Source organism: Lontra canadensis, unplaced genomic scaffold, assembly GCF_010015895.1.
Source record: "Lontra canadensis isolate GAN:19392208 unplaced genomic scaffold, GSC_riverotter_1.0 scaffold155, whole genome shotgun sequence".
NCBI classification, from domain to species: Eukaryota; Metazoa; Chordata; class Mammalia; order Carnivora; family Mustelidae; genus Lontra; species Lontra canadensis.
This window is the reverse complement of record NW_022631149.1, coordinates 2603674-2674712: the sequence shown is the minus strand read 5'-3', so window position 1 is coordinate 2674712 and position 71039 is coordinate 2603674. Positions and strand designations below refer to the sequence as shown.

The 71039-nt window shown below is 45.7% G+C and overlaps 2 protein-coding genes across 3 annotated transcripts; one reads left to right on the top strand and one right to left on the bottom strand.

Moving 5' to 3' along the window:
* The first annotated feature begins 13732 nt into the window (after positions 1-13732).
* Positions 13733-42121, top strand: LOC116859457 (A-kinase anchor protein 17B). Of its 2 annotated transcripts, XM_032844767.1 has the most exons (7): positions 13733-14005; positions 15532-15610; positions 19989-20093; positions 31756-32524; positions 33916-34043; positions 35506-35773; positions 37544-42121. In XM_032844767.1, the coding sequence occupies exons 4-7, from the start codon at positions 31772-31774 to the stop codon at positions 39155-39157; spliced, it is 2763 nt and encodes a 920-aa protein (XP_032700658.1). In that variant the 5' UTR covers positions 13733-14005; positions 15532-15610; positions 19989-20093; positions 31756-31771; the 3' UTR covers positions 39158-42121. The 2 variants fall into 2 exon arrangements, with proteins under 2 accessions (XP_032700658.1, XP_032700659.1); XM_032844768.1 differs by lacking the exon at positions 15532-15610.
* Positions 42122-44343: 2222 nt separating this feature from the next.
* Positions 44344-53113, bottom strand: PGRMC1 (progesterone receptor membrane component 1). The gene is made up of 3 exons (XM_032844756.1): positions 52681-53113; positions 48690-48845; positions 44344-45672 (listed from the first exon to the last, which is right to left on the bottom strand). Exons 1-3 carry the CDS (start codon positions 53006-53008, stop codon positions 45569-45571), a joined length of 588 nt encoding a protein of 195 aa, XP_032700647.1. The 5' UTR covers positions 53009-53113; the 3' UTR covers positions 44344-45568.
* Positions 53114-71039: the final 17926 nt, after the last annotated feature.

Here is a 71039-nt window from a genome sequence, read left to right as displayed (position 1 = left end):
TTGTCTCTTGCATTAAATAGGGGCAGCGATATCAAATTTATCATGCTCTTCTGAGGTCTGGATGAATTAACAGCCTTCCGCAAAGTGCTGATTATAAGGAGGGGCACCTGTGTGGCTCAGTCAGTTAAGCATTTGCCTTCGGCTTGGGTCATGGATCCCAGGACCCTGGGATCGAGCCCCTAGTTGGGCTCCCTGCTCAGCGGGGAGTCTGCTTCTCCCTCTCCCTCGGCTGCTCCCCCTGCTTGTGCTCGCCTGCTCCCTCCATGCCTCTCTCTAATAAATAAATAAAATCTTTAAAAGATAAGTATTACTTTACCCTAAGGGATGAATACATAAAACCAGACATAGCTAGAGCTTCAGGTAGTGTAAATACGCAAAGATGCACAAATTCCAACCTGAAAACAAAGAGATAGGCTGAGAAAGAAACTGACCCTTCTTAGCTAGATACATATGAATTCAGAAATTAACAAGGGGTCAGGTAATGCTTTTTTAAAAAAGTTCCTGCAGGTTGGGGCACAGGGGTGGCTCAGTGGTTAAGCGTCTGCTGTAGGCTCAGGTTGTGGTCCCAAGGGTCCTGGGATCGAGCCCCGCATCAGGCTCCCCACTCTGCTGGAAGCCTGCTTCTCCCTCCCTGACTAATCCTGCTGTGTTCCCTCTCTTGCTGTGTCTCTCTTTGTCAAATAAATAAATAAAGTCTAAAAAAAAGTTCCCGCAGGTCTACAATTTAAATGTCCATCTTTGTCCCAAACTGTTGGAAGGCATACTGTTCTTCTTTCAATACAAATAACTTTTTTTCCCTTTATAGTTTGCATTACAACCCACTGAGCGAGGAGAGAAGCCCATAACTGTCAGTGAGAGTGAGAGAGAGGATTTGCATTTTCAGGGGGAAAATGATCTCTGTTTAGATATGCCAGCACAGAGAAACCCAGCAGATGTTTTTGAAAAGAATTGGACCATTTGACATTTCACTGGAACGAAACCTAGAAACAGCACTAGGCAGGAAAAGCCAACCAGCACCATGTGAGACAAGCAAAGGAGGGAGACCAGAGTGTAAACTGATGTAAGATTTTTGGAGGGTGATTTGGCAATCTGCATGTTGAACATAAAACTGCACATACTCTATCCTTCTGCCTCACCTTCCTGAAAAATTCAGTCCCAGAGCCATTAGGTGAAGGCACGCCTGGGTGACTGAATCGGTTAAGTGTCCGACTCTTAATCTCAGCTCAGGTCTTGAGCTCAGGGTTGTGGGTTCAAGCCCTGGGAGCCTACTTTAAAAATAACAAAGCCCCTAGGTGAAGCAGAGTGGGATAGCCATCCATGGTGGGGAGTGTGGGGGCTCCCCACGGAGGTAGCATGGAGAGAAGGGCGTCCCTGTGGAAGGCAGTCTGGTAGGAGGGATCAGAGTCCAAGCAGAAGGACATGGGGATCCTCAGGGGAGGACAGTCTGGTGTGGGAAGCAGAGCCTGAGAGGACTGATGAGGGCCTCCCGTGATGGAGTGGTGTGAAGTGTTAGAGGCTGAGTGGGATGAGGAGGACATCTGTGTCGGGGAGAGGTGATGTGGGGAGTCAGAGCCTGAGGGGCCTGACAAGGGCACCCCCTGATGGAGTGGCATGACAGGGAGTGACAGCCTGAGTGGGACGAAGAGGGAATCTATGGGGGGTGGTGGCCCGTGATGGAGAACAAGAGGCCCGAAACAGGGCAAGCCTACATGGCGTTGGGGAGGGAGGCAGTGGAAGTGGGAGATGGCTTACTACATTATCTGTGTATAACAATTTACCCCCAAACTTAGTGGCTCAGAACAAACATTTATTAAATCAGTTTTTGTGTGTCAGGAATCTGGGCACAGCCTAGCTGGGTGCTTCTGGCTCGGTCTCTCACAAAGCTCCAATCTGAAGGCTCAGCTGCTTCCCAGCCCGATCCCATGGTTGTTAGCAGGATTTAGTTCCTCGGGAGCTGCTGACGGGGCCTCAGTACCTCCATGGCTGTTGTCCAGGAGGCTCCCTCAGCTCCTTGCTCCATGGGACTCTTCACAGGTCAGTAAGCTTCCCTGAGAGCAAGTGAGGGGGGAAGAGAGAGAGAGAGAGAGAGTGTGCACAAGCAAGCAAGCCAGGGTCTATTAGAAGCCAGAATCTTCCTGTAACCTTGTGAGTGAGTGACATCCTATAAATTCTTCTGGATTCTGTCATTAGAAGTGATTCACTAGATCCAGCTCACCGTCAAGGGCAAGTGATTACACAAGTGAGAGAATACTACTAGGCAGGGATCGTTGAGGGACATCTTTGAAAAACCATCCAAAGTGATCTACAGTTTTGAGGCAATTCCCACAAAAATCCCTAGGGCAGAATTTACAGAAATAGAAACAATAATCTTAAATTTTTTTAGAGAAGCACAAAAGACTATGAATAGACAAATCAATCTTGAGAAAGAAGAAAAAAGCTGGAGGCGACACATTTCCTGACTTCAAAATATATTACAGGGCGACAGCAATTAAAATAGTATGGCACTGGCATAAAAATGGACATAACCAATGGAACAGAAGAAAGAGCTTGGAAATAAATCCATGCATGTGCAGTAGACAGCCAACTGGGGTGCCGAGAATACACAATGAGGAAACAATAGTCCCTTCAACAAATGGTGTTGAGAAAACTAGATATCCACACACAAAGAATGAAACTGGACCCCTATCTTGAAGGATACATAAAAATCAACTCAAAATGTATTAAAGATTTAAAGGTAAGACCAGAAACAGTAGAACTCATAGAAGAAAACAGGGGAAAAGCTTCATGACCTTGATCTTGGCAATTTTAGGCCTATGACACATATGGTGTTGCACAATGAAAAGCAGAAATACACAAATAAGACAACACCAAACTAAAAAGCTTCTGCACAGCAAAGGAAACAACAGAGTGAAAAGGCAACCTATGGAATGGGAGAAAATACTGGCCAAACATCATCTGGTAAAGAGTTAATATCCAAAATATATAAGAAACTCTTATAACCATATAAATAGTAAAAAACCAAATAACTTGATTTTAAAAATAGGTAAAAGAATTAAATAGACATTTCTTCAATGAAGACATGGAAATGGCCGATGAGTATAAGCAAACATGATTAACGTCCCTAATCATAAGGAAATGCAAATCAAAATCACCTCATATCTGTTAAGATGGCTGTTATCACAAAAGGTAGCATGTAAGTGTTGGCGAAGATGAGGAGAAATTGGAACTGTTGATAGGATGTAAAATGGTGTGGCCGCTGTGGAAAAACAGTATGGGGTTCCCTCAAAAAAAATTAAAAATTGCTATGATCCAGCAATCTCACTTTTGGGCACATAGCCCAAAGAATTGAAATTAGGATCTCAGAGAGATGTCTGTATTCCCACGTTCACTGCAACAGTATTCATGGTAGCCATGGTATGGAAATGACCTAAGTGTCCATCAACAGATAAGTGGATAAAGAAAATATGGTATATACATACAATGGGTTATTATTCAGCTTTACAAAAGAATGAAATCCTGGGGTGCCCAGGTGGCTCGGTCAGATAAGCATTTGCCTTTGGCTGGGGTCATGATCCCAAGGTCCTGGGATCGAACCCCACGTCGGGCTCCCTGCTCAGCAGGAAGTTTGCTTCTCCCTCTCCCTCCTGCTTGTGCTCCCCCCATCAAATAAATAAATAAAATCTTTTTAAAAAAATGAAAGCCTGGGGGTGCCTAGGTGGCTCAGTGGGTTAAAGCCTCTACCTTCGGCTCAGGTAATGATCCCAGGGTCCTAGGATTGAGCCCCGCATCGGGCTATCTGCTCAGCAGGGAGCCTGCTTCCCTTCCTCTCTCTCTGCCTGCCTCTCTGCCTACTTGTGATCTCTGTCTGTCAGGTAAATAAATAAAATCTTTTAAAAAAATGAAAGCCTGGCATAAACAACAACATGGATGAACCTTGAGGACATTATGCTAAGTGGAAAACAGCCAATCACAGAAGGACACATATTGCATGATTCTGCTAGGATGAGGTATCTCAAATAGTCAAATTCATGGAAACATGGCAGGGGTTTGGGGAAGGGTGGAATGCAGAATTGCTGTTCAAGGGTATAAAGTTTCATCATGTAAGATGAGTGTATTCTAGTGATCTGTCCAGTTCTGTGCTTATCGTATGCCTAAAAATCTGTTAAGAGGGTAGAGCTCACGTGAAGTGTTCTTACACAATAAAAAAGAAGAAAGAATAATAGCACAGTGCTTAGGAAGTCATTTAGATTTTTGTTTAACCCAGGCTCCATCCAAACTAGCTATCCTACCTTGAGCAACTTACTCTCTCTGTGCTTCAATTTCCTCTCATGCCCACATCACAAGGGAAACTGGGAATTCAATGAGATTTTCCAGGTGAAGCAGGTAGAACAGTTCTTGGCATATGATAAGCAGTCAATAAATGGTAGTTACTGTTGAAAAAGAAAAGAGGGGTGCCTGGCTGACTCAGTCAGTGGAGCATGTGATTCTTGATCTTGGGGTTGTGAGTTCGAGCCCCACATGGGGCTTAGAGATTTCTTGGATGAATGAATGAATGAATGAATGAATGAAAGAAAAAAGAAAAGGTAATTCCCAGCACAGTTTCATACAGGGGATGGATAAAATGAATACCTTATAGAAACTAGAAACTAGTTCTCTCATTGTCTCAACTTGTTAGAAATACAGAAAGTGATCACACTGGAATGAGCCCCATGGTGTTGGACGGGATACATCAGCGTGAACTCACGGTTAGATACAGAGATAGCTATAGCTATAGAGACAGTTATAGATATAAAATCTGTGAGTGTGTATGTGTGTGTGTGTGTGTGTGTGTAAGCATGTGAGTAAAGGTATATAAGTGAAGCCTCTGAGAGGGCCAGGGAGCAGCAACACACAGGTAATATCTACAACTGGCATCCAGATTTGGCTTCTAAATTTTTTAGTGGCTATTTTCCACTAAAGGGAACCAAGGTTTCTCAGAAAGATGGCTGATTTCAGGACGGAGTAAGCGAAAGTACAAGATGAGCTTGGACTATGTTGGGCCAGAAAGTATAAGGAAGCACTCAAGGAATGATGGGGACAGGTCAAAGAGACCCAAAGCCAGCTCAAAGGCGCCCCCAGTGGCCAAATCGAGGACAACTTGGGCATCAAAGTAAATGATGAAAGGAATGGATTACAACCCATGGAATAAAATAAGAAACCATTAAGTCTATCCCCATATACATAAGTGAATAAAGTGAAAGGTTGATGAGAAATGGAAGACTTACACAGTTTCAAAGCACTTATCCGTAAAATACTTGTGAATTACAAAGCATAACATTCCAGTGGAGGAGCCTGACATATACCACTTGAGTCAAGTGATCGTCAACTGAACATCATGGATAATGGGACACGTAGACATCGCACTCCACCCAGATGGGATGTGGATTACAGCGTCCCTTCTATCACAGTCCTGCCAAAGATGCGTAACCTGAACCGAATCATGAGGAAATATCAGACAAACCCAAACTGAGGGACATTCTCCAAAATAACTGGCCTGTAGTCTTCGAAAGTACCAAGGTCTTGAAAGTCAATGAAGGGCCAAGGAACTGTTCCAGACTCAAGGAGGTGAAGACAATGTGACGATGAAAAGCTCCAAATGGGGCGCCGGGCCCCTGGGTGGCTCAGTTGGTTAAGCGACTGCCTTCGGCTCAGGTCATGGTCCCAGAGTCCTGGGATCGAGTCCCGCATTGGGCTCCCTGCTCCGCAGGGAGTCTGCTTCTCCCTCTGACCCTTTCCCTTCTCATGCTCTCTCTCTCTCTCATTCTCTCTTTTTCTCTCTCAAATAAATAAAATCTTAAAAAAAAAGAAAAGAAAAGAAAAAAGAAAAGCACCATACAGAGACAACCAATGAAGCTTGAGTGGGACCTGAGGATTAGATGTTAATAATCTATTGATAATTTCAAATTAATAATAATTATTATTAATACATAAAAATAATAATAAAACAATCAATAAATCTATAATAATCTATTACTGCTAATTGCCTGATTTTGAGGGCTGTGTCATAAATAGGAAGATATCCTTGTTGGCCCCCAAAACCACACTGAATTATTCAGGGGTGATGGGACACCAGGTTGGTAACTTACACTCAGATAGTTCAGGAAGAAAAATCCAGGACATTCTGTTCTTTAGCTGGCTGGCTCAGCCGGTGGAGCATGTGACTCTTGATCTTGGTTGGGATTATGAGTCTGAGCCCCACGTTGGGTGTAGAGATTACTTAAAAATAAAACCTGAAAAAATATAAATAATAAATAATGAAAAGAAAGGCATGGTCTGAAAGGCAGAGACAACTCTGAGGGTCTGTTCCAGATTAAGGGAGGCTAGATGCAAATGACAAATATCATGTCTGATCCTGAATTATATTCCAGAAGCCCCCACCCTCAGTTCAGGAACAAAAGAAATATCGTATTATCAAAAGGAAATGATAAAGCAAATTAACAAACTGTTAACAATTGAGGAAACTGGGTTAAAGAAACACGGAAGTTCTTGCAACTGTTCTGTAAGTCTGAAATTATTTTATAATAAACAGTGACCAGGGAGGGGCACGTGGCTGTCTTAGTTGGCGGAGCGCACGACTCTTGATCTCAGGGTCATGAGATAGAGTCCCCACGTGGGGCATAGAGATTACTTAAAAAAAAAAAAGTTCTTGGGGCATAACATCTTTGATCTGCTCTAGAGATAGGACTGTGATTGTCAAACATTTCCTCCCAGGCTGCCTTCCAGCATGCGTTCCCAGTCTCTATTGCTATAAGAGCAGATCTTACAAGAAGCAGGGTTGCACACACATACTTGTCTTGTAGCCACCCAAGACATGATTCTGTGCTTAAGTCCCCTTAATAAACCATTTCTTGTCAAGCTGGGAAAAAAACCAGTTACCAAAAAAGCACACACTCTTTATTCTGGCAATTCCTCTGCCAAAAAGCACCCCACATGTATATAGAGATATTCATACATGGATGTTGACGGTGGCATTATTTGAAATAGCTGAAGACCAGCCTCCATCCAACTGTCCGTTGATAGAGGTTTTTTCCCTACTGTGAAGCTCCATGTAGCTGTTAAAAATAAGGAGTTAATCACCTCCCACCTGTTAGGATGACTACTCTAAAACAAAACAAAACGAGACACACCAGAAAATAACGAGTGTTGGCGAAGATGTGGAGAAATTGGAGTTCTTGTGCCCTGTTGGCGGGAATGTACAATGCTGTGGCTGCTGTTGGAAATGGCATAAAACTTCATAAAGAAAAATGAAAAATAGAGCTACCATATGACCCAGCAACCCCACTTCTGGGTATATATCCAAAAGAACTGAAAGATATTTGGACACCCATGTTCATGGCAGCACTATTCACAATAGCCAGGAGGTGGAAGCAGCCCAGAAGGCCACTGATGAATGAACGGGTAAATAAATGAATGGATAATGGATGAAGAAACAGATGGATAAATGGATATGGATATGATGGGTGAATGGATGATTAACTGAATGGGTACGTATGAATGGATATGAATGGATAAATAAAATGCCATGGGAAAACAGTGGTAAAATGGGTATAGAGTTTCAGATTCGCAAGAGGGAAAAGGTCTGGAGATCCATTTTGTGAATATACTTAACACTATGGAACTCTAGACTTAAAAATGATAACAAGGGTAAATTTTATATTCTGTGTTTTTTACCACGATAAAGAAATGAGTAAATCTAGATGTTTGCTAGCAAGAGATTCCTGGGGGAGATCATTAAGTGAAAAAACAAGGTGTAAAATGGTGTGTATGCTGTGATTCTGTATTTGCACGGAAGTGTGTGTTTAAAAGATACATGTTTGTGGTTCTCGTTAAAAATTTTGGAAGGATAATGTAAGAAGCTGGTAATAGTGATTACTTGTAGAAGTAAGGTTGGGGATTCAAAAGCGGAAAACTATTTCTATTTTCTCATTTTACCTTTTATTTTAATGTCTTCTGTACTTTTTTTTTAACCACATGCATACATTATATTTATAATAAGTGTTCAACCTTTTAAATCATGGCTTACAATGTGCCAGACATTATTCCAAGCCCTTACATGGAGTAGCTCATTTAATCTGAAAATTATGAGGGAGGCTCTTTAGTATTATCCCTATATTATAGATGGGAAACAGTCTCACAGGGATTAAGTAACTTGGCCAAGGTGACACAAGGTCACTCAAGGTGGTAAGTCCTCCTTGAGTCCAACTCAGGCAATCTGATGCTAAATCCTTCCGTTTCAAGTACTGCTCTATGCTATCTGTAAAAAGGATTCACTCTTCATACTGTTAAAGATCAATGTAAGGGCACCCGGGCGGCTCAGTCAGTTAAGCATCTGCCTTCAGCTCAGGTCATGATCCCAGGGTCCTGGGTTTGAGCCCCACATTGGGCTCCCTGCTCAGCGGGGAACCTGCTTCTCCCTTTCCCTCTGCCTGCTGCTTCCCCTGCTTGTGCTCTCTCTCTGTGCCAAATAAATAAATAAAATCTTTTTTAAAAAAAGGTATATATATATATAATATATAATAACATATATATAATATATATAATAACATAATATAATAACATATATATATGTTATTATAAATGCAATGCATGCTCATTAAGTACAAAAACCCAAGCTAAAGGGGAAAAAAATCTAAGCCTTGTTTTGCCATCCAGTCTGTGGTAGAAGCACTATTTTTTAGCCTGATTGAGATTGTATTGAACATACAATTTTGTGTTCTGCTTGTCTTCCTCTCCCTATATTGTCATTTTCCGTTTAAAGTACCATTTCTTGGGGCACCTGGGTGGCTCAGTCAGTTAAGCGTCTGACACCTGGTTTTGGCTCAGGTCACGATCTCAGGGTCCTGAGATCGAGCCCCATGTGGGGCTCCGCATTCAGTGGGGAATCTGCTTCTTTCCCACTGTCCCTTCCCCATACTCACGTGCTTGCTCTTTCTTTCTAAAATAAATAAATCTTTAAAAATAAGTAAATAAACAAAATACCTTTTCTCAAGTCCTCTTATAAATAGTCCTAGTGCTTTTAGAGCTGGCAATGAGGGCCCCACATTCATTTCAGAGAAGAGGCAGAGTAATAAAAATCTTTGGGAAAAAAAAAGCATGGAAAGAACGGCGGGAAGAGGAAAGCATGGGTCAGCAATTTCTAAGGAAGGACTTCCCTTGTCCATGAATGTGGAAGTCTAGATTTTATTTTTTCCCTTCTTTCTGTATCTTTATTGTTTTCATCTATTCATATTGGGACAGTTTTTTTGGGGGGGGGTGTCAGTATACCTAAGTGACTGTGTCTGGGGAGCAGCAGGATATTGTGGAAATTTTTTTGGGAATCCAACTCGAGGAAAACCAAAAGAGGATAATTGCTGTTTTAAGCTACTACTACGAAAAGAAAAAAAAAAAAGTGTAAGTGTAATGATGGGGAATCCTAGGGTGTTAGAATGTTAGACCCAAAATAGATTATCTAGCCCAATTCCCCCTCATCTTACAGATGCGAAAACTGAGCCCCAGGGAAGGAAAATAAACCCCTGCAGGCCACACAGCTACTAAGGCAGAGTCTGGACTAAATAATCATTGTAAGAACTCGGCGAAGTAGGTTAGCGTTATTTATTCTGACTTTAGAGCCATTTACTGAAAAAATGACAGACGTCCATAATTGAAAACTGATTCTACTGTAATTAAACATGTTTTTAAACACTCCAAAAAGAACAGACGATTAAGCAGGCTTATCATCTTGGGAATTAGCTTTCTTTTTCTTGCATAACCAGTTTAAAGATCACCACTTCTCACCTGGCAACTTAAATTCCTTTTATATTAGACATAAAGCCTGTCTTTGCTTAGTAAGATTAAGCAAACACGGAGTCATTAGATTAGCTGTATCTCAGTGCTCTCAGCAAATGAGCTAGTGGGGGAGGGGTAGCAGGGCACCCCGCGACTTGCATAAATTATTAGAATGCGTCCATTTGTCTGCTGGTTTTCCTTCCCAATGACTTCCTTAGGCTGCAGTTTCTTATCTGCCCTTTTGTTATATGGAATAAGCAGGGGGATGCACAATAGGCTTATGGAATTGAGTGTGGTAATTTGTATCTGAATATGATAAAACAGTTCACCAAAGCAGACTTTAATTCAGCTTTACGTAGAACATTCTTTCACCATTAGAGCAAATGAGTTGGAATTTTTTAGCACAAAATTTGAATTGAACTGCTTGCATTTAGAGACCCAAGGAATAGGTAAGTTTGGAGTTCAGGGCATCTTGTGGTGACTTTCTCAGATTTTCTTCCTTCTAGTATTCTCTGCTCTCATGCTAGAGGTCTCCTTTCCAAAATGTACCTCTGATGCCACAGTTATTTCCTGCCACCCTTAAAAAGGCCCAGGACCCCTGTGTCCTGATCTTGGCCTGTAGGAGGGGAGAGCTGAAAGAAACCTTGGAAAGCATCTCATTTGATTTTATTGATGGGGAAACTGAGGCCTAGAGTGACCCGGGTCTCTTGCCCAAGGTTAACAGCAGAGCTGGGATTTGAATACCTCGAGGAGTGATTTAACGGAGATGAGTCTCAGCTTCCTCCCCCGTAAAATGGAAATCAAGAGATCTTACTCAGGTTATTCTTTTTTTTAAAATAACATTTAAAAATAATTAACATATAATGTATTATTTGCCCCAGGGGTACAGGTCTGTGAATTATCGGTCTTACACAATTCACAGCACTCACCATAGCACATACCCTCCCCAGCGTCCATCTCCCAGCCTCCCCATCCCTCCACCTCCCCTCCCCTCCAGCAACCCTCAGAACTCGGGTTATTCTGAGGATCAAATTTGACAACATAAGTGAAACCACTTTGAAAACTGCACCTTCAAACGTTTCTATTGAGCTATGCTGTTTTCCTTATGCTAAATAATTAAAAAATGCTAGCATGTGGCTTTTCCAAGCGGGGTTTGCATTTTGAAAGGGGGGATCCCGAGGACACATCTCACTCTAGAGGAAAGAAAACAGTGGACAGAGAAGCATTCTGGGTACCCCTCAAATGCCTTAGTCATGTGCAGACAATATTTTCACAGTGAGAGCACAGCCTGCTTCCAGAGGCCAAGGAGCTAAGAAATTTAGCTGAAAAACTGCCCACATAGTAGTTTCTAGCACTAGGGTGGGGTTTGATTAAAAGTCCCTTCAAACACTGAAGTTCTGTAATTACATGATTCCAGTGGATTCACTTTTAAAAGCTTTATCTATTTATTTAAGGGGGGAGGGGCAGAGGGAGAGGGTGAGAAAGTCCCAACCGAGCATAAGTGCAGAGCCCAGCATGGGGCTCCATCTCACAACCCCAAGATCAGGACAATGTGTGCTGAAACCAAGAGTAGGACGCTTAACCACCTGTGCCACTCAGACGTCCCTGGATTCATTTTTATAACATACAGTCAGTCCTGATCCTGTGCTTTCTCTTCGGACCCAGAAACATCAATGCCTACGGTATGTTATAAATTGCTATCCTGATCTGTTTATCTAATTGTTTAAGATGTAATTGACCTCTAACGTTGCGTAAGTTCAAAGCGTACAGCATTGGTCTGATTGATCCTGATCTTAAAAAAGAAAAAGGAAGAGGAAAAAGAAGCCAACATAGGCAATAAGCACGGACTCTCTCACATACCGAGCATCTTGATGAGTTGGGGTTTTGTAAGCTAACGTGAAGGAAATGAAGGAAAACGGCCGTGACCTCTGGCCTTCAAACCGTCAACCTTAATGGAATGAGGCTGACTAGTATTGAATGATACTCTGCAAGGAAGACAATCCCAGTCTCAGCTGCCTGGAGGAATCTGAAGTCCAGTCATTAGAAATAGTTGCGGTGATGGGAATGGAAGCAGAATCATTACCCTCTCCTGGGAAGCACCTGATGAAGGGATCAAGCCAGATTTTTAAAAATCACGTTGTTATACCTCCCTACTCAACACATGTAGGTGCTCAGGGTAGTATTCAGTGAATGAATCAAAAGGTCAGGATTAGCGGGGTAGGGAGCAGGTTATTCCAGACTTTGTATCAAAGGCATAGAAATGGTTAGAGAGCGCGGCTCATTCGAGAAACAGCAGGAAGTCAGTGGATCTCAAGTACTGAGTGCTCTGTGTTGGAGGTAAACCAGCGAGTAATGAGGCCCTGGCGGGTGAGGCCAGATCACTAAGGGTTTCACGTGCTCTGTGGGGGTTCTGAAGCTCGTCCTGGAGGCCAAGTGGGGGGTGTGTGTGTGGAAAAGGAGTAGGAAAGGTTGTGAAGCTGTGGGTGGGCTTTTAGGCTGGGTGGGGTGACGGGATTATTTTCGTGTTTTAGAGACCACTGTGGCTTCTGGTGTCAGATGGATGAGGACAGGAGCCCTGGAAGGCCCAGGGGGGTACAAGCCGAGGTGTAAGGTGCTCTGTGAGGAGCCTCTTTGGCCGTTCCGCACACAGGGTGAGGGCCTGAGCTTGGCGGTGGGAGCAAGACAAATGGACAGAGAGAAGTACAGAAGGAGCCGGCAAAGAGGTCTTGATAGAAAAGAGTGAAATTAGCACACTCCCCCCCAACAAAACCCAATGACATTTACCAGCTAATCAAATAGAAAACAGAGCCTTGTGTCAGCAGCAGCAGTGAGAAAGAGCCCTGGGGGGTTAGCTGACAGTAAATCTAATATTCTTCAGCTATGATATGGCAGTCAGGAAAGCAAATGCCATCCTAGGGAGATGGAGTAGAAAAATCTACCGTCAAGACAAGGGATGTGGCAGTCCGGTCTGCTCTATGCAGAAGGGTCTGTGTCCTGGGGTTTGGCGGTTGGGGGGCCCGGGAGAGACTTCTTTCCCAGCTTCTGCTTTTGAAAGATAATAAAGGAAGTGGCGTAAACTCAAAGAGCCTTGAACTCAGTTCTTTGGAGCAACAGAGCCTGGAAGAACTGTGGGGCCAGATTTGTCTTCAAATTGTTGGGCCCTTGTGGGAAGAGGGGCAAAGCTGGCTTTGTGTGGATTCAAGGGGGCGGAATTTATCAGGGGGCCGGTTTCACTAAGCCTCGTGCTACCCAAGGAGCTGTTCAAGGTGTCAGTGAGTCTTTGTCACGGGAAGTCGTCCAGCCTAGAGGGCAGAGCCCCTGTACACAGCACAAACAACAACAACAAAACGCAAACCAAACACGCAGCATTGCGGGGACAGTCAGTGGATGACCTTCGAGATTCCTGCTGACCCTGTGATGTGCAAGTACTGGCCAGGCGCGCGTACGTTTTGCGGCAGCCCTGCTGGGGAACGAGAAGGACAACAGTACCTCTCTCATTAGCTTTTGAAATACTCACTTATTCAAAAGAACAGGTCGCGTGGGGGGTCGGCAGAGCAGGTGAGATGCAGCCTTGAAATCACTGTAACTTCGTGCGGGGGGGAGGTGGGGGCGGGGGGAGCCTGGGCACAGCCTCGCCATCGTCAGGAGCAACCGCGCAGTGGGATAAACTTTGGCTGCAGCTTTGCCGCACGAGAGGGGCGGGGTTACTTGAACGGGTCCTCAGGAGAAGGAGATTGGCCCCGGGGGAATCGAGAGGGCGGGACTAGCCCATTGTTGCCATTGGTCCTGCGGGCCAGTTGAGGGATGGCAGCGAGGGGGCGGAGCCGGCCAGAGGAGGCAATTGGTTTGGCGAGAGCCCACCAAGGGGAGCGGGCGGGCGGGCGATTCCGCAGCTAGGAGCCGGGAGCCCGGGGCCGGGAAGCCGCCGCGGCCAGCCCAATAGGGCCGCAGCCGGGCGAGGGGTGCACGGGGCGTTGGCACGGGGGCACGCGCGTGCGTCGCTGACTTGGATGCGGCGGGGACGCTTGTGCGCGGGGTGCGCTCGACGCGAGCCATTCAACAGCTGGCCTCGCGGGCCACAGTCGCAGGGAGCGACCGGGAGCGTTGGCGGTTGCGACTGCGGCGGCTGAAGAGAGGCGGCGGGAGTTCCGCCACCCCAGCGGGGACCCGAGTGGAGACGCGGCGGCTCCTTAGACTCCCGGTAAACGTCCCCCGCTCGGCTCGAGGCAGGCAGGCGGCCACGTCCCGCTGCGTCTCGGCCCGCTGGGCGCCCCGGCCTAGGGGAGCTGCGGTCCCTTGCAGCCAGAGCCACGCGGGGCCCTCGGTGGGGACAGGGGAGGGGATGCGCGGGAGACCCGGGCCACCCCAGCTGCCCCTGCAGCGTCAGGTTTTCTGGAGATGTGCTTGGGCTGTTCCCCTGGTCCTTTCCCTGCTCCCTTAGAACGTGCCGCACCTCCTCAGGCCCTGGCGCCACACTAGGGGGCGCTCTCGCACCCTCTCCGGCGCTCCCTCGGGCCCCTCTTCCAGCAGAGGTCACTTGAGGCACTCCTCTGGGGTACGCTGTCTGTGGCATTCCGCTTATGGGAACTGAAGGTGCCCTCTCCTGTTCGATCCACACGCCGGGGGCCAGGGCTTCCTCCCCCTGCTAGGCCGGCACTTATTCAATTAATCATTAGCAGGGCTCCTCCCCCTCTGTCTCGCTGAAGACCCGGTCCATGGCTTCAGGGACTTGACAAGAGTATCGCTTGAGGTTTTGGTACGGGTGGAATAATACCATTTCCAGTCTGACTGGGAGAGCAGGACTCACCCACAAGGCTCGAAGCACCGGGTCCTGAGCTTGGGTTGGGGGTCAGCGGGGCGAGGGGAAGAAGCAAGTTGGAGAGGCCCGAGCTGTAGGGGAAACTACCATTCTCCAACTGGGGGGTGGTGCGGTTGGGGGGGGAGGTGAGGTAATTGGGGGTAGTCTTGGTCCTTGGGACCCGCGTCTTCACATTTGTTCTCCTGCCTTTTCTGCGATTTTTTTTTTTTTTTTGAAGCCAACCATTACTGGAGAACTTTCCAGCGTGGCTAACGCTGAGGCATGACTTACTTGTGTTGGGAACACTGGCTTCTTATCTTTCAGGTCTCTTCATTTTCCCTGTGTCTTTTCTAGTTTGAGAATAGGGTCTCAAAGATCATGCCCACGTTGTGCTTTTTTCCCTGCCTACTCTGCTCATAACTTTGCAACTTCCTGCTGTGGAAGTAGTGCGAACTTGTACACCGTGATCCACGGAGCTCAGTCCTCAGGCTGAGGAAGCCACTCCTTGGGATCCTCTGGTCGGGACCTCTCAAGGGTTTTTGCGTGTTTGTTTTTTGGTTGCTTTTTAAAGAACTCGGCCTTCCAGGAGTCACATTTTTCTGTGCCCTGTTTTTGTTTGTTTCGGAGGGAGTCACTCAAAGCCCTGGTAACTGGAAACACGGGCTAAATTGCACAAAGGTGTTTTTACTCCGATTCTTGTTAAGCCCAGAGAAAAGTGAAAAGTGACAAGTGGGATAAGCCCGCAGGCACCGGGGCCCAGGAGATCCCAGCCATGGTGCTTGTTGGAGGATGAATGGGCCTGATGAGGTGGAGTCACGCTGGGGGTGGGAGATAGGACCTGCAGAAGCCATCCCGCTCCCGTTGTGAGCCACGGGCTTTCCATTTAATCCCAGCCAAAGTGACACTTGCCATGTGGCCCATTTGTCCAGGGTTCCCCCATCGTACACTCGTGTGAAGAGAGTGGACCCTGACTGGATTCGTGTCTCATCTCCAGCATCAGAAGAAAAGGTGAGGAGCTGAGAGCAGGGACTGTGAAGGTGGCGGTGTGGGGGAAGGGGAGAGGCTGTTTCTCTCTGTCACTGGCTCTGGCTCCGTGTGGCTCTTCCCAGCATGCATTTCTGCTGCTGCTCGAGAGGGGGACTTCTATGGAGTCGTTTCAGAGCCAGGGTTGTGTTACTTGTGCAACTCTCGGATGTGGTGTCCGCTTGGGCCTCTGTGAGTTCTAGGTTATGGCCAACGTGCTCCTGGAACGTTAAGAAGCGTTAAAGCCAAGCTGGGAACTGAGGTAGACCAACGCCGGGGGCTCAGCCTGAGCAAATGGGGGCTGTGTGGAATCCACTGGTGCTTTGCCCAGAAGAGACAGCGTAAGGCTGCAACACTTAGAGGAGGAGGGGGAGGTCGGCCATAATAGGAAGAAGGGCTCACAACAGCTTAAGGATGTTATTTGTATCGTTTGCCTTAATCCTTCCCGATTTCCGGAAGTTAGGCACTATGATGAACCATCTTTGGAAGCTTAGAGAAGTTTGGTAAATCATCCAGGGGCTTGAGGGCAGAGCCTGGATTTGAACCCGGGCCTCCTTGACATGAGCCCTTGAGCTCAGAAGCACTGTCCTGTTTCTTGCTACAAAGGCTTCCTAAAGGAGGCGGGAGGTGAGCCAGGCTTTATTTATTTATATACCCAGAGAGAGAACGTCTGGCTGAGGGGTTCACTGGTTTTGAGTTTGGAGGAGCTCAAAGAAGGCTGGCCCAACTAGAATGGGGAAGGAACGCAGGAAGACGATGAACTGTAAGGCTGCTGAGGTGGGGGTGGGGGGGCTTGTGTTTTGGAGAGCCTGGCCAGGAACTTGGGATTTGATGTCGTAGGAATTAGGGAGTTGCTGGGAGTTTTTCACCAAGGAAGAGCACAACGAAACCAGTGTCAGTCCCTGGGTAGGCCCTCCGTGGGTCCCTGAGCCTATCCCCCATCCCACTGTTTCTTAAGAAACTTGCCAGGTTGTCAACATATTTAACTCTTGTTTTTTAATTTCCTGAACCCTCAGGGAGTACCAGTTGCCTGCAACCAAACAGATTCCGGGGTTCAGTGTTTAGAAGGAGCAAGCTAGGAAAGGGGCCCCAGATCAGCCTCAGATGGGTGTGCCTCAGCCTGCACAATATTTAAAAAAAATATTTATTTACTTATTTGAAAGAGTATGAGTGAGAGAGATCACACAGGGAGAGGGAGAAGCAGGGTTCCCGTTGAGCAGGGAGCCTGACACGGGGCTCAATCCCAAGACTCTGGGATCACGACCTGAGCTGAATGCAGACGCTTAACCTGACTGAGCCACCCAGATGCCCCCAGCCTGCACAATATTTTAAAAAGCCATTGAATTAGGGGTCCACACTGAAAAACCAAAAGATTGGCTCAGTCAGTGGAGCGTGCAACTCTTGATCTCAGGGTCGTGAGTTTGAGCCCCATGTGGTGGGTAGAGAGCTCAATAAAAATTGGGATTTCCAGTTTCTCTAGAAATATCAGAAGGCTTGATCCACGTTCTAGCTGCAGGGGGCAGAGCTGTACTCGGCAGACTCCCTCAGCTGGGGCCCAGTCCTGGGACACCCGCCCCCCCACCGCTGTGGGCCCCAGACCACTGCTCTAGGGAAACAGGCCCCCGCTCAGGAAGACTGATTCAAGGTAAGCTTCTGGTCTCACTAATCGCTGGACATGTAGTAGAGCCGACTCTGGAATGGGAATAAAGGCTCCCACATAGGGAGATCGGTGTCATTGGGGATGGTCTGGTGTGCTGGCCAGGACCTGAACGTTACCCACGAGGGTAGTGGGCTGGGGCTTTGAAGCCCATGATGCGAGGGCCCCAAGGAGACATTTCGGCAGGCCTTGCTGTTCCCGTTCTCATCCTTCACTTGAGCTCAGGTTTTCTTTCTGCTGCCTACCTGGTGGGTAGAGCGAGTAGGTGGAAATGGTAAAAAGAGTTCAGGGGGAGAAAAACAAGTCAGGAACAATGACCTAGAGACTAGCGTGTTCAGCATGTTAATCCCCAAGTCCCCGAGGGTGCTCCCTGCGTGCTGGAGGGACAGGCATAAGCCATTTCCCCACCCTGGCATTTGGGTGGCGGGCTCTTCATTGTGCGGAGGATGCTTAGCACCTCTGGCCCCCAGCCAACCATGTGGCAGCAGTGTCCTTCCGTCTTCCAGCTCCTGGGACAACCTGTACAACCCCCTGTTGCTACACGCGTCCGGCGGTCTTGAAGCAGGTGGTACTAGCCCTTTGGAAAAGCATAGAAGCATATTCCTGGGGCCTCCGACACCCCTTTTGTGTGAAAGGATATTCACACCCTTTTCACTTCCCTGTGGCCCAGAAGTATCCTCTGCGTGTCATGGCACTGGCCATTTTATTCCTCACGTTCTGGTTTGTCTTCATTTCTTTTTTTCTCCAGACTCCGTTCTTTGGGGGTGACTCCTCCCCATAGCCCCCCCGCAAAGGGTCTTCAACGGAGTAGTTGCTCCGGAGGTCCACTGGGTGGCTCTTGACGAACTTCGTTCCCTGATGACCATGAATAGCTCCAGAAGCCCGAAGGAGCATTTCGCCGTTCAGCTCTAGGTGCTGTCATTGGTATTTTCAATACAGAAGTAACACCATTGAAATGTAGCAGACATGCCTCGTCTCCGAGGTAACGGTTAGCCTTACGAAGTTCCCGCCACGTGCCAGAACCCCAGACATGGTTCTAGGCTCTGAAGATGAGCTGGTGACCCAGACGAATGCCGTCCCCGCCCTCAGGAAAATTCCAGACTGGGGATGAGGGCTGGGCAGGTGCATGCGACAGGCCACGTTAACAAGCACACGTGATACTTGAGCCTGTCACTGTTACAGTGGAAATAAGATGGGTGCTATGCTCCATCAGGGTTGGGGGTGAGGCAGGGGGGCTGGGCTATTTAAGATAGTGCTCAGGGAAGGCTTCTCTGAGGAGGTGATGTTTAAGCCAGAGATCCAGAGCAGTGGAGGAGAAGGGTACAAAGTGAGTAGAAGCAAGTGAGCAGGGCCTGGCTTTTGAGGGTAAGCAGTTTGAATGGTGTTCGGAGCATGATGAGAAGCCATTGGAGGGTTTTGAACAGAGTGACATGATCTGATTTGAGGTTTTAAAAAAAAATCATTTTGCCTGTCACTTAGTAGAGACTCTGTGGGGGCGGGATAGCAGGAGAGACTAGTTGGGAGGCTGTGGCAGTAAGCCACATTCCAGATGGTGCGGGCTTGCACCCCAGCTGGGTGTGGGTGCAGCCGCAGTGGTGGATGTGGCCTTGGAATGTGGCAAAGCTGGGGTCAGGAGGACTCAGCTCAAAGGTCGAATGTGAGGGGAAGGGAGGGACAGCTCCAGGTCTCGAACCTGAGCGCCTGGGTGGAGGGTGGCTCTGGTTAGGGACATGGGAATCACTGGGTGGGGGGGTGAGGCAAGCGAGGGCAGAGAGCAGATTGCAGGGCCATGGAACTTAAGAGTTCTGTTGTACTTATTAGCTTGGGAGGTGAATGGGACCTTCAGCTTGGGGACATCGAACAGGCTGTGGATTATCAACATGGGCTGGGATCCAACCTTTGATTTCTATTTAAAAGCATAAAAAATGAAGTGCAAACTCAAGTCATTTCAGGTAGGCCCTTTAATACTGCTGATGTCACGATAAAGTGCCATCATCTTTCACAGGATCAGTTGGCCAATCTGTCATGAGCTATGTAAGCCCATTCATGCCCTTCGACGTGGTGACATGTTTTGAGGAAACGATGTGTTAAGAGACGTGAACAAAGAATTTCGTAGTGGTCCCCTTTCCCACGGCGGTAGAATAGAGTAGCAGTGGTACCCCTTCAGAAGGAGTGCTCTTTCAGTCAAAAAGAATAATTGGGGGGTGCCCGGGTGGCTCAGTTGGTTAAGCAGCTGCCTTCAGTTCAGGTCATGATCCCAGGGTCCTGGGATCAAGCCCTGCATCGGGCTCCCTGCTCTGTGGGAAGCCTGCTTCTCCCTCCCCCACTCTCCTTGCTTGTGTTCCCTCTCTTGCTGTGTCTCTGTCAAATAAATAATTAAAATCTTTAAAAAAAAGAATAATTGGAAAATGCAAATCCCCAGAGACAGGGAATTAGCTAACCAAATACACAGCAAGTCTCTCCAGTACTTCCATATAGAGCTTCTCCCTATATAGAATTTCCACGGAAATTTGCGGCGGCCGTGGAAAAGGAGAAGCACATTGACCATGTTGCTATTAAACAGATACAAAAGCGAGATTGTGATGGTCTGTAAGCACAGCTGTAAATCTCAGTGCTCTCTGTGCCCAAAGTCATCAATATCCAGGTGCCTTTTTCTTTCAGACCGTTTCACCTGCTGTTGACTCCATTCCCCTTTCTCTCTGACAGTGTCCCCGCGGTTCAGATGCCACGACGTAGCAGGCTACCGTGATGAGTTCCCACGAACTGTGGCTTCTCCAGTCGGTCCTTCCTTGATCACATTTCTACCAGAAGGTATTGGGGAATATCGTCTTCTGTAGGACTTGTGGTCAAATAAGTTCGCCTTGGGATTATGAAAAGGTTGGGAGATAACTGCAGCTCTCAGGAATTGCTCAGTTGTGCAAAGCCCCGTCCCATGTAAGGCTTGCTTTTCCCCTGTAGGGGGTGACGGGCGGGCGGGGATTTTGCTGGTCATTTTCAGATGGGAAGGGTAACCGGGAGAAGGAAAACATTGGTGATGTCATGAGACGCACGGGATAGGCAAAACCTGTCCCGTGCCTGTCACGGGATAGCAGGAGAGACTCATGTGCATGTACATGCACACACACACACACACACACACACACACACAGGAATACTACTCAGCCATAAAAAAGAATGAGATCTTGCCATTTTTAACAACGTGGATGGACCTGGAGGATATTATGCTCAGTGAAATAAGTCAGAAGGAGAAAGACAAATACCCTTTGATACCACTTATAAGTCAAATCTAAAAACCAAGCCACACGAAGACAAGCAGAATAAAACAAAGCGAAACCAAATTCCTAGATATGGAGAACAGATGAGCGGTTACGAGAGGGGAAGGGGGATGGGAGAGGAGCAAAAGGGGTACAGGGGGTCAAGTGTAGGGTGATGGATGGTAATAAGATTTTTGGGAGCCGTCACTTTGTAGTGCGAACAGATGTCAAATGACAGGGTCATACACCTGAAACTTAATAATTTAAAAAAATGTTCCAACTGAACTCTCCCTTAGGGCAGATCTTCGTTGAGAAACTCCCTTAGCAAGACTCCAGAATCCTGTGGTCATCACTAATTTATCATTGCTACGTGGTTGTGGGTCCCCAGAAGTCCCTTTCTGTCTGTCCCCAAAGCCCCCAGTGCCCCTCTAAGCCCGCTGGGACCATCTTGATTTGCAGTCATTTGATGGACCCTGTGTGGTCTCTGTTTCTGCTATTGCGACACTGAGTGCCACTCATTTTAATGATGTGATCTTTGATTATGTCAAGATCAGAGCATACGGTCAGCCTCAGTCTGAAAGTTGGGGTTTGGGTTAATGATGCGTCAGACACGTGAATGTTTATCCGTGACCTCTTGACTCGAGAGCTAGGGAATATTTCTCTTTGTTCAGGAGTCCCTGTGATTCTGTACTGGCCGGGAAACTGGAAAGTGGCCAGGAGGCTTTGACCTGAATACATTTTGGCTGCCCCACTGACTATAAATACATTGATATAATCTCATCCATCTTACATGTGTTCAAAATGACTAACTTTAAAGTTCAGAGGCCTGGAAGGAAACAGAAAGAGGATATGCAGTTGTGCAGATTGTCCACTTCCTTTCCCCCCCCCACTGTTTTTAAAAAAACACGCCTCGTTGACGCGGCCTTTCTAGCACTCTGATAGCAAATATTTATGAGCATGAGGAAAAGCAGGAGAGGGTGAATGACACATCCTTAGCTTATGATTGAAATGCTTTTAAGGTTGTAAAGTTATACTTCTGATCTAGAAGCCCCAAGACATGGGGCGCCTGGGTGGCTCAGTCGTTAAGCATCTGCCTTTGGCTCGGGTCATGATCTTGGGGTCCTGAGATCGAGCCCTGCGTGGGGCTCTCTGCTCCGTGGGGAGCCTGCTTCTCCCTCTCCCACTCCCCCTGCTTGTGTTCCCTCTCTCGCTGTGTCTCTCTTTCTGTCAAACAAAATGAATAAAAATCTTAAAAAAAAAAAAAGCCTGAGGCAGAACAAAGGACTCTCTCTGAGTATCTTCTGAAGAGAAAGAAGGTGTCAGAGTGGCTTTGGGTGCAGACCTGGCAGAATTTCTGTCATATCCACTGCTGGTCAAAAGAACCTCTTTACACTTGTGGAGACGTCTCAAGACCAGTTTCTTTTTTCTATTCTCTTATCCTATGCTGTTTGGTCAGTTTTGCCACTAGGTGTGGAGACAAGGAGGATGAGGCAGACGGGTGGCTAGAGAAAGCAGTCTTTTTCTCTGCGAATCTGCTAGAAACATTCTGGCATTGGGAGCAGGTTGAGTGAAATGCCTCTGTACACAAGATACGGCTGGAATGCACACTGTGTAAACGTTACTGAATGACTATCATTTTTGGAGGTTGGAGGAGCTCTTGTTTGACCCTGCAAAGCGGTTAAAGAGTAAGCTTCCTCAGAAGTGTTGCTTTTATTTATTTTTTTAAGATTTTATCTATTTATTTGACAGAGAGGGATCACAAGTAGGCAGAGAGGCAGGCAGAGAGGGAGGAGGAAGCAGGCTCCCTGCTGAGCAGAGAGCCCGATGCAGGGCTCGATCCCAGGACCCTGAGACCATGACCTGAGCCGAAGGCAGAGGCTTTACCCCTCTGAGCCACCCAGGTGCCCCAGAAGTGTTGCTTTTAATCACAGGACTAGAAGAAAGGTGTGGGCATGGGGTGGGGTAGAGGGGGAGATTGGGGAGGTCATGGTGGAACACAAGGGAATGTGAGAAGAGTTAAAATTACTATTAAAATTCAGCTTTCAAAATCTGTGGAGGCCTAATTATGGCGTTCCTTGCCATCTGGGCTTGGTTGATACAAAGCTCTCAAACCTTTGTCGAATAAAGTGATCCGGGCTGCTGACAGTGATGGGTGAAAATGGTGGGAAAATTGTCATTGAATTCTACCATCACTGTCAGTGGAAGCACAGATATATGAAAGGGGAATTTAAAGCCAATTAGGTTGTGCTAGAGAACCAATTTTGTCATGGCCTAACAACTTGATCTCAGTGATTCCATCTATTTTAATTAGATATAGTTATATAGATATAATTAGATATAGTTTAATTAGATATAGTTATATATATAGTGTATAAATATGCATACAGTATAGAGCTATATTCTATTTATTCTACTAAATAATTATCTCATTTAGAACAGATTGTCTTCTGAATGTTTATTTGGTTTAAACAGGGTCAAAGACAGGGATTGTATGGGGGAAAGCATAAGCCTTCTTAGATCTATTTTTCAAGAGCAAAGTAGGGCCCTGTACAGCTTTTTAAAACATTTTTTAATTTAAATTCAATTTAGTTAACATACAGTATATTATTAGTTTCAGGGGTAGAATTTAGGGATTCGTCAGTTGCATACAACACCCTTGCTCAGCCCAGCAAGTGGCCTCCTTCCTGCACATCACTCAGCGACCCCAGTCCCCCAGCACCCATGGGCCCTCTGCAGTTTTAACTAGATTCAGGGACTTGGCACATTGAAACTTGGAGTTGAGAAACTATCGTGACTTCGAAGAAAGCATCTGTTAGTTGAGTGCTACATGTAACTCTGAATGTTTTCCAGAAACATCTGTGTGCTTTTGCTCTAAAATAAACCAGTTGTGACTTAAACATTCTGCAGCCAGATCAGTGGTTGCTGGGGGCGGGGGAGGGGTTATGAAGGGGCACGAGGAACTACTGGGGGTTGGCAAGCATTTTCACTGTCTTGATTGTGGTGATGGTTCCGTAGGTTTGTGAACCTAGGTCAAAACTCATCAAAGTGTTTTGGTACAAGTGCAGTGTGTTATGTTATGAAACATGGCCAAATGCTTCCTCGTTATCCGATGTTCTAATCTTCCAGGCTTCGGTCATAACCCACATAGACTTTGGTTGTGGGCTCAGGTGCCTGTTGGCCTTTCCGGTGATGGCAGATGGAGGGGTGTCTCCGACTGGAGAAGGGAGATGCTGTTTCATGACTGTTTTGATCCTTTCTGGGCAAGTTTAGATCAGCAGCTGTGAACTGCTTACTTTTCATTGTTTATCATCATGTGAGTTTCCTCTTTTTCATAAACAATTTTAATATTAGCCGTGGGCACTGGGCTGGCTCAGTCAGTAGAGCATGTGACTCTTAATCTCAGGGTTGTGAGTTCAAGCCCCACATAGGGTATGGAACCTACTTAAAAATTTTTTAAAAAACCCAAAACACAAAACAGCTTTAATACAAAATGAACACATGCTTATTGCAAGTACTGCAAAATCAAAGCAATAAGCGTACAGAGTGAAAAGGGCAAACCCATTCCTTTCCTCTACTGTCAGTTCATTTCCCAGGGGAAATAGTGTTCACAATGGGATGTCCCTCTTCACAGACTTTATGTGTAGAAGGCATGGACACACCCATGCATGTGTACTGATATTTCATTACTTTAGTATATTACTTTTAAAAAACAAGATCACATTGTACATTATTATCCTGCAAATTGTTTTTTTTTAAGATTTTATTTATTTATTTGAGAGAAAGAGCACGAGCAGGGGGAGGGGCAGAGGGAAGAACAGACTCCTCGCGGGACTCCATCCCAGGATCCCGGGACCATGACCTGAGCGGAAGGCAGACGCTTCACTGACTGAGCCACCCAGGCTCCCAGTCTTGTAACCTGCTTTTAGTTTTTCCCTGTAATGAGTATCATCGGCATCCTTCCATGTTAGGAAGTACAGACGTAGTCCTCCCTCCCTTTCTTCCTTTCTTCTTTCTTCCCTCTTCATCTCCCTTCTCCTTCTTCCTCCTCCCTCTGTCTCTCCTTCTTGTCTTCAGGGTGGCAATCCTCCTCTTCTCCCTTTGTTTTTTGTTAGTTTTTGGCTGAGGTCTCCTTAAGGAAAAAGCATCACAACAGGAATTATTGGACACCTATAAGCTAGGAACTGTCTAGTTAATTTTTAGTGATCTGTCAGAAGTTGCCAGTGACATCACTATAGCATTGAAGCCATTGAATCCATGACATACATAAAAAGCCTACTTCTTGGTACAGACTAGGTCCTATATAGATATATCTATAGTTGAGAGATGGGCGCAGAGGGAGAGGGAGAGAATCTCAAACAGGTGCCACACCCAGTGTGGAGCCTGATACGGGGCTCGATCTCATGACCCTGAGATGATGACCTGAGCGCTGAAATCAAGAGTCAGACACTTAACTGACTGCACCACCTGGTCGCACCCCTCCACCCCCCCCACCCCGCATGCACACGTGTTCTTGCTCTCTATATATATTCTACAAGTTTTTAATTGTAGTGTAATTAACATACCATGCTATATTAGCTTCAGGTATACAACATATCGATTCACCACTTTTCTATGTTACTCAGTGCTCACCACAACAAGTATTGTCCCCGTCTGTCACCAAGGAACGTATGCCATCATCCCATCCTGGGATTTTATCCTAGGGCAATAGTTAACAGAAGTCTGACTCTAGATTCACAAAGATACGTATTAATAATAATAATAATGGCCCATATTTATTAAGTGCTTACTGTGTGCCAGGCACCATTTTAAGCACATTACAATTATTTACTCTGTTAGTCCTTGCATCAGCTAAATTACATGCTGTGATTGTGATACTTATACTAAAATGAACACACCAAAGTATAGAGGACTTACACAGTTTGCCCTGAATCACAGAGCTAGTAAGTGATAAGAGTTGGGGCTTAAATCCCAGCAGTGCTGTTCTGGAACCCAGTCTTATCCCTATGCTGGGTACTACCTCAGCGTTCACGCTGGCAGTGTCCACAAGAGAAACAAAGTGAAAATAACCCAGACCCTCCACGAGAGGAGCGGTTCTAGAAATTATGGTAAGACCCTTCATAAACAAAACATTTCTAGAACAGTATTTCCAATTCTTGGCATCATCCCCCAAAATTCTGACTCAGGAGGCCTGAGGCAGGACCCTGGAATTTTTATTTAAGACAAGCCTATCTGGGGGGCCCTGGGGGGCTCAGTCATTAAGCGTCTGCCTTTGGCTTAGGTCATGATCTCAGGGTCCTGGGATCAAGCCCTGCATTGGGCTCCCGTCTCGGTGGGAAGCCTGCTTCTCCCTCTCCTACTCCCCTTGCTTGCATTCCTGCTCTCGCTGTCTCTCTGTCAAATAAATAAATTAAAAAAAAAAGACAAGCCTATTTGCATGCAGGTGATTCACATGACTGTATTTTGTGAAACACAGCAACAGACCATAAAGTGCTTGAGGTCAGGGAATCCAGACAATCCTTCTTAAAACCCCAGCACCGAAGGAAGCACATAGAGCAGAAGACATGCTCATCTGTCTTGAGCTGAACATCGCTGAGTCTCTTTCCCCACTCTCTAAATGAGGGTGTTCCCCAGGGCTGTGTCCATGGCCACCTTTTTTCTGAATTTCTCTTTACATGTACATAGCAAGTTACAATCCAAATCACTTTCTCATACAGTATATCCCCTGATCCTTAAAGCCTCAACTGACCCTATAACATGCTCCTAATATTGCCCCCTTTCTTTCTCTCTCCTTCTTTTTTTCCTTTTTTTTAAAATAGTGAGCTCTCTGCCCAATGTGGGGCTTGAACTCACAACCCCAAGATCAAGAGTCCCATGCTCTTCTGACTAAGCCAGCCAGGCACTCTTGCTCCATTTCCTAAAATCATAATCCACACACTCTCCCTGCTTCTCTACTTCTTTTTAAAACTTCAACTTACTATAATTTGGGTTTTTGCCCAAATTACAGCCTCTATGCTGCAAAATTCAGTGGACACTTCTTGGGGTACCTGGCCGGCTCAGTTGGTGAGCATGTGGCCCTTGATCTCAGGGTTGTGAGTTCGAGTCCCATGTTGGGTGTAGGGACTACTTAAAAATAAATTTAAAAAAATTCAATGGATGTTTCTCTATTCTCATCTTACTTGGCCTCTTAGGAATAGTTAATACCATTGACTAACCCCCTTTCTTCACTCCGATGTGTCTGGCTGCTCCTGTCTTCTTGCCGAGGCCTCCTCTGCTAGTCACTGCCAAATGTTGACTTTCCATGGTGATTGGTTCTTTGTTTTCTCATCCCAAGGAGAGCTCATCTACACCAGCCATAGTATTTGACTCATTTTTCTCCAAATTTGATAAGAGCCTTTTTGACATTGCAGGAAAATGGAGACATCTGGCTAAAATATAGACACTTGCTTTAGTCTGTAGAAATCACCCTTGTGAGGGACATGAGGTATACAGTAAATCAAAAGTGATGATTTTTAGTAGTCTTTGTGAATTTAATTTTAAGCAGAATAACTTTTTATTTTTATTTTTTTAAAGATTTTATTTATTTATTTGACAGAAAGAGACAGTGAGAGAGGGAATACAAGTGGGGAGTGGGAAAGGGAGAAGCAGAATCCCCGAAGAGCAGGGAGCCCGATGTGGGGCTCGATCCCAGGACCCTGGGATCATGACCTGAGCTGAAGGCAGACGCTCAATGACTGAGCCACCCAGGCGCCCCTGAAGCAGAAGAACTTTTTAAATAAGATCCATTTATACTTTGAAATGAGTGACTAAAAACACATCAGTTGAAAGTTGGATTACATTAGCAGAACGTTTTATTAAAACTACTATACAAAAAGTCATAACAATTTCTGGACTTTATTCCCATATATACATGGTTTGGACAAAATTATATCCAAATGACACTGTAATAAGCAGCTTTGAGCATTTTTTTTTAAGATTTTATTTATTTGCCAGAGAGAGAGAGAGAGTACACATAAGCAGGCAGAGAGGCAGGCAGAGGCAGCGAGAGAAGCAGGCTCCCTGCCTAGCAAGGAGCCCGATGCGGGACCCAATCCCAGGACCCTGGGATCATGACCTGAGCCGAAGGCAGAGGCTTTAACCCACTGAGCCACCCAGGCGTCCCAGCATTTTTTTATTTTTAAGCTTTGAGCATTTTGTTTTTTAAAGTAGGCTCCATGCCCAACATGGGGCTTGAAATCACACCCCTGAAATCTAGAGTCAAACGCTTTACCTACTAAGCCAGCCAGGCGCCCCATGTTTTTTTCTTATTTTTGATTATTTCTCTAGGATAAGTTTCTAGAGCAGGTTTCTTGATCCGAGGAGATGAGCCTTTTTTTTTTTTATTTGTCAGAGACAGAGGGAGAGAGAGTGAGCGAGCACAGGCAGACAGAGAGGCAGGAAGAAGCAGGCTCCCTGCCGAGCAAGGAGCCTGATGTGGGACTCGATCCCAGGACGCTGGGATCATGACCTGAACCGAAGGCAGCCGCTTAACCAACTGAGCCACCCAGGCGTCCCGAGATGAGCCTTTTTATGAGTCTTGGTTTGTTTTGCTAAATTATTCTAGGAAAGAATGATGTACATTATCTCAAGCAAGACATGAAAGTGCCTGTGTTTTTCTCCCCAAAACTCTCCCAGAAATTGGTTTTTATTATTTGTATTCATTTGTATAAAAACTATTAAGTGGAATTGTGTATCTTGAAATTAATTAATTAAGAGCTAGATGTTTGTATCAGTTAGCTATTGGGTAATAAACCAGCCCCAAACTTAGTGGCTTAAATAATAGTGATTTATTATTTCTCCCAGGTCTATAGGTTGGCTGGACTGTTGGGCTCGCTCAGGGGTTCATGGTCAGGTGGTGGGTTGGCCAGGGTCTGGCTTGATGAGGATGTCTCATCAGCCACCAGGGGGCTCTCTTCCATTTGGTCCAGAATCCTCCAGCAGGCCAGCTCAGGCATGTGCTCCTGGCATGGCAGGGTTCCAGGAGATTAAGGGCCGTTTAAGACCTAGGCCTAGAACTGGCGTTCTGTCACTTTTGCCACATTCTAGTGGTGTGTGTGTGGGGAAAGCCAACTTACATAAAAAAACTGGGGGGAAATAGATTCTATCTCTCAGCAGCGATGACTTGAAGTCACATTGCCGAGTGTGGCTATGGGGCTGGGTGGTAACCTGGGATTATTTTTGTAACTGTTCTACCGTGACATCCAAATGAATGTTGTCCTTCAGAGGTGTCATCTTTCAAAGCTCTAAACTCATTCAACGATGTATGAACAAATTAAAAAAGAAAGAATTAGAGCCTTTATTAGAATCTCCTTTTAAGGGGGGGGGTTGGTTATAAGGCAATTAAGAAAATCAGTTTTTTTTTAAGATTTTATTTATTTATTTGAGAGAGAGAGAGAGAAAGCAGGAGAGGGGGGAAGATCAGAGGGAGAAGCAGACTCCCTGCTGAGTGGGGAGCCGGATGTGGGACTTGATCCTCAGACTCCGGGTTCATGACCTGAGCCAAAGGCAGGTGCTTGACTGACTGAGCCACCCAGGTGCCCAGAAAATCCGTTTGCTTTTTATAGTTACCCATTTTATGCAACATTCTTGATTCTAGGTAATTGTTGACAATTTCTAAATATCAAAGCCATGAAAAAAAGAATTTCCAAATTGACATCCATCAAGACTATTTAAAAGACCGTAACCCAGACTTTGAAATCCATCCAAAAGGAAACATTTTGAGATGTTTAACGCAGAGGCAATAGCGCTGGAATAAGTGGGAAGAGCATGACAAACCTGATTACTTTGAAGTGGTCAACTACTTTGTGTTTATTTTTTTCTGGAATGTTTTTTTAAAAGCTGTTGCTTTAAGGGCGCCTGGGTGGCTCAGTCGGTTAAGCGTCTGCCTTCGGCTCCGGGTCCTGATCCCGGCGTCCCAGGGTCTAGTTTTTCAGCAGGGGACTCTGCTTCTCCCTCTGGCCCTCCCCTATCTCGTGGCTCTCTCACTTTCCCTCTCTCAAATAAATAAATAAAATCTTTTTTAAAAAAAAGCCGTTGCTTTAAATTAGGTTGTATAAGCAAATACCTATTGACTATAGATAAATTTTGGAGTTCAGTATATTGTAGTTGGATATCAAATTAATTTTTCTCCTAAAGGAGCTTAGCGTTAACTCTTATTTAGGTTGCAAATTGCAGCAAACTAACTGAATTTTCTTCTTCGTTTTGCTATTTTGATAATGTTTTTGGAGAAAGAAAACATGCTTGTTTTCATAACATCCCAGTTCAGTGTTGCTATTATAAGAATTCTTAGTACCTTAGTATCTTAGATACAGCCTTTGGAGGCCTTTAAAAAAAACCAGCTTATACAAACTCAAGGAAATTGATATGGCTTGTCCTTTATGGGCAGTTATTTTGTAAATGGATTATTATATGCAACTGATGAATCACTAAATTCTACCCCTGAAACTAATAATACACTATATATGAACTAAATTGAATTTAAATTAAAAAATTTTTAAAAATTATGCACCTATAAAGTTAACTAAGATTTAATAGTAAATTTTGTGTTAGAATTTCCATCAGCTACCCGTATATGTTTGAGTCTAAACCTCTCTGAAGTTGACATTAGTGAGAAGCTCGGGTTATATGGACTCCGAATGTATACACTTTAGGAAGAACTCCTTTATTGGGAAGTGCTCTTTGAAGTCAGCAAATAGGAGCAGAAATCCTCAATTCCCAGTATTAGCGATCTTACTCACCTCGGGGCAGCTTGAGAAAGTTTGTTAATAGGAAATGCCAGGTAGCACTCATGTTTGGGAGGTTTTCCAGTCCCAGAATAGAGGGCAAATTCATTTGGTCACTCATTAGAGGAGGTTGTCTCTCCTGTGCTTGAACTTAGAGTTCAGTTTAGTTCATGTCAATAGACTGGAGGCATCCGAGCCGATGTGTCCACGTACGACCTAGAATGCAGAGTCAGGTGTGTGTTCGTGAATGCCCTGTTTCTGTAGCACCCCCAGCCAGTTCTTATGGGATTCTGCCTTTGAGAGCAGTCACTCAACAGACTTGGCATCCTGCTGTCTCAATGTGTGGGCAAGTCATTTCATTTTCCTGAATCTGTGTGAATTTCCCCATCTGTAAAAACAGGCATGACAGTGCCCACTCACAGGTTGCTTCACGAATCAGATGAGATAAAGTGAGACTATTGCCACGAATAAATAACCAACATAGCTTGTGTTTATTGAGAAATTCCTGTGTGCCAGGCGCTATTCTAAGGATTTCACATGTACCTGCTCAACAAATCCTCTTGGAAATCCTAGAATCTATTTTTCAGTGAAGGAAGCTGAACCGCAGTACGGTTGATCCTTGGAAACAGCATGAGTTTGAACTGCATGCGTCCACTTATATGTGGGTTTTTTTTTTTTTCGATAAATACAATGGTGTAAATGTATTTTTCCTTATGATTTTTTTAAAAAAGTGATCTCTACCCCCAATGTGGGGTTCGAACTCACGACACTGAGGTCAAGAGTGACACACTCCACCGACAAAGCCAGCCAGGCACCCCCATTTTTCTTGTGTTTCCTTATGGTTTTCTTAAGAACATGTTCTTTTCTGGGATGCCTGGGTGGCTTAGTTGGTTAAGCGACTGCCTTCGGCTTGGGTCATGATCCTGGAGTCCTGGGATCGAGTCCCATATCGGGCTCCCTGCTCCATGGGGAGTCTGCTTCTCCTGCTGACCCTCCCACTTCTCATGCTCATTCTCTCTCACACTCTCTCTCTCAAATAAATAAATAAAATCTTTAGGAAAAAAACCCCCCAAAACATGTTCTTTTCTCTCGCTTACTTCATTGTAAGAATACCGGATAGCGTGCGTGTAACATACCCAGTGGCTGGTAAGGCTTCTGGTCCATAGCAGGCTATTAGGAGTTAAGTTTTGCGGGGAGTCATAAGTTATACATGGATTTTGGACTGCACAGGGGTGGGGGGTGGATGCCCCTTGCCCCCGTACTGTTCAAGAGTCCACTTTATATGGAAACTCTTGGAAAGTTCTGAAACCCAGTAAGCAAACAGATGCCATTGTCTGAGTTCTCCCCAGAGTACTCTTTCCCTTACTGAGTGAGCGGAAGTCCGGGGGTGCTAGTACCATTCAAGATCCAAGTCCGTGTTTTGCACCATCTGTATGACAATGTTCTCTTTGGCCCTCTCAGGTTTCCGGGGGCTACCATGACGGTCACCGTGGTGTACGATAACTCCGAGGCCACGGAGCTGTGTGCCGCTCAGCACCTCTACCTCAAGCCCATCGCAAAACTGATGATCAATGTCTTGCTCCCAGAAAGCTCAGAGCCGACGAGGCCCTTCTCCAACTGGGAAGTTCTGGACCAGCTGAAGAGCCTGATTTGCCCTGACCAGTTCACCACCGTTCGGCTCTCCAAGAGCACGAAGGACTTCATCCGATTCGAGGGCGAGGCCGAGACGCGCAGTCTGGTCCAGATCTTGAAGGCCAAGTTACACGGGAAGATCATCAAGTTGAATGGCTTGAAGACGGACTTGAAAGTCGTGGCTACAGATGCCCAGGGAGAGTGGGAACGCTTCCCCAGGGAGAAGGAGGCCTCGGTGAGCGATGGGGCCGAAGAGCAGGACCAGGATAAGAGCCCGGATTCTATCTATTTTGCTGGCTTGCCCTGCAAATGGTTTGCGCCCAAAGGTTCCAGCGGGGAGAAGCCCTGTGAAGAGATCCTTCGGGTGGTTTTTGAGAGCTTTGGAAAGATCAAGAATGTGGACATCCCTATGCTGGACCCCTACAGGGAAGTGATGACCGGTGGAAACTTCGGGGGTTTCAGCTTCGGCTTGCAGACATTTGAGGCCTTCGTACAGTACCAGGAGTCAACAGACTTCGCGAAAGCCATGGAGTCCCTTCGAGGGATGAAGCTGATGCTGAAAGGAGATGATGGGAAAGCTCTGGCCTGTAACATCAAGGTAAGAAGGAGCCAGGATTTCTTTCATTTCCTACTGTTCAGGTGGTCCCGAGCAAAAGCTGGAAGGAAGCCTCTGGAACAAATTTCCTTAGACCCCCCCATTAGGCTCTGAGCGATGGCTGATGTAGAGATTTGTGTTGTCATTCAGAAACGGATGTTTAAGAAGAAAACTAAACCTGATGTGGACATTCTTCTGCCAACTGTGGTTTGGAAGGGTTGGTTCTTATCATCCGGGGCTCTGTGCCAACTTCTTGGGGCGCTGAGGAATTCTTCTGACCCTTATGGAGCTATCTCCTAGGCTTGTTCCACCTGAGTTGCTGAGAGAGAGAGGATCCATGCAGTTTGACCCCACAGGAGAGCAGTTTACCCTCCTTTACTCTTCGGGGCAACAGGTTGCATTTTCAGGAATGTCTGTCAGGTGAATTGCTGGAACATAAGCTCAGGAAACTGGGATCCTTTCCTTTTGAGATCGTCCTGTCTCTCCAGTCAGGCCACCCCATCTCCTTTGTGACCTCTCACTCCAGCAGAGGAAAAGATGTGGCTAAACATTCCTTATTCTCTCACTTAGCCTTGAGCATGAATTTGGACTTTCGCCTTCAATAGCTTCCTACGTGTGCGTGTGTGTCTGTGTGTGAGATGTGTGAAACTACTTATGTTCAAATATATCTTTTTTAAAATTATGAGCTATTCAGCCAGACAAAAGATAAAACACATGCTCCAGTGACCACCCAGGTACCCATTGGCCGGAAAACATCCCCTGTTACATTAGATACCATCTCCCTCCCTCCCCACAGAGGTGGCTATGATCGTGAATTTGGTGTTTAGCCTTCTTGTGCACATTTAAAGGGCTATTTTTATCTCCTTTTATTTTTCAAGCAAATTCTCTTGGAGTGCCTCGCGAGACTTCTACTTTATTTTGGGGATTTGCAAAGTAGCTCAGTAATCACTACAGTCCAATCTCAGATCCCAGTAGGTCAGTTCTCTTGAATCTTTGCTTCCCCAATCCTTCCTCTACCCCCACCCCCCACAATTAAATTAATTAATTAATTTATTTATTTATTGCCTTTTTTTTTGTCTCTGGTGACTAAAATACCTGAACTCAGTTGATTTTTATAACAAGCCCGAGGTAATTAATTCACATCCCTCACAGCCTGTGCCCATCAATGACTCGGTGATGGGGCCATGTGAGAGCTCCTGAAAGGTTCTGCCAGAACCCACAGGGCTGTTGGGCAGGTGCCCAGGAAACAGCAGAACAGTAATGGGAAGAGGACATTTTGAATTCATCGAGTTTTGAATTGTTCAGTACACACTGGTTTTATCTTGCTGGCCTGGGACAACACCCAGGCCCCGGGCAGACTTTCCTAATGAGAGTCTGAATTGTTTTGTGCACAGGTTATGTTTGACACGACCAAACATTTCAGCGAAGGGGCTATCAAGAGGAGAAATCAAGAAAGGCTGAAGTTACAAGAGCTGGAGGAAGAAAGGAAAAAAGTAAAGCGAGATGAGGAAGAGGCTGCAAGGTGAGGCGACTGACGTTGACCAGGGGGGGTTTTCACTTCTGACGTGTGGGCTTATCCCTTCCGGTGAATGGCTGCCCTCAGATGGGTGACACTGAGGTGGGAGTGGCCAGAATTGGTACAGTCTTCCGGCTGTGCTGTTACAAGACCAAAATGTGGTTGAAAGATGAGAAACTTAAAAAACAACTTCTCAGGGACAATAGGTGATGAGCTAGATCAAGATACCTGGGAAGAAATGATTTAAAAAAATAAATAAATAAAGGGATCCCGGCTTTTTCAATGAAAATCCTAGCCCACCCAATTAAAAAGTTGACCCGTTCACCCCCAATTTGCCCAAGTTTACCTTGCCTATTAATTTAAAATGGAAAAAAAAATTCTTTTTAGGTTGGGGAGAGATTTTCTTCCACAAAATGGTCGACAGTCAAGCCAGCCCCTCAGCGGGAAGGCATGGATTTCTTGGCCTTCTGTTTCTTATTGGCTTAAGTTCTTTTGGTGAATTTGAGGAGCCTCCATGTTGATTTCTTTGAGCTTATCCTTGTTTTCTAATTTAGGGACTTGAGCCTAGAAAGGGCAATTGGATTGCCAAAGGTTTGCCAAGAAGTACAAATGGGCTCTCAAAACCAGTTTGGCCTCTTGGCCCTTCCCCTCACGTGTTTATTCTTTCAGTCTTTCGTGTAAATTATAGTTATTCAAAAAAGGAGATAAAGAGTCCCCTTCCGTGTGCCTTTCATTTTTTTTGGCTGGTGGAGTGAATAGGAGTTGCTTGAGATCATGTCTGTGAAACTCGGCCAGAGTTTGAGCCCGGTCAAGGCAACTATTCTCCCAAATTTCCAGACTAAACATGTAGTTGAGATAATCTTCCAGCTTCTGGCAAAGTCCTCACTCAGGTAATTGTCCCTTCCTTCCCCTTTGCCACGGTTCATAAGGGCCCAAGCAAAACAGTTGAATTTTTGGGACAACAGCCCATATTCTTCCATGCCAGGTCCTGTGTTAGGTCATAGGTACCAAGGACCAAGACTCAGCCGTGAGAGTTTCTGAGTACCTTGACTTCCCTTTATTATTCCTTTATTAAGCCTATAGAAAGCCAACTCCATGGAAGCTTTTTGATCTCGAGAGAAATGAAATGACAGCTGTGATGGCTAAATCCACAAGCTGGACTGCTGGTGGTCTGACAAAGTGGGGACTTCGAGAAACCCCTTCTTTGAATTCTGTAGCCTTCTTTTCATATACTCTCTCCTGTACATGCTTCTAACTGACCAGCTCAGTTTTGGGTCCTTCCCCTTTGACTGATGCGCCCATGGTGTCTTAGTCCCTAAGTTGTCCATGTCAGACCCCGGGGTTAGCACTGTGTGATTCCGGGAAACCTAACCCATCCACCCTCCCTGCAGCAGTGGGGAAGGAGCTGGAAGGAGAGCCGGTGCCTAATCCATACCTTCTGAATGACTGACTCTTAATTGTTGTCCAGAAAAAGAAAAGAGGAGGAGAGGAGAGCCCAGGAAAAGAGGAAGAAGGCCAGGGTGAGGAGACGAGGCCCGAAAGAGAGAGACAGACGCCGGCGCAGGAAACCAAAGGCCCGAGCCCCTGCGGACAGCGCCCGGGAGCCCGACTCTTCAGAGGAGTGGGAGGAGAGGAAGTACCTGCTGGCCCAGAGGCGGGTGGAGGCCCTCCGGCTGCTGCGGGTACTCTTGAGGAAAATTGCTGTAAGGCTCTTGCTCCGTCCGTCTTCACTGTTGGTAGGTAGCTGATCGCTTAGAGACACACTTTGACGCTGACGCTGTGGCCCATTTGAAATTGACTCTGTGTAAGATTGTTTGCCTTCTTTGGGGTTTGTCTTCAACAGGCTGTCTCAGCCCTGTGGTCTTGGGACGGTGCATCCCAGAGCAGGATAGCTAGTGACTCTATCCTTCTAGGCCCCTCATGCCCCGGGGAGGGGCGGGGGACGGATGGCATGGGTGTGGGGTTGGTAGGAGTCTTCCATTAACTCGACTTGTCCATTCATCAGCAACGGGTCTGGATGGGAAGGAAGAGCCTTGGACAGAGACCTTTGTGTAGCGAGCTCCCGTTAGTCTGGTCTTCAACTATTTGCTAAGGAATTTCTGACATCACAGAGCAATTTGTTTGGTTTGGAGAGTTTCCATTTTTGGAGTCTCAGGGTTTTTTTTTTTTTATTGTTGTTTGTTTGTTTGTTTTTTTGCCCCACTTTACTGACCTCCTAAAGATAATCAGACTCCGCAGATGGCCTGGAGGAAAGTCCAGAAAGGTTCCCAGGCAGTTCATTTAAAAATGCATCTTCAGGGTTTTCAAATATGCAGAGTAAGTGACATCAGGATCAGATAGAGGGACTTAGTGGCTATCAGCATTTCCGGCCTTTCTCTCATGAGTGTGGACAGCCAGACTTAGTGAAGTCAGGGTCAGAAGAATTTCACATTTACACTCACAATAAGTCTCACTGGATCTTTTAATTTACTGTAATGGCCTCCGGGGATGACTCCTTTCTTTTCTTTCTTTCTTTCTTTCTTTCAATTGGCCACTTAAACCATTTTTTTAAAGATTTTATTTATTTATTTGAGAGAGAGAGAGAGAGGGCATGAGAGGGGAGAGGTCAGAGGGAGAAGCAGACTCCCCGCTGAGCAGGGAGCCCAATGTGGGACTAGATCCCAGGACCCTGGGGATCATGACCTCAGCTGAAGGCAGATGCTTAACCACCTGAGCCATCCAGGCACCCAGGGTGACTCCTTGCTATGAATTTGTCTCCTTAAATGTATGTGGTGCCTAACTAACTCTTGCCTCCCATTGATGGGGCCTGACATTGATGACACAGCCCCCAGGTTCAAATCCCGGGTCACGGGTAGGCACTGTCCCAAGGTGCGCCCCTGTGTCAGTGAGAGCACGGTGTGATTGCTCCCAGTGGGGTGGGGCCCGTGGGCCACCTTTCACCTGCCTGCGGTTCTGCAGAGCAGACAGCATAGGCAGACCCATTGCCATGGCCACACTTTCTACCTTCAGCCTCTCTTCCAACTGAAGCAGAAGAAGAGGGGCCAGCTCAGGGACATCCTTTCCAGCTAACCCATGGGAAGTGACTGGGCTGACAAACAGGCAGGCTCTCTTGTAAGCCAGCTGATTCCCTTTGAGACACACATTTCCTGTTCTAGGATTTTCTGGGAAGGCTGTAGAGCATTTCTTATTCCTCTCACTATCCCCAGCCCCTAGCCCAAGACCTGGAACCAGAAGTCCTCACCAGTTTGTGAACAGATTAAAAAAAAAGTGGTCATGTGCTTTGAAGGTATGTAAATCATGCACACAGACCTCAGAAACACAGCTCATGTTCGCCTGAGAGATCGAATCCCGTACCTCCTCTTTCCTCCGGGCAATATCGTTCCTAATTTGGATCTACCTTACATGTTAGAAACCTCTTCGGAACCATGCCAGAAAGCCCCGTCTTCTTTGAGATTGTTGCACTGTGAGGTTTTTCATGTTGAGATTTTTAACCTTTCTCTTTAAAGGGATCCACACAGTTTAACCCACAGTGGGTAGATGATGCAAGCCCCAAAGTGAACCAGGCTCCAGGGAACACACTGGAAATGCTGAAGCAAGAAGAGTTAAACACCCAGTATCTTCAAAATCAGGAGGAAATGCCAAAATATCAGGTTGCCAAGTCAGACAATAAAGGAAAACAAAAAATGAAGAAAAGAACTAGGGCTCACTTACGTAAATCTTCCCACCACCTTGGGAGAAAAAAAATAAGATACTCAGCTAGAAAAGAGAGAACTGGAAAATTATTAACCGAGGGCTATGGTCACAGTTCGGTCTCTGACCAGAATTCTTTGCAGAATGTGATGATTCAAGATCAGTCTCTTGAGGGGGAAGACCAGTGCAGTTCTAACAAATCCAATGCTTCTAGATTATCTGAGCCAGGCCATGGCAAAAAACAGAAAATCTATGAATCAGATGAATTTATTGATTACCTATTAAACTATTATCAAACTCCAGAGTATGCCCGCATCTGCCTAGAACCAAGTCATCTAGCAAGCCCATGTCAGTGGCAGAGGGCTGTCCGTGCTAAGGGAAATGGGTTTCAGATCAATCTGAGAAAACGGAAGCATCACTCCACCAGTCCGAGCCAAATGCAAAACCTGGCAGCAAGAGAACAGGTTCAAGAAGAGGTTTGTACTCAGGATCCTGAGCTTAAACCACAAAAGAGAGGAAAAGTGGATTATGCCAAAGAATGTACCAAGGAGTTGAAAAATCATTGTAAGGACACAGCTGGTGGCGCTGGTGATCACCTGTCCCCAGCTGATGGACAGAGCCATCTGTTAGAAAAGATGCAAGCTCACCAGCTCAGAGATTCTAACTCCCCAAGTCACAGCCAAGTTTCCTCACCTAGGAGGTCAGCCGACTTAGATCTGGAGTTGACAGATTTCTTAGAGGAAATCAGTAGTGATTCCGAATGCTTCAGTGAAACCCTTAGCGTAAGCAAAGAGGAGGAAGAGAGGTCTGTGGCCACATATGATAGCTCCCCAGAAAAAAGATCTCTTGATGAGGACAACCTCACCACTAGTGATCGAGAAATTAGGGCAAGTCCGCAGGCCTTGTATTCAAAGTGGAGCCGCCATGGGGAGCACAGCTCCTCCAAACCCAAGCTGGGGAAACCAGGCGAGAGGTCCAAGTATGAACGGAGATGTTCGTGGCTTGAGGGCAAAAACCATTCCATTAGGGATGAGAAGAGCACCGCCAAAAGGAGGGCAACAGCAGTCCCCAAATACTTGCTCAGCGGATCGGGTCCTGGAGGTCTGTTAGACTACATCACAAGGAAGAGGAGGAGGCTCGGCGACAGCACATCTGGCTGGCAGGCGAACTACAGGTCTGCTCGTGTGCCCGTAGCATCAGCAAAAAGTGGTCACGTTTTCTACATGGGGAATTTGCCCCAAAGAAGAGAGACCCCGTGGAAGTCAGAATATAACCAGGAGGTCAGAAGGTTTAAAAGACATGAGCGTTCTAGAGATCCCACGCTGAATTCTGGTAATTATTATATTAGACATGACAGTCAGGAGCACCTCCACTATGGAAGCTATTTTGGAAATGGCTACGCTAGTTCTTTGTATTTTCAGATGTTTTAAAGGCCTCATAGATCAGAAACACCCTCATTCTTAGCAAACAATGTGCAGGATAGAACACTTAAAACCAAATACAGCTAATGTAGTTAGGAACTACAGAGCAAGAGAGCAGCACTTAAAAGTTTGGGCAAGGTCAAAGGCAAAACCTTGTTTCCCTCGCCAAAATATAAAGCATAAATGACTGCAGGTGTGTTGGCAAACTTTGGAAATAAGAAACCTCCAGATTTCAAGGGTTGGTAAAACCACATGCCTGTACAGCTTGATCCAAGGACAGACTTTCCTCCAGTTCGGCTGCAACCTGAGACCGGTGCCAGCCAGAAAGCAAATGAACAGGGCGTGGAGTCAGTAGCCCCCTTGCGGCTCTCTAGCTGTTAGAACACCATCATTTAGTGTCAGTTACCTTCAAAGGGGCCAACGGCAGCTGAACTAGGATCTTTTCACACATGCTTGGATTTGGCCAGAAAAGCTAGGTGCGGCCACAAAACTTTCCTTTTATCCAGACATAACGGCAGGTAGCAGAAGACATGACAGCTAGGACACATCACAGACTCGTTTGTGACACCGATGGTTTCATGACCGCCCACCAGGAGGAATTAATTTCATCAGTGTGTTCACAGTACTATAAAGAATTGTCCTTTGTGAAACAAAACTCGAAACAATCCGCGGAAAGGGCCTCGGATTGTCTCTTGAGGCTTAAACAGATAGCGGATCATTCACAGAGCTGTTTTTAGAAGCATCCCATGTCATTCCATCCTAGAAAAGCAAGAGCATTGAAGCAAAATAACCAGTGGGATTTGCAAAAGGCAAGATGGAAAGATCCCGGGGCGCCATGAATGTCTCTTTGGAAGCTGGGACATGGCAGTAATCCATTTCAGGTTCTGTAATCCTTTCACTCAGGGTTGGGTGACATCAGTTTGTAAAAAGCCACTGACTATCCCCAAACTGACTCTTATCAAACACGAACAAGTGCCTCCTCGATCCTCTGTAATGCCATGGAGTTAGGAGGAGTCAAGGGCAAAGCCCTAGTTTTCTAGCTGGGGAAAAAATCGGTATGTGTGTAGGATTTGTAATCTCTTAACAGAAGCAATTTATCTTTTTACCTACTGGTTTTGGACTTCTTGAATATGTTTTTAAATGGAGATATTTTATAGATTCGTAAAGACTTACATCTCAATGCAGCGCATGTTCTATTGAAAGCTCGGCTGATTCCTCCTGCCTTATATAGGATTTAGGACCCCAGAGGCAGTAGATGACCTTCTTTTTTTTTTTTTCCCCCAACAAAGCTTATACCTGACTCGGCAGTGGAAGAATCAATGAGGTTAGACTGGCTGCGGCAGGAGAAGGAGATTTCCATTCACAGAAGTAGTGGAAGGCCACGTTTTCATAGGGCGTGGTTCATTTCAGTCTTAACTTGACGTTCTGTAGAAAAGTACCAGCCGTTAGGGCCAAGGGTGGGATGCCGGTCAGTGGGGTTGCCCTGAATGACGAGGCACGTCCTGTGCTCAGAACCAGCCCCTTGAGCAGCCTGATAGCTGAAGGGGCCACGCGATCTTCTAATTCACCGAAAGTAAGAACCGCACATTGTTTCATTGATCTCTTTTAATCGCATTTAATAGAGATATGCTAGTTCATGCAGAAGTTCGAAAAAATGAATGTAACGTAGCAGGTCATGCTTATTATTAATGAGACAGTAACCAACGAATGATTTGTGGGCTTCCTCGTGTTTAGTTCCACTTCAAGCTAGTGACTCTACCATCACCACTAGGCTTGGCTTGTCACGTCTGAAAAATGGCTCATGGGGTGAGTGCCTTTTCTCCTCTGAGAACTAGCAAGGACTGTTAATGTTCAAAGTACTGTTGCCCAGAGTAGCCTTTTAAAGTGCTAAGAGCTTGTGTTTTGTCAGACAACTTTTGGTAACTAGGTATTTTTTTCTCCTTGGTGAGACCCTTGCTCCTTATTTTTTTTCAGGTTTCATGCTACTGAAACAAAGAACATTATGAGTTTGTAATGGAAAGCAGTTGTGCTTGTTTTGAAAACAAATCTTCATTTCTTCTGCCATTTGATAATTTTTCTTTACAGAGATTTTTGGGCATGAAAACAATTTGCTTCCCAGTAACCAGACATAAAAAAAAAATAAATTACGGAATACAGCATGTGCAATTTTTTGGGGGGGGGGGATAATAGAACCGGTGCTAAGTCACTTCTATCTAATATTTTGTCTGGTTTTGTTTGTTTGCTAAATACCATCATGGGGCCTAGAAGTAAGTAAAAATACTGGTTTCATGTTTACGTTCTGTACAACTTTGGATTTTTATATGTCTTGTGGTAATGCGTTTTAGATTTGAATAAACCTTTTGTGTGTGTGTGTGTGTGTGTGTGTGTGTGTGTGTGTGTGTAGGCCTTAAATGAGGAAGAGAACAATTTATCCTGTACTTTTCAGTGGAATGAGTGGCTTAGTAAGAAATGAAATAGAACCGAAAATATTGTGATCACTTTCTATTAATTAACATTGTTCTTCTTCATTGTGCTGTTCTTTAAGTGGTACAAGAGTATTTTCTCATCTTTTTTTCTATGACCTATTAAGTAAGTAAGGGCCTGAACTTTAAACTCTGTCTTTTTAAATAGGTGTTTTCTTGTGTTTCCCTTGTATGTGCTGCTAATAGCGCTTCAAGAAAACTAAAAACCTGTTGATGTCTTTTTGTTCAATTTGTTTGAATTTCTCAGGTAGAAAGCCACATAACCTGGTAATTTTGAAAGTAAGAACCAAATAAATGTATTTTTATTTGTTGCGAGACTGTCTAAAATGTTTTAAATAAATGCTAATAATTCCACGGGGTGGGGGGTGAGTTTCTACTTGTAGTAAGCTGCTTTGCACTCCTGATGCCAACCCTTTGTCTCATTTGCATTGTTAGAGAAACAGTACATATTTAATTTTCAGATATATTAAAAATAAAATGGTCAAGGTGACTAGAGCCTGTTCATTTGCCACGCACGCTGGCTAGGATGTCCCACATCTCTCCAGCATTTTCCATGAAAATAGACACACACATCTGGTTTTGATATGGCCTCTACATGACTTTTCCCTCCGCGATGCCGAGGTCTGGGAACGGACTATGTCAGAGCTCATGCACCTGGAGATCATGGTTTTATCTTCATTTTGGATAAATTGAAATAACAGTATTTGGACTGAAGACTAGACTCCCTTCGGCAAAGGTTTCATCAATAATCTTAGAAGGCAGAGAAATGGGCCCAGTGGCCTTTCCCTTCACCCCTGTAGCACCTGGTGGAGGTGTTCGAGTTCTACAGTCTCCTGATGTCAGCGAAGGTGTGGGGTGGGGTGGGGGTTCTAGTCAGAGAAGCTAAGGGATTCACTGCTTGGTCCCTGATCAGTCCAGTTACTGCGTTTTGACGTGAAGCGTGCAGCAAGCTGCCTCCTAGTGTTCTATAAGAAAGGCTGTACCTTACTTAGTTCCATCTGGTTCCCTTACAGCTGAAAGGGTCCTTGTTGTGGGGGGAGGGCAGGATGGTCGCAGAGCGCTCTCCAAAACAGCAAGGGCTGTCCTGATGCTTGTTCTAGATCTTGGATTAGCCTCTTTGGCCCTCTGAGGTAGTGAGGTGAATGTGTTATGCACAGCCAGATTTGGGAGGTACGGAAACCATGGAGAGAACACAGTGCCTCTGTGGGGGGGGGCCTGGATAGAAGTAGGGGAACAAACCCGTGGGGTTCACCTACCACCACCCCCGCTGGCTGGGTGCCTGTAACCACCACGCTCCCCCCATCTTAAATGGCGCCTTTTATGTAATGTGGTTTCTCAATATGCCAGCTAGATTTGAAAAGTTTTTAGACCCAAGTCCTGCCTTACTGTAATATCGTTTTACGTGTAATCAATACAATGTTGATTTCACTCTGAATGGCAGGGAGTTGGGCTATTTGAGATCGAAGCTTTAACCAGGCTCTGGATGGTTTCCTCTTGGCATCAAACCTGTTTTAACTCAGAAAAAGGAGTAGCCCAATCTTCGCATCCGAATGAGATTTCAGGCTGCAAGGTGGCCCAGCTTCTGTCTTCCACCCCTTCCCCCCGAAGCACATGGTGTAACAGGGTACTTGGCACAAAATGGGCAACTTGATTAGTTGAATGAAACCTACTGGGGGTGGGGACAGGGCCCTTTTAAAAACTGAAAGAGGCAACGGTTCGGGAACATAAAAAGCAGAAAGCTGCAAGCCCTCTCCGGGTCGGAGTACATCCCCTTGTAAGAAAACTCGACGGAGGGATGTCTTCAGCTCAGGTCATGATCTCAGAGTCTTGGGATGGAGTCCTACATCTGGCTTTCTGCTCAGCAGGGAGCCTGCCTCTGCCCTCCCCCTGCTTGTGTGCCTTTTCTCTCTCTCAAATAAAATCTTAAAAAAAAAAAACCTCTGCCGATTTGAACATTATAATGGCAAAACACTAATATTCTGAGAAGTTGTGCTGACACAACGAACTGCATACACAAATCTGACCTTTTGACAGGAGGCGAATTAACTTTGCTAGCATATAAGAATTTCCGAATGCCTTCCTGATCAGATGGTATCTGAAAACAGAAACAGCCAAAACTGCCAAGGCACTTTTAATGTCCTTAGTAAAGTTAGCCCTTGATAACCTTGCTATGGACCTCAAGGAAGAGGTGGCTTCGAGTTTAGAAAGTTCTGATTGAAGGGGCAGGGATTGACAAGTCACAAAAATAAATTCACTAACTTCTTAAAAAGATAGTTTGCACATTTTTACGAGTGCAGTTTAGCTAATCTCAACTCACTGTTTTTAAAAAGTATTTATTTACTTGAGAGCCTGCACGTGGAGGGGAGGGGCAGAGGGCGAGGCAGGCTCCCTGCTGAGCAGGGAGCCCAGCGCAGCATCATCCCAGGACCCTGGGATCAGGACCTGAGCCAAAGGCAGACACTTAATGACTGAGCCACCCAGGCGTCCCAGTTCACCGTTTCTTAACAGGACAAGCTTGTATTTGGTTTGTGGTATGAGGCCTCTGAAGTTTTGCCCCTTTACTGGTTTCTTTTGGAATACACACACACACACACACACACACACACACACACACACACGAAGCTGAGTATTAAGCTAAAATAAAATGATTGAATCTGGTTTCTTAGGTTAAGGTTTAAAGAACATTTAAGGGTTTAAAAACCCACCACGCTGTACTGGGTAAAACCATCTTTTATTAACTGACCAAAGCACTTCATTTTGTTTTCTGATTTGAGGTAAAACCATTAAACACAGTTCACAAGAAAATACAAGGACTATTCAACTACAATTACAAGAGTTTGAAACCTCACTAGTTCATATAATACTTTTACAAATTCATACAACTGTACAGTCTACTTAAGCGAAGTTTATTGTTAACCAAAAGACCAATATCAAAGACCTAGACACTTGGCCTACTACTCTTGCAGTGGCTATGGTTTTGTAACAGAATAACTGTTACCTTAAGGAATATACTTTAAAAAAACCCTTGGCTAGTGATATATACTTTCTTCACTCCTGGGGGGGGGTGGGGGAGGGTATGAAGGCTCTCTGGAGAGTAGAGGCATACCCTCCCACTCCCGGCAAACTGTGTGAAATCACTCTTGTCCCACCGTGAACGTGGGGATGGGGGAGATAATTCTACGTTTTTTCCTGTATTTAAGTTTCTCGGCAAGCCAGTGGATTTCTTCCAAAGCTTTCTTTTGAATGTTCAGATCCTGTTTTAAGCCTTACTGTACATTGCTGTGTTAGTGGAGGCATCCGAGTGTCCAGAGGACAAAAAGAATGATGTAGTCTACGAACACAGTGAATGTATTTTTCCCGAGCAGGCCCAGCTTTGAGATTTTTTTTTTTAATTTTTTTTTTTTTCTGGGCAGCTCTCTTTTGTCAATACCAAAGAGGCTTTGGAACACTGCAGATTTGCTTTAGAGGTAGATAAAACAGAAATCATGCAGTTAAGTCAGTTGAGAAATAAGGGATTTGCTATCTTGAGGACATGGGGACAAGAAGTTGATCCTTGGTTCTCAGGGCTAGGACTTTGCCCAGTTAACTTGTTTTTTCTTAAACCTGTTTGGGGGAAATACCCAAGTCTTACCTGTGTCGCTCAAGGAAAAAAACCAATTTAAAGGCAGCTGGCACTAACCACAGACAGAAGGGGAGAGTCCTGATGTTTGGTTACAGCACTGCAGTTCACGGTCTGGATTTGTGACACACAAACACGCCATGCACTTGAAGACGGAAGAGTTAATTGGTTCAGTGTCACTAGTGATGTTAATTACAAAAACTTAACAGCAAGTTTGAAACTGCTCTAAATATTGAAATCACCATGTTTTAAAGACAGACTGGAATGTTACAAATGATTCTGCAAAATACAAAAATAGATATGCTTCCACTGGTTGCTTTAATCATTTTTCCGAGCATTCCCGTCTTTTGGTTCTTCCTCATCAGAGTACACAGTGGGCTCCTCCCCCTCCTTCAGCAGTTTGCCCACATGATGATACTTGACTGGAGGGAGAGAAGAAAACACAAATGAGCACTGTCATGCTTCACCTGAAAGCATCCGCTGCAGGCCTGCGGGCTGGGCTTCCCGAAAAGCTGTCAATCGCCCGGGACTCCCCCCACCCCCCAACCGTCCAACGGGGAGTTAAGAATTAAGAGTTTCGTTTGGAACAAACAGCAAACAGGTAGCGATTTCGGGCACGGAGTAGGCAAGGGAAGGTCCGTGAGTCATGTCTGTGTGCAGGGGGGCGGTGAGAAGAGCAAGGGCTCCGGAGGAGTTGTTAGGAGGACTTCTGAACACGTGACGAAGGCGGCTGTGTGTTGGACAATGCACGGAAGGACCTGAGGCAAGAGGGGGTTCCAGAAAGTGACGATGCCATGTACAAAGGCAGGCCGGTGAGGCCAAACAGATCTGGGAAGCAAGCTGACAGCGACAGAGTGGGAGTGAGGGTGGAGAAGCCAGTGTAGCATAAAGGTTGTGGAAAGCCAGCCTGCAGAGTCTGGACTAAGGAAGCCAGTGCTCTGGCGCACACGGGGTGGCAGGGGCGTTACCGGACGGATTCTGGCAAGGAGAGCAGGTGCAGGCTGCCCAGGAGGCCAGCGGGTAGGTCTGTGTGTGAAGGAACAAGAGCCGGTACTGGGGTGTCCATGGGAACGGAAAGGCGAGGGTATGAGCTACTTTAAAGGAAAACTGGAAGCGTGAGTTAAAACTGGAGCTCCCATGGACCGACCCGGGGACTTTGGAGACGGAGACCCTTGGCAGGGGTGGGGTGGGGAGGGCACGCGACAGGAAATCCAAGGCAAGGGCTGGACAAGTCAGGTTACTGCTGGCAAGAAACAGGTCCCTGGAAAGCTCTGAGAAGGAGCAGCCCAGTGGAATCGTGGGGCTGGAAACGGCAGCAGGAGTTAAGGAGGTGCGGGGAGGAAAGGAAGCAGCGGTTCGGGGCGAGCACTTTGCAGGCAGCTGATGGTGGGGGGAAGGGGTGAGGAGTCCGGTGGATGGAGGAAAGCAGGCGACCCCTGTCTTTTTTCCCCGACACAAGGAAAAAGCTATGCATAGCAGTTAAAGCGAGTGGTTAAGGAGGCAGGAGAGCACGGGAGGAAACAGATCTGAGAGCACAGACCAGAAACCCAGCCATCGAAAAGAACGACACCTTGCCATTCGCAATGACGCGGGTAGAACTACAGGGTATTAGGCTAAGCGAAATCGGTCAGAGAAAGACGAATACCACGTGATTTCTTATGTGGAATTTAAGAAACAAAACAGGTGGACATAGGGGAAGGGGAGGACAAATAAAATAAGGCGAAAACAGGGAGGCCAAGCGTAAGAGACTCTGAACTGCAAAGAACAAACTGACAGCTGCTGGAGGGGAACCGGGCGGGGAGCATGAAGGAGGGCACGTGATGGGGTGAGCACTCGGTAAGGTGCAGCTGATGAACCACTGAACTCTATCTCTGAAACTACTGTACTACGGTACAGGTCAACTAAACTGAATTGAAATAAAACATTTTTCAAAAAGAGGTGAGAAGGCGCAGAGCCAATAGACTGCCCCCCCCAGCCGGCTGGCTGCATTCTTGGGGCCCACCTAACGTGGGGTTAATCCTATCACTGTCCCAGGCCAAGAGAGTCTCCCCTTTCTGCGTATGGGTAGGAATTAGAGAGGAGTAACTAACCTGTCTAACCAGGTAGCCAGACCTGCTTTTGTGCAAAATAATCACCGAGAACAATGGGAACTTCCCTATTGGAACATGTTATAAAAGGTCCCCAGGATGCTCGGGACCGCACAACAAACACAGGGCAGGCAGCGCCGGGCAACCTGCTTTAAGGGGCTCCCACACCAGGCTTGAGTGGAGCTCAAAGGGCACCATGGGATCTGGGGGTGTCTTGGTTTAAGGGGGAGAACTTCTGACCCAGGCTTCACCTCCTTGACAAAGGCAAGCTCTAGAAGAGAGAGCTGTGTAAGTTAGAAATTACAATAGGCTGGTCCCACACAGAAGAATCTGTATTTACAAAGGCATCCTTAGGATATCCCCCACCAAAAAAAATCAGGGGTGATGTTAGGTAGCTGAATTATGTTTTTGAAGTAAAAAGACCTGCCTCTAGACTTGAAAGCTCTACTTCTGTCTGCTTGGGACCCAGAACCTAAAGGTGGAACCGCAGCTGGCTAATGATCAACCCAGAAACTCTGAAGTCAGCAGTATTTTCAAAGAAGATGGTGGGGTTTAGCCAAAAGAGTCAGTAATATTTAACTGGCTATAGAGAAGAGCAAATAGAGAAGATGCACTGTAAAATAACAAATCTGTAAGCACGGGTCATGGTCTTTATATACCATCAAAGCTGGGAAACATTAGTCAAATTCTTAGTGCAGCGTCACTAAAGTGATCATTAGACACTTCACTTTCACCAAAGCCAATTCCTTAAGCCTCAAGGTTGGAACTTAACCCCCATCCTCATTCCCCTCCCCCTCCCAAAGACCTCAGCCTTGGAGCATAAGCCAGGAAACAAGGGGCTCCTTTTTTCCTCTCTTTTTAAAAATGCAGACACCATTGTTGCTGGGCAGATTATAAGCATCATTTGTAGATGAGGCCTATAGTTAGGCTCAATTAGATTCAGAGAGAAGCTGTTTGGTAGCAGAACACAAGTCTCCCATTCTTCAACAGAAATGTGGGCTGCTTTTAAAACAACAAGACTTCTGCCAGTCCCTCTCTCTGTACCCTACAGAGCCTTTCCCCTACACACCAAGCACCAAATCCTAGTGTGGAATCCAGGCGAAACTGTCGAAAGACTTAAAGAACAGAAACCCAAGTTCCCATAGAGAACTAGCTCAAAATTGGAGGCAAGCACAGCAAGTGACTCAGCATTGCTGCAATTACTCCAAGCCATGAACTTGATCCGTCCAAGATTCAGGAGCCTATCAAAATGCTCCCCAGTTTCAGGCTGCTTAGTAATAACTATTGTACTGCTGTGAATCCCATTACTGGTAGAAATTTGATCCAGGCACAATTTGTTAAAAAATGCTTACAAGTGAACTGAGAGTCCCAGTCACTCAGGGTCTCCTGCTGGGCAGGAGTGAGGTCAGAAAGGTCATCGTACTCGTCCTTCAGTGCTTCCTTATCCAGGCAAAACGTGGCAAGGCCCCGGGATGCGTCTCTTCCAGCAAAGACCCCGTATGGCCCCTCTTAAAAAACAAACAAAACCAAAGACCAATTCTTTATTAGACAGTCAATTTCTCCGTGGTTCATACCCAGAAAATGGCTTCCTTCCCCATCAACAAAGACCACCCACCCCCTTTGGCAGTGTCAAATTCCGTGTGGAAACCAGAAGTGATGTTGATGCTTTCCCCATTATGTGGTGGATCCCAAAGGACCTGTTGTCATCAGACTCTTACAAATCAATATGCTATACGTTATCATCTGTTTCCTGTAATTCTCAAATAGCTAATAAAACGAGCCACAAATGATTATCTGCTGGGGCGGGATGGGGGGTGGGGTGGTGGGAAATCATCCAAGATAATACTGAATCCAAGGGTCAGAATTCACTGAGGATGTTGAACCCAGAGCCTGTCTCGGCTCTAGGCATTTGGGCTATATCAGTGAAAGTTATGGCTCCTTAAGATAGTAGGTACTGAGGCATAAATGAAAACACTTCCTTATGAAATGATACTGATATGTTTAAATGAGTCAAAAGTATCTCGTAGTGATCTTTGGTTGTGAGACTGTGTTAAACATGTGGCATCTGTAGCAGTAATCATTTGCTAAGAGTGGTCCAGAAATCTATCCCCATGTTAACATCATCAAAACTGTCAGTAAAGGGGAGCCTGGGTGGCTCAGTGGGTTAAAGCCTCTGCCTTCGGCTCAGGTCATGGTCCCAGGGTCCTGGGCTCGAGCCCCATATCGGGCTCTCTGCTCAGCGGGGAGCCTCTTCCTGCTTTCTGCCTGCCACTCTGCCTAATTGTGCTCTCTGTCTGTCAAAAAATAAAATCTTAAAAAAAAAAACTGTCAGTAAAGAGGTAGCAGAGGAGATCAGCTCCATCACTCCGGTGAGCGTGAAGACTCAAAACACTTTAGACTTTCATGGGAGGAAAAAAAAGAAAGACTGAATCAATATCCCCAAATCCCCAAATAACTTTATAATTTATATAAAACATTAGAATCCCATTATATATAATATTATACTGAACTTTTGTCTAAGAGAGTGGTGAATTATTCTGTAGGTACTTAAAGCGGATGTGTAGACTTATTTAAATATTGCACAAGTAAAGGAAAAGAAGCCAGTGTACTTTCAACTGTGTGCTGTTCCCCCCAGGTAGACTGGGTAGCAACTCTGACATTAAAGTTTGTAGGTAACCGTAATGCCAAGTATGAGATCAAGTTTCAATATGGCCTGGTCACTGGAAACCTCAATCCCCTAGGAATTTTTTTTTTTAACAAATTACACAAAATGTATGATCAACTTTTTTTTTTAAGATTTTATTTATTTATTTATTTGACAGAGAGAGAGAGATCACAAGTAGGCAGAGAGGCAGGCAGAGAGGGGGGGGGGAGAAGCAGGCTCCCCGCTGAGCAGAGAGCCTGATGCGGGACTCGATCCCAGGACCCTGAGATCACGACCCGAGCCGAAGGCAGAGGCTTAACCCACTGAGCCACCCAGGCGCCCATGTATGATCAACTTTTAAATGCAAATAAGGTTCGAAAGAAAATGGGTTGCTTGTGATCTTCATGGTATGCTATCGAGTCTAACAAAGGTTAAAAAAAAAAACCCATCTCAGGTTTTCACAAATGTGTGTGTATATAAATAGATACACTTCTAGTGGGCATGGTAGCATCTAGTACTTGAAACCAGGCCAATTGTTCTGGTTTGCACTGTGGTACCCCGGAGATTATGGTCACAGAACACTAAAAAATGGCTCAAGGGGAGCACTAAACGTCTTTGGAGAATAGAGATTATTCACCAGAACGTATCTTCACTAGAATGTAAGCTCCATGAGCACAGATGTGTGTCTGTTTTGCTCACAGCTGTATTCCCAGTATCCACAAAAGCGCCGTGCATGGAATGATGGGCACCGGAATGAGTAATTTTTAAGAACCCTCTATAATATGAACGATCATTTGCACTTGATGTCACATATTCACGGGCTCACGGGATGATACCACAGGGCAGAGACTGAGGAGATCTCACGATGGGGGGCCATCCTTAGCATTTTTCAGAGGGACAACTAAGGCCCAGAGAGGGAACAATGCTTTGCACCAGGTCACACAGCTAGTCAGTAATCCAACCAGGATTAGAACTCAGGTCGCCTGACTCCCCGGAGTTTTGTGTTTCTGTGCACAGGCCTGCATTCCTCACAATGACTTTGCAAATTACAATCCTAGGATGTTACCCCACGCACTGGGTTGAAGTCCTTGATGGTGTAGCTCAGGAGGGACAGCTATTTACAGGATTATGTAAAGTGGAAGTGACAGGGGAAGTGACAACAACCAAGGTGTGGTTCCCACATTTCTTTGGACAGTTACATGGCCTACAGAAAGTAGGTCTTCTAAATCAGCCACAAGGAAAAACCGGTAAGGGGGACCAGTTCCTGAAGAACCTTAACCCATCTGATTTTGGTTAGTTGGGCTGGGCGGGTAAAACAAAGCAGGAGCCGAGATGACAGAGATCACAGCCTTCTATCCTTTTCACTCTCTCCAGACCAGTGGGGAAGAGGGCCCTCAATATGGACACACTCCCTGAGCTCCTTGTTTTTAGGAGTCCGTATTAGAGGAGCTAAAATCTCTTCCTCCCCCTCTCCCGAATAGTCTATGGGGCGCGACTTTCCAAACCCGGCCGCTTCTCAAATGCTCCTGGGGGAGTTGCTTAAAATGCAGATTGCTGGACCTCCCCCACAGAGCCTCCTCCACCTTGGCTGCGATTAAGCCGGGAATCGGTGTTTTTTTTCTCCAGCGCATCAGGTGATTCTGATCCGCAACCAGGCTTAGAAAGCCTCATCCATAAGGCCCTCCAAGCCTGCCCCCCTCCAACGGCTCAGCAGTCATCCACCCTCATTTCCCCTCTGCTTGGCTCTTCCTGAAATCCCCACACCCAGCAGCCCTCACAGCCCTACCCCTTTTGTTTCCCAGGATCCTCCCACTTCTCCCTCCCTCCATTTTTTAATTTTTTTTTTTTTTTGGCTTCTAGTCTTTTCTCTCCCGCTGTAGATTAAAATGCTCTACTACCTTCTCATCTCGCCACGTTCCCATAGTCCGCTACGTTAAGCCTCCTCCCTCCCTCCATCAGCTCGCCCCCTCTCCCCCCACCGAGCCTCCCCGTTCACCTTCCAGCTTTTCTGTCGGCCACACACAGCACGCGCACACACATACCAAACACATGCCACACACATACCTGACACATGCCACATTCCGAGCGCGCGCACGCACGCACACTCGCGCCTGGCCAGCCACAGCCACGGACTACGCACTCACACACCGCCCGCTGGCACGCACTCGGCCGCTACCTGCCGCTCATCCCACCCCCGCTCTCCGGCTCCCACACCTTCACACACACCGCGGCCCCTCCGGCCGCAGCGGCCTTCGCCTCCTCTCCCAGGCTGGACCTGCCCCCCCCGCCCCCGCTTCCCTCGAGACACCCTCGTTTCCCTTCTCCAGCCCGACACCAACCCCTCCTTCGAGGAACCCCCCCAAACCCCATGCCCTCGAAGCTCCCTCAACACTGCGCGGCCGTGCCCCCTCTTCCAGGCCGGCGAGCTCGCCCACCCCTCAGGCCCCCCTCCAGCAGCCGCCCCCCCCTCCAGCCCGGGCGCTCCAGCCTCCTCTCCGTCCCCCCCACCCGCCCATCCCGGCGCTGGCGGCGTCCCCCACCGGCCGCAGCCCTTCTAGAGCGCGCCTCGTCCACTGCCGCCGGGGGTCCGCCATTCCTCTCCTCCGGGGTGGCCCGCTCCCCCCTCTCCTTCCCCCGGCCCCAGCTCCGGGCCGGGGCCCCTTCTTTTGTCTCCGCGTCCCCTGGGCGGCCGCAGTTACCGGGCCCGTAGAACTTGCGGCCTTTGGTCACGTCGAACACCTTGCCGTTGATGGCCATGAGTATGCGCGGGTCCTGGACGCCGTCGAAGCGCCGCAGCTCGGCAGGGGTGAAGTCGCGCCGCTTAAGGCGGGGCAGCGGGGGCGGTTCGTCGTCGTCGCTGTCGTTGCTGGCCGCCGGCTGGTCCCCGCGAACGATCTTGTACAGCAGGAACACGCAGAGGCCGAGCAGCAGCAGGTTGAGCGGCGACGTGAAAATCTCGTGCAGCAGCCCGCCACTCTCCAGCTCGCTCGGGTCGGCGCCGGTCGCCGCCACATCCTCGGCAGCCATGATCTCTGGAGCAAAGGTTGGGCCGGCCTAGGGAGGGCTCCGGAACTGGCGGCTTTCTCCTCCCTCTCAGCGAGCTAGTGGCGCGCGGGGCTCCGCGGACAAGGACTAGCCAGCGGAGGAGGCGGGGCGGGGCGGGGCCGGGGCGGAGCCTCCAAGCCCCGCCTCCCCCGCTGCCGCCCGGGCGCAGCGCGGGGTCCGACTCTGGCCCCCCACCTGGCCTCCGGACGGTCCTTCCCCTCCCCCCGGCCCCCGGCCGGATCCCGCCTCCCCTGCGGCGGCGGGAGCAGCCCCCGCCTCGGCCCTACCTCCGAGGCCGCGGCCCCAGCCTCACGCCATCCCGGCTCCAGCCTCTAGCTGAGCGCGACGCGGCGCGCACCCCTCCTCCGCACCCTCCCCGGCTTCTTGCACCGGGACCCGCTCCGAGAGCCTCGGCTTTGCAGACCTCTGGCCGAGGCCCGCTCGGCCACCTGATGCGCGCCACGCACGACTCCATTCCTCTTGTTTAGCTTCTCCCTCGCCTTGCATTCTGAAGCCTCACCTTTACCCGCCCATAGCCCCGGGACCGCGAGGCTCCCTTGGGGGAACAGCAAGGAAACTCTCTCCACCTTGGAGGCCCAGACTACCCATTTCCACCTTGGGAACCCGCTTTCACTCTCCTTAACGACCTTCTCCAATCCTCCCCGCCAGAGGCTGTGGTGTAGACACCCCCGTGTAGCTCAAGTCCGCCCACAGCCGCCCCCCCCCGCCCACGCCTGACACCTCTCCCAATATTTGGGGGAGACAGATCTGCTTGCCGGATCAAATTGGTTCATTCTCGGAAGTCTAAACCCTTTCGCAATCACAGATTTGCTCAGTCCCAACGCATCAGCAAGCAACTCTGTTATTGCGCCTTTTTTTTTTTTTAATTTTTTGGCTCAGTATAATGACCGAAGTTTCTTTGTTGGCAGTGTTCTTTTATTTGTAGTCTGTCGAGCTACCCTTGGCAGGCTCAATGACCCTGTGCTGTATCCCAGACGAAGGCGGGAGTTGGTCCACTGGCTATTGATGGGCTAACCGTCTGTGCAGGAACAGGCCTTACCAAGGAAGGGCTGTCTCTATCCTTCAGAACCCTAATCCCGCCGCCCTCTTCACGGTCACGGGCGTGGGGGGCGGGGTGGGTAGCGGAAGAAAGGATAGAGAGAAGGGGGGGGAATAATTAAAACCAAGTTCTGCACACATCTGCAGCCCAGAGCAGTACTTTTCCACCAAGAGTTCTGTTCGCTTACACGTAATTTACTCCGCCTCTCAACACGCAAGAGATTTGAGAGAATTGGCGTCTTACCTCAGAATTCTAAAAATTTCTGGCACCAACTGCTTCCATCCCTGCCCCCACCCCATCTTCTTAAATCATTTAAAAGCGCATAGGAGCAGAATAATCCTTAAATCGGGCCCACGCATTTTTTTCTTCACAGATCTAAATTTAGGGTTAGCTGAAATGGCCCTAACAGAGCTTTTGTCAAACCTTCTCCATCTAATCAAGGGAAAACAGGCTTAAAATGAGGGCCCAAGGCCTTAGTTAGACTCCAGTTACCTTTTGTTTCAAAAGTCTATGGCCAAGATATTTTTAAAAACCAAACACAAAACCAAAAGCAAACTTTTGAAATATATTTTAATTTACATCTAACGACAGAGAAACAGTTAATACCTTGTAAGAGCTCATTTTAATTGATAAGAAAATCCAAAAGATGCTAGTCAATAAATAGGCAAAAAATGGAAATAGGTAGTCCACAGAAGTGGGGATACCAATGGTGAATAAGCATATGAAAAATGTTCAGTCTTACCTGTACCCTTGAAACAAATAATACATTATATGTTTAAAAAATAAAAATAAAAAATAAAATGGTGTCGGCCCACAACATAAAAAAAAAGAAAAATGTTCAGTCTTGCTGGCAATGAAAAATGGAGATACCACGGTCACCTACCACCTTCCTGTCAAAAAGATACAATGAAAAAAAGGATGATCTACAAGGCTGGCACAAGAGTAATGAGACTCTCGTACACTGTTGGGAGTAGAAATTGATATAATCTTTTGTCATTCATAAAAACACTTTCTATCCATTAATCCCACTTCTACTGTTTGGTCCAGTACTTTGACCTCTAGGAATCCATGCCAAGGAAACACTTAGAAATGCAAAAAAATCTTATACTAAGAAGCTTCTCAGAAAACCTCCTTTTTTTTTTTTTTGAGTAGTAAGCTCTTTGCCCAACGTGGGGCTCAAACTCCTAACCTCAAGCTCAAGAGTTGCATGCTCTACTGACTGAGCCAGCCAGGCACCCCAGAAAATCACTCTGAATATGAGAAAACTGGAAACAACCTAAATGTTAAACTTTGAGAAATAGCTAATTAATCCACTTGAAATGTGACAAAACCACAAAACATTATTATGACATGCACGACATGGGAAAATGCTTATGTCTTAATCTTAAGAGAGAAAAACAAGATACAAAACTATGCAGTATGAAAACTCAACTCTGTAAAAAAAAAAAAATGCATTAAAAGGAAGCCTAAAAGGAAACATGCTAAAATGTTAACTGTTGTGATTCTTAGTTTCTTTGTACTTTTCTATGTTTTCCACAATGAGCACATGTCACTTCTAGCCTCAGGAGGAAAAAAAATGATTTATTATTACTTTTGTGAAAAAAAAAAGTAGCACAGTAACACATGCTCATTGTAACAAACTTAAGCAATAGTTAAGTGCATAAAAGAAAAAATGAGATTCATTCTCTCTCTCCCAGCTCCCCAGACAATCTTTGAATGGGGCCCACACATTAGCAATTTGGTTTATATTCTTGCAGACAGGTGAAACACACATACACACACCTATACACACACACAGGTTTTGTTTTACAAAACTAGGGAAATTTAAAAATTATAAGTGGTTTACCAGGGGTCTTTTTTCCTAACAGAGATAAAAAGTAAAAAAAGTAAGAATAAATCATTAGTTCCCACCCAGATAGCCCTTGTTGAAAATTTTTTTTAAAGATTTTATTCACCCATTTGACAGAGAGAGATCACAAGTAGGCAGAGAGGCAGGCAGAGAGACAAGGGGGGAAGCAGGCTCCTCACTGAGCAGAGAGCCCGATGTGGGGCTTGATCCCAGGACCCTGAGATCACGACCTGAGCTGAAGGCAGAGGCCCAGCCCACTGAGCCACCCAGGTGCCCCTGAAATTTTTTTAAAGTCATATTTGTTTAAGGTCGTAAAATTCAAACTATGGAAAGACACAAAAAGTATACTAAAGCCCTTCTTTCAGCCTTGATTCTCTCTCCTCAAAAATAAGTACTATTGAAAGTGGGGGCAGTGTCAGACACAGAAGGACAATACTGTATGATACATCTTATATGTGGAATCTAAAAACAGACACGGAACTAAAACAAAAAAAAAAAAACAAAAAACAGTGGAATGATGGCGACCAAGTGCTAGGAGTGGGGAAGGGAAGAGAAGTTGTTTAAGGCTACATACTTACAACCAGTAGATAAGTAAGTCCTGAGGAGCTAACGTATAGTACAGTCATTCTAGACAGCAAATTCTAGACAGCAAAACGGTATCTTAAACAGTAAACTTGCTAAGAGACTAGATCTTAATTGTGCCCACCACTAGAAGGAATTAAAATTAAGTGATGACACAGGTGTTAGCTAACGCTACAATAACAATTGTATTACAATAACAATTGTATTACAATATAAATGTATCAAATCAGTGTGTTGGACACCTTAAACTTACACAATGCTATATGTTATCTCACTTATGTTATATATATTTTTTTGTAGTTGAAAGAATGGGGGATGGAGAGCCGAGGGAGAGGGAGAGAGAGAATCTCAAACAGACTCCCCGCTGAGCCTAGAGCCTGATGTGGGTCTCAATCCCACAACCCTGAGCTCATGATCCAAGCTGAAATCAAGAGTCAGACACTTAACCCACTGAGCCACTCAGGCACCCCTATATTTTATCTTAATAAAAAGTGGGAGAAATGCCTTTAGGGAGGGCTGGGCTTATTTATAATTTTCATTTATCACAGTACAGTGCCCTTTCTGCTACATCTCTGTATTCCCCTGGATAATAGATTGAAGGAAGTCTTGCCTCACACAGAGGGTAAAAAAGTTGTGCAACTTAAAACCTTGAGCAATGACAGCTTGAAAATATAAATGCTCTCAAAGCAGATTTGATATTAAGGTGGGTTCTTAAGTAACACTGGGAACACTGGGATGTTGAGATTGTTGGGGAAAAGCACCCCCCCTTCTAATTTATAGTCGGTGGAAAGGTCTTGTCCAGAGTTCTTAAATTCTGTGGAAATAGGAAGGGAGCTCCTGACTAAAGAGCCCTCTCCAGAACATGAGAGTTGTATTATACGTGCTCTTTGGCTTCAGATCAATTTCTAAAGCTTATGTACTTGACCTGAGCACTACTTCTTTCCCAAGACATATATTAAATCTGCTGACGTTTCCAAACTTCCTGCCTTCTTTAAATTATTTTCAAAGGTTTTCAAAAGCTTTTAAAGAAAAATAGGACAATTGGCTGATTAGCTAAAAAATGTGTGGGAAGTAATTCAACTTCACTAGTAATCAAATCCACAAGAACATAATAACAATGTACCACTTTTCATCATTCAAATTATGGGAGCATTCTCTTTTGCCTTTTCTTTCTTGAAGCTTCTTAAGAATGGTAATACTTGGTGTTGGCAAGCATACAATAAAGGCAGGCACTCTGACACAATACTGGCAAGAGTGAAATTGCTAGAATGAAAGATTCATTTTGTTCACAAGTGTATTTCAAGTCCCTTGACCATGTCTATCTCAATAAAGTACTAGGCACTCAATATTGTTGAACTAAATTATATTTTGAGTGAGTATAGACTTTCTGGAAAGCCCTTTTGGCAATATGCAGCAAGAGCCTCAAATTATTCCTAACCTGTGACCCAAAAATTTAACTTCTAGAGCTTTTTCTTAGGGAAGTGCTCAAAGATGTGAACAGAGATTTATATAGAAAAAAATCACAGGAGTGTCTAAGTGGCTCAGTCAGTTAAGCATCTGCCTTGGGCTCAGGTCATGATCCCAGGGTCCTGGGTTGAGGCCCCACGTTGGGCTCCCTGCTCAGCTGGTGAGTCTGCTTCTCCCTCTCCTCCCTGCTTGTGCTCTCTCTCGCTATCTCTGCCTCTTTCTCACTCAAATAAATAAATAAACTCCTTAAAAAAAACAGAAAAAAAATCACAAAGCATGATAGATGGTAGCAAAAACTGGAAACAACCTAAGTTTTCAAAGATGCTCCCCATCTCACTCAGAGTAAAAGCCCAAAGTCCTTACAGCAGCTTACAGGGACCCACAGGATTCACACCACCTACCCTACCCTTACTTTTAGGATGTTAACACCTCATTTCCCAATTCCTTCCCTGGTCACTCAACTTCCAGCTGCAGTCATCGCCTTGCTGGCCCGGGAACAACTAGGCATGTTTCAAATTCAGGGACCCTGTACTTGTGATTCATTTTGCTGGAATGTTCTTGCCCAAATATGGAAAACTGGTCCTAAACCAGCGAGTGGTAAGAGCCCCATCATGAAAACTGTCTCCTCTGGCCTGTTGAACTTGCCTGGCATTACCCAGGGTCTGCAAAGCTGCCCACTTTTACCAGATTTTTAATTTTTTCTTTCAAGAAATTTCTCCAATCCATGTGGACTTGAACTCACAACCCCAAGATCAAGAGTTGCTGGCTCCAGGGCCTAAGCCAGCCAGGCGCCCCCACCATGCTTTGTTCAAGGTCTCTACTGAGCTGGAAGACTTTTCATGGTTTTCCTATTAAGGGACAGAATCCAAAAGAAAGCCTCTAATTCTGTAGTCTTAGACTCTTGGCCATGGGTCCCTTTACCAAATGGTTTTATGTTACCGGGTTGCATTCAGTGGCAACAGATTTGATCTCTGATGTTGACCTGTCCACCCCAAAACACCACACTTCCAGGAATATGGAAAATTAAGAAAAAAAAATGGATAGTAGGGGCGCCTGGGTGGCGCAGTGGGTTAAAGCCTCTGCCTTCAGCTCAGGTCATGATTCCAGGATCCTGGGATTGAGTCCCGCATCGGGCTCTCTGCTTGGCAGGGAGCCTGCGTCCTCCTCTCACTCTGCCTGCCTCTCTGCCTACTTGTCATCTCTGCCTGTCAAATAAATAAATAAAATCTTTAAAAAAATTGATAGTAGATTCATGGTCTACATTGGGGCCTGGAGTTCTTATTTAAACATTTTTAAGTTTGCAGAAGATAAAATGTAATAAATGGGGTTTTGCTGTGTCATACAGCTTTATTCTAAATTAGTACCTGTTTGACAACTGACTTTGTTTTCTGTGTTGAGTTCTCATCCCCAAAGGCAAACTTAGGGTCTAGGGAACTTCCTCAATTGGTGGTTGCAAAAGTAAGCCTTAGACTGTCCCAGGGAGACCCCCGGCTTCTGTGCTTTATGTATCAGGACTTGAAACGTTTTGACTGTACGCATTTTTCAAAAGGTGTGTTTTACTTAAAGTTACCAAAAAAGGGTTCATGCATCCGACTGAGGCAATTTCAGAGTGATCTTGGGAATGGACTGGGTTTCAAAAGAGCTTGAGGATCAAGAGAACACTTAACCAGAACAACCAGGAATTGCTTCCCTCGGGAAATGTGGGTCTGCCAACTCTCATATTGGAGCCTGCCTTGTTTTTCCCCGATTGTGCTTACTGAGTTTCAGAGCCTTGAGAGTGAGCTGATGGCCTCTTCAGAGAAGGGGTCTACAGAATTTATTTTGCCTTTGTAAGGCACAAGGTGATTTCTCTAACATATGTGAGCTCTTGCTCATTTAAACTGTTAGTCTAAGATAATTTCCTCCGACATAAGTGAAATTTTTTTCATCGAGTAATAGAGCATCTCCCAACTTCCACTCGAGTCTGCAGAAGTTGGGGCTGGAGTACCTCAGTGTGAACACCTTTCACATTATGGTAAGTATAGGATTCCTCATTAAGTTCAAGCTGATTATTTGGATTTTTAAGAGTCGTGTCTAGTTGTATGTGTTTAGGAAAGAACAATTTGCAAATGTCTAATGAGGACATATTCTTTGTTTTAAAATTTTCTTTTACGCCATCGTTTGAATGAATGTACTTTATAATTTCATAATAAAATGTAACTCAGATTTCTACAGGTCTTAAAGCAAACAGTGGTTTCAGCTTGAATTGTTGGACCAAGTTTTCATTGTCTCTGCCCATTACCTCGCCTAGAAAGAGGGACATTGTAATGCTTAAAAAAGAAAAAGTTAATGATAACTAGTATTTTTCTTAAGATTTTTATTTATTTATTTATTTGGCAGACAGAGATCACAAGTAGGCAGAGAGGCAGGCAGAGAGTGGGGGGGAAGCAGGCTCCCTGCCGAGAAGAGAGCCCGATGCGGGGCTCGATCCCAGGACCCTGGGATCATGACCTGAGCCGAAGGCAGAGGCTCAACCCACTGAACCATCCAGGTGCCCCTGATAACTAGTATGTTAACTATAGTGGACTTAAAATGTAAAAAAGTTGATGACAACTACATCTGGGTTGTGACATTATGGATAATTTTTGCTTCCTTTTTTGTACAGTGAGCATTAATTACTTTTATTATTGTAAAAAGTCGTACAAAGTTCAAACTATGAAAAGGATGAAAACCAAAACTTCAAAGTTGCTGACTGTGTCTTACATAATAGAAGTATACAGATTCCAAAACAAACAACCAGGTATAGGGACTCTACATTTTCAATTTCAGAGATCACAGTAGGCAGAGTTTGGTCCTGAGATTTTAAAGAGACCCCAAAGGGACCGGTCCATCTGTATTCACTTGACCTTGAGGACCTCTTGAGACTCTGCTCTGAGCTAGGCTCTGTGGCAGCCACTAAGTATGCAAAATCTTTGCCCGTCAAGGAAGGAGCTCACTGTCCAGCAACGGGAGACAGACAGTCAAAAGGTTATAGATGCTGTGATCGTGGTCTGCACACGAAAAGGAGGAGGTAAAGAAAGGAGGAATTGGGGGTCTGGTCTAGGAAGATTTCATGCAAGAGGTGACTTTGGGCTGAGCCTTAAAAATGTTCACCCAGGGGGCGCCTGGGTGGCTCAGTGGGTTAAAACCTCTGCCTTCAGCTCGGGTCATGATCCCAGGGTCCTGGGATCAAGCCCCGCATCGGGCTCTCTGCTTAGCAGGGAGCCTGCTTCCCTCTCTCTCTCTCTCTGCCTGCCTCTGCCTGCCTTGTGATCTCTGTCTGTCAAATAAATAAATACAATCTTAAAAAAAAAAGTTCACCCAGTGGACAAGGAGACAATGAGTTTTCTAGGGAAACCGGTAGTTCTCACACTTTAGTGAGGATCAGAATAATCTGGAGCAGGGGGAGGGCACTTATTAAAATGTCTATTCCTAGGATCAGCCCTGAAGATTCTGATCCAGTAGGTCCAAGGTAAAGCCCGAGAATCTACGTCTTTAGTCATGGCTAACATCGCTGGAGCACTTCCCATGTGCTAGGCAATCTTCTAAGCCCTTTGTATGGAGTGAATTATGTACTCTTTTTTATTGACATATATTTGACCTATGATATTGTGTAAATTTCAGGTATACAACATGTGAATGATACATTTCTGTATTGCAATAGGATTGCCATTGTAGTGACCATCAACGCCTCAATCATACCACATCATTAGCATTTCTTTTTACTGGTTGGATAACTCCGTACTCTTCACAAAACAAGGTGAGGCAGGTAGTCTGCGGGCCCGACTCTATGGGGCCATCCCAGTCTCAGAGCTCCCTGTGGGATCAACTGAGGCTGTGTTCTGATTGCTCTCTGGACCCTGCTTCTTTGCCTTACCCTTCAGGCATAGATGCCAAGAGCGTCTTCTGATAAACTAACTAGCAACTTCTGATATACTAATTCCCATCGTAGAGTCCATTTTTCCAGGGAACCCGACTGAACACTCTAACCTTCCATGATCTGGCCTCAGCCTACCTGTCTAGCTTGATCTCTTTCTACTTCCTTCTTACCTTCAACAACTATACTACAGCTAGGAGTGATGTGGCCAAGATCACAGGTGAGGTGTGTAGAGTGCTACAAACACTTTCCATATGTTAACTCATTAATCTCTCATGAGTTAGGTTCTATTATCATCCTCTTTTCATAGATGAGGAAGCTGACACACTGAGGTTAAGTTATTTGCCCAAAGTTGCAAGGCTAGTCAGAGGCAGAGCTGGGATTTAAAGCCCAAATTCTGGCTCCAGAGTCCAGGCTTTGCATGAGGTCATTTTTCTTTGTAGAAGTATTATGCTGGTAGTATTATGCTGAGGATGCATTGAAGGCTTGGATATTAGAGCAGGAACACCAGTGAGGAGACTTAACTGGGGAGGAAATGGGAACATAAATCCAGGCTGTGCTAGTGAGAACCTAAAACCCAAGGATGGATGTGACAGATGCCAAGGAGTTGGATGGAACAGGGCTTAGGAGTTCTCTCCTACTTTTCCCATTCTGTCTACAGCAAAGTTTTGCCCCAAGCCCTTGCTTGGGTGAGTGGGTAGATGGTGTGTCTTCCACCAAGAGGGGGTATACAGGGGAAAGAGCAAACTTGCAGAAAGGACCTTGTGTTCAGATGGAGGTTGTGTCTTAAAGTGTGATTCATGGACCAGCAAGGGAGGCATTAGCTGGGAGCTTGTTAGAAATGCCCCATCTTTGGGGCTCTGGGGTGGCTCAGTCAGTTAAACATCTGCCTTTGCTCAGGTCATGATCCTGGAGTCCTGGGATCAGGCCCTGCATGGGAAGGCCCCCTGCTCCATGGGAGGTGGGGAGGATGGGGTGGGGAGGATGGGGCGGTGAGGGGTGGGGATCCTGCTTCGCCTTCTTCCTCTGCCCTTCCCCACCCCCCTGCACTCCTGCTCATGCTCTCTCGTGCTCTCTCTCTCTCTCTCAAATAAATAAATAAAATCTTAAAAAAAGAAAGAAAGAAAGAAATGGCCCATTTCGGGCAGTATCCCAGAATTACTGAATCAGAGTCTCCAATTTTAACAAGAAGCCGATATGAGTGCCACGCGCATTCATGTTTAAAAAGCACAAGCGTAAGGAATATCTCTGTGGACATATCGTTAATGTGTCCAGCTGGATATCTGGGTGCTTGATGTGGGGCTCGATCCCAGGGCTCTGGGAACATGACCTGAGCTGAAGGCAGATGCTTAAGGACTGAGCCACCCAGGCGCCCCAAGGGTTACTGTTTCTTAAAAAAGGGGGGGGGAGGTGATATTTCTTTGTGCATTACTGTGCACCCATCATCTTCCCATTACGCATTCACATTACTTGACTGGCATCTGTAGGGGGTTAGCGGGCTGTGGAGAGAAAAAGAGGGCCAGGATCCAATCTCGGGGAAGATTACCATTGTAAGGATAGGTGGAGAAAGAAGAACCCACCAAAGAGATTGAGAATGAAGCCTGGAAGAATGTGGTCAGAACGAAGCAAAGAGAGGAGAGGCTCACAGTGTTGAGTGCTGCTGAGTCAGCAAGCAGACTAAGGAGTAAGTGGGCCAAGGCCATTAACAAACCCTGGGTTACCTAAGCCAGAGCCCTTTTAGTGTTGAGTCAGGTGGGTGGAAGCCTGGTTCCAGTGGCCTCAGGAACGGGTGGGCTGTGAGTGTCGGAGATCTAGCTCTGAAACAATAAGCTTTAGGAGCTCGCCTGCAGGGAGCGGGAGGGAAGGCAGGGGAAGTTGGATTTCTGGGTTTGATTTGTTTTTCCCTAAATTGTAATAGACTTGGGCCAGCAGCGCCCATGGCCAGCTCCCCTCCCCCTCCCCATGCTCAGAGGCTGAAAATACAAGACAGGGCAGATATTCACCAGTTTTATGGCAGGAAGTGAGACATGAGACCTTGAAATCAAAAGGACAGGCACAGAGATGTGCCTTCTCCTTTAAAAGGGGAGGGAGAGATGTGGGGACCTCAAGGTTGAGGGAATTTACACCTGATAGCCTCAGTGTTTTCCGAGAAGTAGGAGAGCAAGGTCAACAGCTGGGGGAATCGAGGGGCGAGGGGGAAGGGAAGAACAGGGACTTGAGTGCCGGCCAAGGTTAATATTTTCTCCATTCCCTCCATAGGGGCTTTCAGAGACAGGAAGAAACAGGAGAAATACAGGCATTATGTTGCCTAGGAAACTCAGTGGTTTGCTAAAGCAATAGTAGGGTTGTTTTTAATCCCATTAACCCATTCTTATCCATTGTCACATAAAAGAGGACTGGTGAATAGAGGCAGAAACAGGGCTCACAGAGGCATCCCTCTTCAGCCTAGAGAAAATGTGGGGGCATGAGTACCTCCGAAAATGGGAGGAATCATCAAATAGATGGCAAGTGTAGGGTATCAAAGACAAATTTCCTGTATTTCCTTTTGCTTGTGTATAAACACACACACACACACACACACACACACACACACACATACACAGACTCCATGCCTCAACATGTATATACGTGTGATCTCACTATCCCACTTGGAAATTGATTTTTCTCTCCCTTACTCCGTCTTGCCAGAAAGGGTGTCCAGGGCTGGTGACAAGGCGGTCTGGACTTGAATTGCCCAAGGAGGAGAGTAAAGAGGACTTGGTTTCCCTTCAGTCTGGGTTCGGGAGAGCTTGCGGCTGGATTGGCTGAGAGTGAAGGCCTCTTAGGGTAGAAGAGGTGGTGTGTGAGCCAGCCCAGGCCAGTGTTCGACCCCCTAACTTTAAGTGCATATTAGGGAGGGGGGCAGAGTCCCAGAGTGTCTGAGATCTACACCCTGGGTCCTTCCACCCTCTAGAAGCCTAGAACAGGAGGTGTATACATTCTACTGAGGGAGCCATTTCCTTCAGACTCAGTTGTCCCCCTCAAGTTCAACATTCTTGGTGACTTTAACGTCCACATGGATGACCCATTCTATACCCTGGCCTTCTACTTCCTTGATGGTCTTCAACCCCAACCAGCTTTTCCATCTACCATCCATTGGCCACCTTCCCTCTTGGTCACACTCTAGACCTTTTCAAAAACCTAACCCTGGTGAAACCCAGCTGTTCCCCTATTCCCCAATTACACATAAACCATTGAACATGGTAGCAGGAAGTACCATACCCTACTGGCTGGTCTCACTTGTAAAAAAGTTACTTTTTTAGAAGAAGTAAATCTTTTGTTCATGGATTCCATGCTCATTTATATAAGAAATCTGATAGCTTCTAAAAAGAAGCTACTAGAGCTAATGAATGAATTTAGCAAGGTTGAAGGAGACAGAGTTGGCACAGAAGTATCAATTTTAGTTCTAGATAATAGCAATGAATGGTCAGAAATTGAAATGAAAAAGATGCCATTTCCGGTAGCATCAAAAATATGAAAGATTTAGGGACCAAAAGGTGCACATGATACATGATTCCATTGATATAAATCTCCAGAAAATGCAATCTAATCTATGGTGACAGAAAACAGATCAGTGGTGACCTGGGAATGGGATGGAGAAGGACTCACTTGAAACTCTTTCAGCATAAGTCTCAAATGGACAATGCGTCCCACAATGATACCATATAACCACAGTCCATCCTTCCACCCTCTCTCATGCTTTATCACACCATCCCCCTGCTTTGCAGACCTCCTATATCCCCTCTCTGTTTTCATTCACAGCAGATGACCTTACATTTTATTTCATTGGGAAAATAAAAGCAATTAGATGGAAACTCCCTTATCTCCCCTGCCACCCCTCCAAACCCACCACCCTCTCTGTGTGTCTCCATTCTCTGTTTTCCTTTTTGGTGCAATGCAGAGAACATCCTTCCTTGTGTCCATGGTGTCCCCCTTGGGCTTTGCACCTGTTTGCCTTGCATACCATCAAGACCTCTGTGCCCACAGTTGTGTGTCATCTCTCTTGCATATTAATATCATCCTGTCTGCTTGATCATGCCAGTGTGCAATACACCTGCTCTACTATTTCTTCTCCTTTAACATGACCTTCCCCCCGCCCACTGCTGGACCTCAGATCTTCCTTCTAGCTACCCCTCCATTTAACTGCTTCCTTTATCTCCATACTTCTCAGAAGGCTTGTCTATCTGCACACACTGTCCTTATATCCTTGACTCCTTCCCTCTCCTCCACTTGCTCCATGGGGCTTTACTCCGCCCCCCCTCCCCACCTCCATCACTCCTTCAGGAACATTCTTGTCTATGTTCCCAATCCCACGGATATTTTTATAACCTTGTCTCTGTTTCTCAGCAGCATTTGATATAGTTCATTCGTGCACCTTGAGTTACTTCCCTTATTGGGTTTCTGAGATACATATTCTGATATTTTTTTCCTTTTCTCACAGGCTACTCCTTCTCAGCTTGGTTTCCCATTCCTACCTCTTTTTATCAAACTTCTAAGTGTTGGGCTGCCCTGGGCATGTCCCGGGCCAGGATCTGTTCCCACTCTCTAGCTAGGGGATTTCATCTGTTCTTATGGATTAAAATGTTCTTCATATGCTTATGACTCATATATTTAAACAACTTACCCTTGACCTACGCCTAGATTTCAGACTCCCATGTAGGGTTAGGCACACCCGATGTCAAAAGGCATTAGCATCTTTACATGTCCCAGGCAGACCTTTTTAGTTCATCCTTGTATTAGCGTTCAGTGGTAAGAAACAGAAATCGTTTAGTACTTTTGAAAAAGGAACTTAACACAAGAAATTACTTGTGATTTGCTTGCAAAATCACTGGAAGAACTGGAGGAGCAAGACTTCAGGAATGACTCCCAGGGCTCTACCATTAGAGAGGCCATCTGGAAGCTTCTATTAGGATCGTCCATTTTAAGAACATATCACCGCAGCTGCTATCCGGGGAAGCTGAACCACTTCCACCGCCCCATAAACTGCTTTCCAAAATTCATGAAACTTTTGCAAAGATAGAGGAGCATGGAGTTGGGCAAACAGCATATGGCAACTGTCTTTTATTTTATTTTTTTTAAGACTTTATTTATTTATTTGACAGACAGAGATCACAAGTAAGCAGAGAGGCAGACAGAGAGAGAGGAGGAAGCAGGCTCCCTACTGAGCAGAGAGCCCGATGTGGGGCTCGATCCCAGGACCCTGAGATCATGACCTGAGCCAAAGGCAGAGGCTTTAACCCACTGAGCCACCCAGGCGCCCTGGCAACTGTCTTTGATCACCACTTCTCTCTCTCTCTCTCTCCTCAAATGTGCACGTGTGCACATGCACGCCAGCTCATACATAACACTCTGTATGTGTGAGGCACTATTCTAAGTTCTGTTATGTTATCCCCATTGTACAGACGAGTGAACTAAGATAGAGGTTCAGCAAGTTGCCAAAGATGATATCACTGGTGCATTGTACATGCGGTCATCTGCCCTGCTTATATCTTTGAACGTTCCTGTCAGTTTGTCTTGCACGGGAAACGTACTCTCAAGACCTTGGTGCTCACAGCTGTTTGACCTCCCATGTTAATATCATCCTCGCTACCTGAGCAATTTTAGATATATCTAAAATTCTTCATAAACATCATTTTAAGGACTGCATAATACCATCATGTGCATTAACCAATCATAATTTATTTAATCATTCCCTTATTTGCATATTTAGGCTTATTTCCATTTTTTAAAAATGATAAATGCAACAAGTGCTACATATATAAACAAGTTATTGTTTATTTCTGATTGTTTCCTTAGGACAAACTCCTTAAAATTCAACTCCTAGGTCAAAGGCTGTAATGATTCTAAAAATAGAATTATTGGGTTAGAGGCTGTGAATATTTTTTTAACATTTAAAAAATTTTAATTCAGTTAATTAACATATAATATATTATTGATTTCAGAGACCGAGGTCAGTGATTCATCAGTCTTATGTAATAGCCAGTGCTCATGACATCATCTGCCCTCCTTAATGTCCATAACCCAGTTCCCTCATCCCCCACTCCCTTCCCTTCCAGCAACCCTCAGTTTGTTTCCTGAGATTAGGAGTCTCTTATGGTTTGTCTCCCTCTCTGGTTTCATCTTGTTTTGTTTTTTTCCTTTCTTCCCCTATGATCCTCTGTTTTGTTCCTTAAATTCCACATATCAGTGAGATCATATGATAACTGTCTTTCTCCGATTGACTTTGTTCACTTAGCATAATACTCTCTAGTTCCACCCATGTCATTGCAAACAGAGGTTGTGAATATTTTTTTAAAAGATTTTTAAAAATTTATTTGACAGAGACAGAAGAGAGAGAGAGAACACAAGCAGGGGGAGCAGCCGGCAGAGGGAGAAGCAGGCTCCCTGCTAGGCAGGGAGCCTGATGTGGGGCTTGATCCCAGGGACACTGAGATCATGACCTGAGCCAAAGGCAGAGGCTTAACCCACTGAGCCACCCAGGTGCCCCAAGATGAGTGTACTCTTAATCCCCATCACCGATTTCTTCCATCCCCCACCCACCTCCCCTCTGGTAACCATCTGTTTGTTCTCTAGACTTAAGAGTGTGCTTCTCGGTTTGTATCTCTGTCCGCTCCCCCCCACCAACTTTGCTTGTTTGTTTTGTTTCTTAAATTCCACATATGAGTGAAATCATAAGGTATTTGTCTTTCTCTGACGTACTTACTTCGCTTAGCATTCTATCGTCTAGCTCCGTCCATGGCAAGATTTCGTTCTTTTTTTAATGGCTGCATGATATTCCATTGTATGGGTATAGACACCACATCTTCTTATCCATTCCTCTATGGATGGACCCTTGAGTTGCTTCCATAATTTGGCTTTTGTAGATAATGCTGTAATAAATATAGGGGTGCATGTATCCATTTGAATTCGTGTTTCTGTATTTTGGGGTAAATACCCAGTAGCACAATGACCAGATCACAGAGTAGTTCTAATTTGAACTCTTTGAGGAACTGCCATACTGTTTTCCCCAGTGGCTGTCCCAGTTTGATTCCCGTGAGGTACCCTGATGAAACATTATTTCTGGGTGTGTCTGTGAGGGTATTTCTAGATGAGATCAGTATTTGAATCCATGGACTCACCACCTCCCTGCCTGCTTGCTGGAGCTGGGACAATGATCTCTTCCTGTCCTTGGACTGGCATTTATGCCATTATCGCTCCGGGTTCTCAGTCTTGGGACTCCGGCTGTCCTGCAGATGGCAGACTGTGGGACTTCAGCCTCCACAACTGTGTGATCCAATTCCTGTAATATCTTCTTTTATATATTTCTCCTACTGGTTCTGTTTCCCTGGAGACATCTGACTAATACACTTTTACTAATAAAACCAACAATGTATGAGAGTGCTTGTCTCCCTATGCCCTCCTCACTTAAACTAGGCATGATTGGCTTTTCAAATTTTTGCTGTATGTCCCGTGCACTATTTGCATATTTATACTAAAAAAAAAAAACATTCAGGGGCGCCTGGCTGGCTCAGTCAGTAGAGCATGTGACTCTTGATCTTGAGGTTGTGAGTTCGAGCCCCATGTTGGGTGTACACTTAAAAATAAAATCTTTTAAAAAAGCATTCATTTCCCCCTTGAAATTTGCATTCAACTGGGTGTCCTGTATTTTGCCTGGCAACCCTCCCTGAGGCGGATATCTGAACTCTCTCTCTCTCTTTTTTAAAGATTTAAAAGTTTTTTTTAAGTAATCTCTACACCCAACATGGGGCTCAAACTTACAACCCTGAGCTCTACTAACTGAGCCAGCCAGATGCCCCTACACCTTCTTTTTTAGGCAATTCTTCACTGTGAATCTGGAAGGCAAGGCCTCACCTCCCACCACGAACACCAAGGGAAGCACATAAGTGTCTTTACATGCCCTGGGCAGTTAGGACACCACTAGGGGACCCAGGGTCTCACCAAAGACTTCAAATCTTGAGAGACTTATAAAGCAAGTGGCAGTGTTTGAGTTCATTCCATTCATAGAAACTGCATGGAGCAGAGACCGCAGCAGCTAATGTCAGTTTAGTGGCGTCCACAGGCAGTCGTGACTCCTGGTGGTAGTATTCAGAAACAGTAGAGATGATGACATACTAACCAAACCAGTCCTATGGCATGACCTTCACTGGGGAGTTCCCCCACCCCCTGCTCAGCCTCCCTTGCTTCCTGTCCATTTCCCTAGGCAGGTTCATCTGTCTTCCTGTTGATTCTGTGAAATGCTCTATCATCTGCTTAATTCAGCCCGAGTCAGTTTCTGTTGTTTGTAATCAAGAACATTGACTGATAAATACAAGCCAAGAGAAGCTAGAGAAAAGTCAGAATCATAAGATAGTTCCAGAAAAGTGTTTGTATCCCTAAAAATGGTTCTTATTACTTTCTAAAAGACACTCTCCTGGGGTGCCTGGGTGGCTCCATCAGCAGAGCATGCAACTCTTGATCAAGCCCCACGTTGGGCATAGAGCTTACTTAAAAAAAATGCTTGTCACAAGTAATAAAAAAAATATATGTATATATGTATATATACATATATATACACATATGTATGTATAAATATATATTTATTTTATAAATATATACATATATATGTATATAAACAATATATACATATATATGTATATAAACAATATATACATATATATGTATATATTTTATAAATAAATATATTTATAAAATATTTATAAAATAAATATATACATATATATATTTATAAAATAAATATATATATTTATATATATATATAAAAGAGGGAAACCTGGGTGGCTTAGTCGGTTAAGTCTCTGACTCTTGATCTCAGCTCAGGTCTTGAGCTCAGGGTTGTGAGTTTAAGCCCTGGGTTGGGCTCCACACTGGGCATGGAGCCCACTTGAAAAAAAAAAAAAGATACCCTCCCAACCAAGTGATTGCTGCTTGAAGGATAGATTTGGAATTTCCCCAAACAAGCACTAGATGGTGCTAGGAGGTAGCATATTCCTGGTTGTGGCACTTGATCCAATAACCAATAACAAGGTTGAAGATCAAGGGCATGGTCAACAAGAATAGCAAATGTTAATTGAGTGCCTAATAGGTACCAGAAACCTCTATATTATAGTACAAACTCATTCCT

Coding starts and splice junctions, on each gene's coding strand:
- LOC116859457 (XM_032844768.1), top strand. CDS start 31,772: ATGACGGTCACCGTGGTGTACGATAACTCCGAGGCCACGGAGCTGTGT. Junction 32,525..33,915: donor CTCTGGCCTGTAACATCAAG/GTAAGAAGGAGC, acceptor TTTTGTGCACAG/GTTATGTTTGACACGACCAA. Junction 35,774..37,543: donor TCCGTCCGTCTTCACTGTTG/GTAGGTAGCTGA, acceptor TTCTCTTTAAAG/GGATCCACACAGTTTAACCC.
- PGRMC1 (XM_032844756.1), bottom strand. CDS start 53,008: ATGGCTGCCGAGGATGTGGCGGCGACCGGCGCCGACCCGAGCGAGCTG. Junction 48,846..52,680: donor CCGCAAGTTCTACGGGCCCG/GTAACTGCGGCC, acceptor TTGTTTTTTAAG/AGGGGCCATACGGGGTCTTT. Junction 45,673..48,689: donor CTGGGACTCTCAGTTCACTT/GTAAGCATTTTT, acceptor CTCTCCCTCCAG/TCAAGTATCATCATGTGGGC.